The sequence below is a fragment of the Peromyscus leucopus genome, chromosome 3, assembly GCF_004664715.2.
Source record: "Peromyscus leucopus breed LL Stock chromosome 3, UCI_PerLeu_2.1, whole genome shotgun sequence".
NCBI classification, from domain to species: domain Eukaryota; kingdom Metazoa; phylum Chordata; class Mammalia; order Rodentia; family Cricetidae; genus Peromyscus; species Peromyscus leucopus.
In genome coordinates this window covers 59,154,630-59,226,358 of record NC_051065.1, presented here as the reverse complement: position 1 = coordinate 59,226,358, position 71,729 = coordinate 59,154,630, and the positions used below count along the sequence as shown (strand labels likewise).

Here is a 71,729-nt window from a genome sequence, read left to right as displayed (position 1 = left end):
CGGGTCCCCCCAAACAGAGCCCAAACAAACAACAACAGGGGAGAACATGCAAATCAACGTGGTGGCTTTGTAGGTCCTTTGGTAACAGCTGCACCGCTGGTTAAACCCACATTGCCCCCAGGCAAAGACAGCACAGCGGTGAAAGCCATATCCCTCAGCTCTTTCAAGATGATGCCTGGAAGTCGTGAGAAGTGCCTACAACCCAGGAGCAAACCAAGAAAGGGTCTGCTTTTAAAGTGCAGGGAAACATTAAGAGCCCCCAAAGCAAATGCAGTTCCTAGAGGTTGAGAACAATCACAGCCCCACTACCTTCTCCAGTCCGTGTGCCTGGCAGCCCCTGAGACCTGGTGTGTTACCTCACTTAGAAGTCATGAGTTATGAATGAGAACATTAAGTACTGACAAGTATCTCAAGATACTCAAGTATCTCAAGAAAGAACCATGGGTGAAAAAAGGGAGGTCCTGAGCCGGGCATGGTGGCGTCTTTAATCCCAGCACTCGGGAGGCAGAGGCCGGCAGATCTCTGTGAGTTCGAGGTCAGCCTGGTCTACAGAGTGAGTTCCAGGACAGCCAGGGCTACACAGGGAAACCGTGTCTGGACAAATAAAAAATAAAAAAAAAAACAAACAAACAAAAAAGGGAGTGTGCAACATTGCATGTATTTAGTAAAGGAACGTTATAAATTAAAGTTACACATTTTCTGCAGACACATAAAATTCTTTTTTTTTTTTTTTTTGAGATAGGGTCTATGTAGCCAAGATTGGACTTGAATTCCTAATCCTCCTGCCTCAGCCTTCCAAGTTCTGGGATTATAGGTGTACTGTACTACACACACTCGATTGAAATGCATTTTCAGTGACTTGGAAGGTGATGACTTAATTTTTTTTTTTTACAAATGTATTCTTTGACAATTTCATGCATGTATGTAATGTACTGCAGTCATACTGACCCTTATGACCCTCTCTCACGCCCTCTCCGTCCTTCCTGATCCCCTCTTCCCAGCAAGTCCCTTCCTACTTCAATCTTTTTTTTTTTTTTTTTTAAGGATCTAAATGAGTTTGATCAGGGTTGTTTGCACGAGGCCTTGCATGTGGGGTTATTTACAGAGCTTGGGCAGCTGGCCTGGGACCCCACCACTGAAGAAAATGTTTCTGTTCCCCAGCGGCCATTAGCTGCCAATAGCTCCTGCGGGAGGGGCGGGGCCTCGGAGGCCCCTCCCACATCTGTGCAATACTATTAACCAGCTTGGACTTGTCGAAAGATGATCATTTTTAAATGACCATACAATTCATAACGGCAAGTCTCATGGTGAGGAAAAGAGATTGGACAGGGAGGAGGAGGTCGGGTGAGATGGAGTGGAGGTGCTGTTACCGGGTCAATTGCTGGAGGACAATTTTGTTAGCGTTTAAGGGAACCACGACAGGTCAGGCAAGCTGAAACTTTCAGTAGCTGCTAGAAGGGGAGGATGGGGAGAACACCAGGCCTTTTCAATCAGGCATGGTGGGAAAGCCCGGAGTGTCAGGAAAAGCATGCTCCGGCTTTGGTCCGCAGCATCCTAAAGAAAAAGAGGCGGTAAGAGGAAAAGGGAATTTTGGTATTCTGAGGTACAGCTCAGGAAGTGGGCGTGATTAACAGTGAATCCACGGAAGCTCTATAGTTGACTGCACTGTGGTGGGGAGGGATTCTGAGAAGATAAGTACGTTTCTCACTAAGGGAATTGTTGTTCCTCTCTACTCTTATCCTATCTTCAGGAGAATCGAATTTTCTGGGAGTGGGGTGACATGTATCCTGGCCAGGTGTCTAACTCTTAATGAATTTGTTAGTTTGTTTTACATTTTTAAGGTTTAAAATTTTTTTAAAGGTTTATTTCTTTATTATGTATACAGTGTTCTGCCTACATGCATGCTTGCATGCCAGAAGAGGGCACCAGATCTCATTACAGATGGTTGTGAGCCACCATGTGGTTGCTGGGAATTGAACTCAGGACCTCTGGAAGAACAACCAGTGCTCTTAACCACAGAGCCATCTCTCCAGCCCCCAGCTTTTAAATTTTTTAAAAAACAAGTTATGTGTATGGGTGTTTTGTCTGCATATGTCTGTGCACCACACACATGCTTGGTGCCCTTGGAGGCCAGAAGAGGGCATTAGATCCCCTGGGACTGTGGTTACAGTTACAGCCTCTGTGTAGGTGCTGGGACTCGAACCCAGGTCCTTTTGAAGAGCAGCCAGTTCTCCTAATGGTTGAGTCATCTCTCTAGCCTCCTCCCCTTTTTTACATTCTTAAAAACTTGCTTTTTGTGTATATTTGTGGACGATATGTGTGTGGGGGTGGGTGCACGTGGACTAGCGTGAGTGTGGAGGTCAGAGAGGAGACTGTAGGAGTCCGTTCTCTACTTCCACGGTGGGGCCCTTCAGTCAAACTCAGGCGGGCAGTTTGCCAGCAAGTGCCTTTACCCACAGAGCCATCCTTCGGTTCACAGTCTTTTTTAAAACACCATTTTATTTATTTATTTATTTATTTATTTATTTATTTATTTATTATTTTTTATTTATTATGTGTGTGAGCACATGTGGCACTCATCCTGTGGGAATCTGCTCCCTCCTTCCACCAAGTGGTTTTCAGGGATGGAATGCCATTCATCAAAGGGCATGATGGCAAGAACCTTTACCAACTGAGACCTCATGGGTCCTTTATTAACTCTTTTTATTTTATTTTTAGTTTTTTGAGACAGGGCCTCGAACTCAGAGATCCACCTGCCTCGGCCTCCTGAGCGCTGGAATTAAAGGCGTGTGCCACCACAGCCTAGCTCTTTGTTAACTCTTAAAGGAGGACAATAGTATGGGATATTTTAGTCTTTGGGACAGATCAGAGCACCATGATGAATTAGAATCTATTATTTTGATAAGGAAGAAGCAGTTTTCTATTAATAGGCCTCAATAAAACCCTATGAAAGTCCCACCTTTTCATATGTTAATTAGCACTTATTGTTTTACAAAGTCTTACTACGTATCCCTGGCTAGCCTGGATCTCACTATGTAATGTAGACCAGGCTGGCCTCAAACTCAGAGAGATCCACCTGCCTCTGCCTCCCAAGTGTAGGTATTGAAGACGTGTGCCAACACCAGTAATGACATTTTAAGGGGGCAATTGTGATGCTCCCCTTTCCAGAGTTACAAGTGAAATGGGAGGTGTGGTCCAAAGCTGACCACAAGGAAAGGGTCCTTCCTCAAAGGCCTCCAAGGCTGGCATCCCTAACATCTTTATTCATTACGCCCAAATGCTGAGGTAAGGGCCACTGTATTATTTACTGCATACATTTTTCCTGTGTAAACATAAAATACAAAGCACAAAAACCAGATGCCAATATGTGATTTCTTGGTTATAAAAATATAGATAATGTCATCTTTATACCCCCGTGCTTCCTGTGGTAAGGTTTTAATTTAAATCCCCCTTTATAGGTTGCCATTCCGGAGGTTATGAAGATCAAGACAAGCATATACCACCTATTTGAAGAACTCTTGGAGACACAGTAAACTCTTACTAATCTTAGGAAAGGAAATGAGATGGGGACCTGGCGACAAGCGCTTTGGGAAATCTCGCTATGAAGTGGTGCAAACGCCAGTCTCTTGCCGTGCTGGGCAGAGGGCTTGTGGCGGTGGCTGCCAGCTGGAGATGGAACCTGATACTCAACAGGGTGCAGGTGGAGTCCACCATTGCCAAGAAGCCAAGCTTTTGAGTAAGGCCTTCTTGAGCTCTAAATCTCAGATATATCACTTACAGCGCTCCAGCCTCGGTTTTCTCATCTGTATGATGGGAAGTAATGTTCACCATGCAGAGGGGTCAGTAACCCAGAACTGCTTTCAGTTAGCCCTCCAGGCACCCGCCTCCTCCATCACCACCTTCAAAATTCAAGATTATCCCCCCTTCCCTGGGATTTGGGGGACATAGGAATGTTAGAGGGTGAGAAGAGGCGCTGTGGAAAGGGGAAGGATGGGGTGCACAAAGCATTGCTCTGGTGAATGCAAGGGCAAAGGGAGGAGCCGGGGTCTGGGCAAAGGGAGCAGCCGGGCCCGGGCAAAGGGAGCAGCCGGGGTCCGGGCAAAGGGAGCAGCCGGGGTCCGGCAAAGGGAGCAGCGGGGCCCGGCAAAGGGAGCAGCCGGGGCCGGGCAAAGGGAGGAGCCGGGGTCCGGGCAAAGGGAGCAGCCGGGGTCCGGGCAAAGGGAGCAGCCGGGCCCGGCAAAGGGAGCAGCCGGGGCCGGGCAAAGGGAGGAGCCGGGGTCCGGGCAAAGGGAGCAGCCGGGGCCCGGCAAAGGGAGGAGCCGGGGTCCGGGCAAAGGGAGGAGCCGGGGCCCGGGCAAAGGGAGGAGCCGGGGCCCGGGCAAAGGGAGCAGCCGGGGCCGGCAAAGGAGCAGCGGGCCGGGCAAAGGGAGCAGCCGGGGCCCGGCAAAGGGAGGAGCCGGGGTCCGGGCAAAGGGAGGAGCCGGGGCCCGGCAAAGGGAGCAGCCGGGGCCTGGGTTCTGGTGGTGGCACTATGTGCACATAGGTAGAGTGCCCTCCACCCCGGGGGAACACTTCAGCATCCACTGAGTTTCAAATAATCCTCCTTATGATGGCTCTACCAGGGCTACCTCTGAGCACTTTCCAGAGTCCCATCTCTACTCGGGAAACTGGCCCCACAGGAGCCCCTTTCTCCCTCCTCATTTATCTCATAATAACACTTGATGGCTCATTAACTCCAGAACATAAATCAACCTGAGACTAGTTCCCCCTCTGGGGAAGCTTAGGCCTCCGTCCCATCCCGAAGAGCAAAGGGAAGATGAGCTGAAGAGACGAGAGAGGGGATGCCCAGTGCAGCAGGTGTGTCTGCTTGCGAATAGCAAAGGCACTTTCCTCCAGACACGGCAGAGTGGAGGCACTGATAATAAATGCGGCGAACTGCTGAGTTAAAGTTAAACATGTTTATTGCGGGAATTATCTGAACCATTCAATTCTACACACTGTGCAAATCTTCAAGGAGAGAATTTTAAAAGAATTTTTCAATGAGGACTATAGATAGATTCCTAAACTTGTTGTACCATAGGGCTCTTGTTCTAGGGCTCTTGTTCTAGAACACCCCAGCAATTCTCTGAAACGGGAGCCCAAGGAATGCCATTTCTGCAACTGGATTCTGGGTGAACAGGCCGTGTAACTGGATTATGGCTTTCTCTCTCTCTGTCTCTGTCTTTCTGTCTCTCTGTCGCTGTCTCTGTCTCTCTCTCTTTCTGTTGAGGTTGAGGTGTGTGCACGTATGTGCATGTGTGTGTGAGGCCAGAAGTTGACAGTTGATATCTGGTGTCTTTCTCTATTGCTTTGCACCTTGTTTATGTCAGAGACAGGGTCTCTCACTAAACCTGGAACTTGCTGTTTCAGATAGGCTGCTGGCCATTGAGTGTCTGCCCCTGCCACCTGCCATCCTCTTGTCTCCACAACCTACTATGCCCAGTGCTGATGTTATAGGCATGTGTCATTACACGGGCTTCTGGAGATCGGAACCAGGTTCAGCACGCACAGCCCACACACTACCTGCTGGGCCATCTCCCCCGGAGTCTAGCCTCTTTCATGATTATTCTACTTTTGTTTGTTTTGTGGGGCTGGGAATTGAACCTAAGGCCTTGCACATGCTAGGCAAACACTCTGCCACAGTACTGCTTTCCAGCCCAGGTTGTAGATAAAAGTAGAGAACGTCATTTAAAGGCCTCAAAGAGGACTTCCTAGTTTAGGTTAACTTCTAATTCGTTCAGTGGGAGTTACAGGCCAAGGCACATGTGTGTGTGTGTGTGTGTGTGTGTGTGTGTGTACACATGTGGAGGGCAGAGGACATTATATAGGAGTTCTCTCCTTCCAGTATATGGATCCTGGGGATCAAATTCAGATCATCAGGCTAGGTGTAAATATTTTTACCTACTAAACCACCTTGCTGGCTCCAAGTATATAAACCTTTTAAGATTATTGTATACATTCATACTCATTTGTGAGAAATGTTACATAGAAAATTCCTGTACCTTTATCTGCTTCTCCCACGGTAAAACTGTAGTTGCAATATTACAGCCAGGCAACGGTGTTGGGTGTGGATGCAGTGTGGCCATCCAGCTCTTGCCGCCATGCCTCACCCGCCACAGTAAACTGAATCCCACACTTCCAGAATAAACCAGAATAAACACTTCCCCCCTGAAGTTGCTTCTGTCAGAGTATTTTATCACAGCGATGGAGAGTAATACACATGGGTTCATGGATACAGAACACTCCGCCATGAGGGGCTTCTCTCTCCTCCAGCCCTGACAGGGCTTTGTGAGACCAAAAACAGGATGAGGAGAAAGAGAAAAAAATTAAACAGAGACATACCTCAGGAAGGCCAGCTGCCACAGCGAGGACTTCACAGGACAGTGGGAGTTAGAGGGGAGTTTTAGAAAACCCACTCTGCAGTGAATGGGTTATGTCACCATTTCCCCACACAATCTGAAGACCAGTCATTGCATCATTTGGAGCTGGAGCTGAAGTGGGTAAGGATTGGAGGGCTGAGGCTCTGAAACTAGAGGGAACTCCTTGTCAGTCTCCAGTGAAATTCACTGGTTCCACCACTGACTAAGGATATATTCTGTCTGCTGAGGTAAGCAAAAAGACTGACTGGAGGTGATTTGCCTGAGGCTACAAACCTTGGAAATAACAGGCTTTGGTTGGTTGGGGAGGTAATCCAGGATCGGAGACTTCCTGCTGGCTGGGCTCCAGGTCAAGTCTGAATCTTTCTAGATGCCAATAGACGCCAACACAGAATGACCAGATTTCTTACTGGAGACCAGTTCCTGTAGTTGGAAGTTTTCCTGTGTCCTGCTTGGTCCCGCAGTCACTCAGACCCAAATAAACACTCAGAGGCTTATGTACGATGGCCATGGCAGGCTTCTTGCTAGCTAGCTCTTACATCTTAAAATAACCCGTTTTATACATCTGTGCCTTGCCACGTGGCTTCTGGCTTACCGGTACTTTATATCTTGCTTCTCCTGGTGGCGGCTGGCAGCATCTGCCTCATTCTCCTTTCTCTTCCCCATCTCTCTTGGATTTTCCCGCCTGGCTCCATCCTGCCCTGCCATAGGCCAATGCAGCTTTATTTATCAACCAATCAGAGCAACACATATTCACAGCATACAGAAAGACATCCCATAGCAGGTTCCTTTTGGCCATTCCCTCTCAGAGAATGGCACCATCATAGTCCTCCCCACCTCACCCGGGTCCCAGCCCCACACCTTGTACATCAGCGCCGCCTGGAATCCCCATGGCTTCCTCTGAGCCACCCACAAACCTCCATCATCTTTTGATAGATTTCTTGCAAAAATCTCTTAATCAGCTCTCAGCTTCGCTTGCCCAATGCCCGAGGGCTGTGAATCAGGACTCCTAATCAGGGTCTTGCCCAGCATGCCCTGGGGGCCAAACCTGGCTGCTGTCGAGTTTTGTATTAGTCACACAAGTAAAAAAAAAAAAATGAACTTTCTATTATTAAATAATGGAAGAAAGCCAGAAGAATAATATTTTGTGACAGAAAATATTATGAAATTCAGCTGGGTGGTGGTGGCATATGCCTTTAATCCCATCATTCAGGAGGGAGAGGCAGGCAGGTCTCTGAGTTCAAGGCCAGCCTAGTCCACAGAGCAAGTTCCAGGACAGGCTCCAAAGCTACACAGAGAAACCTTGTCTTGAAAAACAGAAACAAACAAACAACAAAATTATGAAATTTGGATTTGTATTGTCCAGAAGTGGAATTTCATCAGATGCAGCCAGTCATCGCTTATGCATGCACTGTGTCTGCTTCCACAGAACTGAGCGGCTGCAGTGGAGAGGGCTTACAAAGCCTGTGATCCTTCCTGCTAGGCCTTTGCAGCTTTGCTGAGTCATGGCCTTCACTCTCCTCCGACTAAAGCTCCAGCCCGACTCTGACTTAGCCCTCCTCACTTGTCAGTTCCACACCCCTGTCCTTCAGGCATTGGGTCCCCTTTATCCTCCCACCCCACTTATGACACAAAGCTTCTTCCTTCCTGCATGGCTGTTTTTCTTCCCAGAATGCTCTTCTGCTCTTTGTACAGCTGGCACCTTTTGATCCAGGTATAACAGGGAATCTCCATTGTCAACTTGACTGAATTTAGAATCCCCTAAGAGACTGGTGAGGTGTGTCTCTGGGTATGTTTCCTGAGGGATGAACTGAAGAAGGAGCACAGCTCAAATGTGGGCAGGAGAGGCTGGATGCAGTGAATGTTGGAGAAAGCAAACAGAGTGCCCGCATAGCCTGCCTTCTCCACCCTGCTTCCCTGCCCGGCAGGGTGTGTCCCACCAAGCCCTGCCTGCGTGATGGGCTGAGCCCTGTGGAGCCGTGAGCCAACATAAATGCTTTTTGCTTTAGATTGCTCTGAGGTGTTTTGGTCACGCAAGACCAGGTTCAGCTCAAACCCTCTTTCTTTAAAGACACCATTCACTTCCATCTCTTCCTATTTATTCCATCTGATCCCCGCTTATTTCCTTCACTACGCTGAATTTTTTTTTTTTTCATTTGTCTATGCTTAGCTTTCCAAATGTTTAAAGCAGTGTCTGAGTTGTCCACCTGATCATAAGCTCTGTCAGGGCAGAGCATATATTAAATGCTTGATGAATGTTTGTGAATGAATGAATGAATGAATGAATGAATGAGAGAGCCCTTTTTTGGACCAGGAGTTGTGTGTCCATTTCACTAGCAGGGTGATTTCTGTCTCTAGATCAGCACAGATGCTGTCATTTCTTTCTCAGTGTTTTTTTTTTTTCTCCTTTTGGACTTGTCGATGTTATTAATCACGCTGAGTTTCTTTCCAAAGATGCTGTCTGCCTTGAGATTGTTTTGCAGGGACTCATGAAGACAGCTGCTACTTAACCAGTTTAAGAAAGACAGACTTCCCTTTCTCAGCAGGTGAAAGGGCTCCTTCTTCAAGATTCCAGAACATCAATCTATAAAGATTAGCCATGTCAGCATTCAAGTCTAGTGACTGACACAAATATAAAAACTTTCAATTTGCTTTTCTTTCCAAGATACAGGAAGCATCTTCAGCTAATAAACACAGCAGACTGCAGTATTGCAGCCAGTAAGATCGACAGAGAAACACACAAGAAGCATGTCACATGACTGGGCTGATTGATTAGACGATGTTGGGAAAATAAAGTCCCCAAGTACCAATGCCTGAAACAGCACAGGTTTGTTCCTGCCAGGCTTGTCAATGTGGTGGCCTCTCAGGGATCCAGGATAGTGGAACCGAGGTCATCTTGAATGTTCCTAGTGGCTATGCCAAAAGGAGACCCCTGGAGATCCCACATCAGCTATCAGATGGTGTGGTGAAGAGCAGAGAAAGCTTCTGCTGACTGCCCAGACTCACCACAGGAGCTCAGTCCCACATCACAGGAATGTGGGTGCACTCTTGTCCTGAGCCAAGAAGAGGCTGTGAGCACTGGATGGGAAGTAGAGACACCGCATGTGTGGGCAGTGAGGGAAGACTGTGTGCTCTTTAGAGACTTGGATAGGAAAGGAAAGCCGAGGAAGATGAGACCTGAGAGAGGAAGTCCTGGTAGACCTGTAAAGGCATGCCAGCAAGACTAACAGCTCTGGCCTTGTTTACCTGCTCGGCAGAGTCCCACATGCCATCTCTTGTCACGGTCTTTGAAACGCTTACTATGCTTTATTCATAGCTCTTCAACCGCTCTTTACCTTTAAAACACCAATAGCACCCTTGTGAACAGTAAGTTACAGCAATCCTCCTCGGGTAAAACTATTCTTCAGGCTCCTGCCTCCCTCAGTGAGCAGAGGCATACACCCCTGGGGGACGTACCTAGCCAAGGTATGAACTTGGGAACAAACGCAGTTCCTCACAGCATGCCATGCATTCCAAGCATTAAGGACTGTGGATAAATAAAAGAATTCAGGTTTCTTCTCAGGGCTGCTCTAAAATGTGTTTCCGGACACAGCCAAGCTTCCTCATGGCCAGTACCATTTTCCTTTGGAACTGTGGGTCTCTGTGTACACCATTCAGCACAGGAACCAGGGGCACATGTGAGTTCCAGGCTCTGAAAATACGGCTAATGCTATAAGGGCAGAAAATTGTGTATGTGTGTGTGTGTGCGTGTGCGTGTGCGTGTGCGTGTGCGTGTGCGTGTGCGTGTGTGTGTGTGTGTGTGTGTGTGTGTGTGTGTGTTGCTAAGGAAAATCCAGGTCCTCATAAACTCTAGGCAAGTGCTCTACCACTGAATTGCCTCCATGCCTCTTTAGTTAACTTTAAATGATTTAAGCTTAAGTAGCCACATGTAGTATGTGCCTATCACAATGCAAAGTGCAGTTTTGGAGTTAAAAAAGGAAAAACCATTCTTTTATTTGTACGTAGCCATCTTTGTCACACATAAAAAGATCTTTCCTTCGCCTATGTAGAAAGAGCAATATACATGCTGGTTACCCAATCCCCCCTTGGAACTCATACCACCTTACTCAGAGCCTCCCAGCTAGGGAATGTGTTGGCATTGTTCCTTGTTTAAACATGGCCTCTAGTTGATGAAGAGCTAAGTCACCATTCAACGACTATTGTTTAAGCCACAGAATGCCACAATATGGAGAAACAGTCTCCACGGGAGCAGGGATGGTAGAACTATGAGGCTGCTTCCTGCAGACGTTCACTTGTTTGCTGGTGTGGAGGATGGAACCCAGGTCGCCATGATTTTTTTTTTTTTTGAATATATTTGAATTTTATTACTATTGTCTAGAACTTTAACACCAGCATCTTTGTAACGTCCTCTGAGGCAGAGGGAGAACACGACACAAAAATACTATATACTGACCAGTACCATACTCAATAGGCTGTTTCTCAATGTGATATATCAGGTGACAAATTGACTCAGGGGACTGGCTCCAGCTACATGACATAAATCAGCTCATGAAGAGAACACTACAGGCAGTAGTGAAATGTACAGACTTACAAAAGCTCAGAGGTTTCCCTAAGCGTAGACGTGTGTGCCTACTCACGGTCGCCATGAATTTAAGAAGTGCTCTACCACTGCACTCCAGCCCTACTTCCTTCAGACTTTAGCCAGTTAGCTCCGAGAAGAGGCAAATAGTAACAAAGACATTTGATGGAGAGAGCTGGGCTCCTGATGGCCATCCAGTCCAAATCAGCCCTCACCACCACATCCTCCAACAAGCAACCCAATAAATGACCTTTGTTCCCTTTAGGGGCACTGGGAGTCTTCTTATTATTCTGTCTCAGAAGAAATTGAAAGCTAAGGATTCAGCACAGCTGTACAGTTCTTGTCATGCAGAAGGCCTCAAGCCCTACCCACACAAAGAAGTTAAAATAGGCTTGAAGAGATGACTGAGTTGGTAAAGTACTTGGTATGAACACACGAGGACCTGAGTTTGATCCCCAGAGCCACGATAAGACAAAACAAACAAACAAAAACTGGGCATGGTGACACATGCTTTGAATCCCAGCGCTGGGCAGGCACACACGGGAAGACTCTCGGGGCTTGCTGGCCAGCCATTCTCATTCATTGACAGGTTTCAGACCAGGTGAGAAACCCTGTCACAAAAAAAAAAAAAAAAAACCGTGAGTGGACCCTGAGAAACAACAGTTAACCACATGCATACACACGCGTGCATACACACGCTGACTCACACCTGCACAAGAAATTAAAATAAAACCTTCTAACTCAGGGCACCTCACCACTGGTGCTATGACTTTTCCGGCCAGATATTCTTCCATGTGGAGGTTGCGTATCACAGGCCTATAGTGGCATCCTTGGCGTCTAACCACTAGAACCAGAAACAAACCCCACCCACCCACCACTAGTCAGGATAACCCCAAATGCCCCCAGATATTGCTGAACATCCCAGGAGTGGGAGGAGGAAGTGAGAATCTCCATCCTCCCCGACACACACACACACCCGCCTGAGAATCAGTTCTGTAGCTAAATCCCAAGTCCACCTCCTCTGGCCTCCTCAGGAAGAGAAGACAAGAGCAGTAGGTTTATTACTAGCAACATCACGGCTCTCCCCCTTCTCTTTTCCATCCTAAATAAAGATGGCTTTTTTAGTCACTGTCCTAGACTCTGATTCACAGATATTGATGGAGGCATCTAAAGATGAGACAGGAACCATTTGGTTGAGAGCAAACTGTGTTCCTTTAACTTACTATTTATAGAGGTGTTGTGGGGGAGGGCAGACACAGCTGAGCAACCTGCAGCCTTGGAAGCTTCCAGGCCAAGGGAGTGTCCATAGTAGGAGCTCTGGGGAGCTCAGCACTAAGCTGAACCAGCCTATTTCCCCAGAAACTCACTCAGACCTTTGTAAGCCATCAAACTGCTAACTTACAAAATGAGGTGAGCGAGTTTATTCTTTGACACAGGGGAATTGGTCTCTTCCCATCCCCCTGATCCCACACTTTCCAGGATCTTTGCATTTGGTCTCTGTTGGGGACACAGTGAACTTAATAAAAATGTAATGTCTTATCTGTTTCCTCAAATACACGCATTTGTCAGTATTTTCCATATATCCATCCAGTTTCTTTTAAATTGACTTTATTTTATTTATGCCTGTGTGCCTGCGTGGGGGCATGTGTATGTGGGCGTGGGCATGTGGGTGCAGACGGCCAGAAGCACTGGATCCTCGGGAGCTGGAGCTGCAGGTGGTTGGGAACTGACTGCCATGGGTGCTAAAAGCCAAACTCAGGTCCTCTGCAAGAATGATGTGTGCTCTTAACCACTGGCCCATCTCTTCAGCCTTCTGCCTACTTTCTTGAATCAGAATGTCATCCTTGGCCCAACCCCCCTCCCTGCACCAGCACACCTCACTAAACACTCAAGTTTCAAGTTCCGTCTATTTGAGTCAACCCACTCCTCTTCCTCCCCTTCCCTGGGTGTTTATCAGCTTCTCAGCTGCTTGGACAATCTCCATGGCTTCTCTGCTCCCTCTCACCTTCTATGTGGCAGTCAACCTAATAGCATGAATGTTTAATTATGTTTCATCCCTACTGAAAACCACCAGGAGCCACTCATTGCCTCAGGACGAAGTCTGTCTTACCAAAACTGTAAGTCACACCTGCTCAGCACCCAGGTCTCATCACCTCACTGTCACTTCCACCCCGGTGGTCTTTCAGCTCTTCCAAAACACGCCCAGTATGGATTCTGAGCCTTTACTCACATCGGGCCCTGCGTACCCCATCCTCCACCTCCTTCTGCACCAGTCAGTTTCCTAAGAAAGCCTCAGGAAGTCCTGCCAGGTTGAATTCTCACAACACTTTGAGAGCCCACTGTGCTTGGTTAGGTTCCCTAGGGTGGGCCATGGGCCACAGACTTCTGTGCAGGCCACAAGGTGTGATCACACACATCTGGAGTGTACAAGCTTCCAGGGAGATACTGCCAACAGAGATGAATCTGGGTTCATGCAGATTTGTCCCCCATGGCTGTGGCTGGGATCAGAGGCAATGAGGAAGAGTGAATGAACAGGGTCACAAGTGGCCCTGCCACTGCCTCCCCCACACTTGAAATGGTCCAACTCACTTACGTTGTTCTCCTGTCTATGAGTACAGAGTTTTTCTTGTTCCTAGCTGCATTCTCAATGACCGGCCACTGTAGAAAAGAAAAGTACTCTGGCACATAGTAGGTCCTTAATTAGCTTTTGCTGAATTAAATGGAATTGGGTAGGGTAGTGGTTGGGAGAGCAAGCCTGGGGAAAAAGGACCCCAAGATCCTACTTAGAATGTGATTGTCCCTTATTCTAGTTGAGACTTGAGATTAATTTATGGATTGAATGCCAAATTTATTGTTGCCTTTGGTCCCCCACCCCTTATTAGTTCAGAGTCCTTTTGCATTGAAAACAGACATAGCTCAATGTGGGTGATCATGTCTCATAAGAAATGTAACCCGGCTGGGTGGTGGTGGCAGCGGCGGCGGTGGCGGTGGCGGCGGCGCACATCTTTAATCCCAGCACTTGGGAGGCAGAGGCAGGCTGATCTTTGTGAGTTCAAGGCCAGCCTGGTCTATGGAGCAAGATCCAGGAAAGGCGCAAAGCTACACTGAGAAACCCTGTCTCGAAAAACAAACAAAAAAAAAGAAGAAGAAGAAGAAAAGAAAAGAAAACAGACATGCCTGACTCCCCTGTACCCTACTGTCTTAGTTATCAAGATCACATCACTCACTGTCTAAACCAATGTTTACCAGATCTTGCTTATTAAAAGTGCCAAAATTCATCCTTCCTGGATGGTGACAGAGGAACCTGATTATCATGAGTCCTCACTTAAAGCTTCCCACTCCACATTTGTCCTCCCATTCTGTCTACCAGTCCCAGAATAAATGTCCCCTGTCCTATGTTCTCTTGATACCAGCTCTTGAGGGATCTTTTTTTAAATCTGTTGCCCACATACAGAAGAGTTCACTGTACACCAGGAGTTGTGCTACATTTCGTGGCTACAAAGACAATCTGCTGGGTGCCTGCCTTCCAGAATCTCACAAGGGAAATAAACTCATAATTAACTGTAGAAGTCTAAAACCATGACGGAGTGAGGTTCGGGGTACCATGTATGTACTACAAAGAGACATCTATTAGTCTTTGTGGGTTAGTAGTAAAGCAATGTACGGTTTGAGATTGGAACGTGAGTAGGAGGAAACAGTAAAGGGGACAGGCAGAGGACATGCAGGGGTTGTGGAAATGAAACCACCAAGTACGGAGAGGTTGGGCAGAGCTGGATCAAGATGTTAAGGGACCTGACCCACAGAAGAGTCTAGAGAGGGAGGCAGAAGCCAGTTCAAGATTCTGAGTACTGTGTTAAGACTTTTTTTTTCATGTGGCTAGCTGCCTCCTCGTTAACTCTTTACATTTGCCTTGCATCTCCTCTAGTCTACTCAAATTGTTCCCTTGAAAACTGCCATCATGTTCTGGACTCCTACCCACAGGTTAGGGATTAGACAGGTGTGCACAACAGAAGCCAGAGATCTCAGGGCCATCCTGAAATTTTGTTTGTCTTGTAAGACATTACTCTGCACTCAGGTTTCCAACTCAATGCATTTTAAAAATTGTTTTTCCCCAATGGACTCCATGATTCAACTTCACCATTTAAAGAAACGAGGCAACTGTAGAAACTATTAGTGCTTCCCTAAATTCTGACCCCAGGGTTCTGCTCCTATCACCAGGGGTAACATAGATACCTGATACAAACCTAATTAGAAAATAGAGATCAGACTTTCTGTCTTTTCTTGCAAATAGGTCTAGCTGTGAGAGTCTTTCTTTAACAAAGGAATATAAGTAAATGATGAGTGGCTATAAGGAGCCTTCTCAAGAGACCCTGATTCTTGCTTTATTTTTTCTTCAGAGTCTTGTGTAGGTCAGACAATGCAGGCAAAGATGACCTTGAACTTCTGATCCTCCCTTAAATTCTGAGAATACAGGTGTATGGTACCACACCCCATTTATGGAGGGGAGGGGATCAAAGCCAGGGTTCAGGAAGGCTACACAAGTACTCTGTCAATGAAACAACACCCCCAGTCCTCTTTAGCCATTTGTTTCTCTCCGTCCCTTTCCCCATTTATGGATCCTGGACCCCAAGTACCTGAAACAGAAATACTGTAACAGTTTTAAACGGTTTGCATCTGGACTTTTAACAGGGAGAGAAACAAACTTGAATTGTGTTTAAGCCACTGATACTCAGTGGAATATGCTCCCTCCCAACCGCCACAGGAGCTACCCTTTGTCTTCCTGTTGTGAGAACTTGTTAATGATCTTTCCTCAACCTCTATGAGATTTAGTCCACTAAGGTACTGAATCCCGTCCAGTTTTCCTTCATGTTTCCTCTGAAACGCTCCCCTTTCTGCAACTTCCCCAGCCTTCTTGAGCTTACTGTTTTCCAAATCCATTTCCTTGCCTTCAATCAGAACTGCGCACCCCAGATTTCTGAATGTCATTACGTTCATCATGTCATTCCTTAACCTCAACCCCCCAAATGTAGGCTTCACATATGCTTAATAGGACAATGTCATAACTTAGTCTTCACCTGGATGTTTAGTTTCTCCTTCCTCTGATAATTGTTCCCAACACTAAGTCCCCAGGACAGGCCATTTCTCTGACCTTCCTCACCTGTGTTTTTCTGCTGAGGTCTTTCGGCCCTAACTATACATTATCTGTATCTGGGAAGTCATTTAACAGGCCTCGTGCCCGGTGGATTGGCACTCAGTGCAAAGGCATTATTTCATGGACCTACAAAGAGCCCTGGGAGAGGCTGGTGATGCTGCTGTCGCCACTTTACAGCAGAGGGACGAAGCGACAGGAAGCTCAGGGCATCTTTCCTGGCCAGTGAGTCTGGAGCCAGATCCCAGCAGTGAGGACTTCGCTCCACTCCAAGTCTCCACTCCTTGAACTGCATTACAAATTAAAAACAATTTCCAATAGCATGGCACAAAATTGCCAACAAATTACAAAGTACAAGTGAAATATTAAATACTATCAATTCCTGGCCCTCACCCCAAACTAGTGAATGTGTAATTTTCTGGGAATCAGGGTCTGAGTACATTCTCATTCACTTTAAGTTGGGCCAAGTTATCTCCCAGGGACCCCGATGAGAAGCCAGGTTGAGAACTGCTGTATCAAGGTGATCCCACCTGTCTTCCTCCCATTTCCTTAGCCCCTTTATGTCCTCCTTGCTTGGGGTTCAGCCCATATCATCTCTCTGTAGACCTGACCTACTTTTTCCACCTGCATAAGCCTTCCCTTGCCCAAATGCAGGTGGCACAACTTGCCCGTCCCAGCTAAGCTGGCACACAGTCCGCTCTTCAGTTTGGACCTATCTCCTCTTGGCTTGATGCCTCTGGATCCTTGGCAGACTTTGCACATTTCATCATTTGCTGCTCAGCTACCTCCACCTCTGCTCCAAACAGCAACATGCACAGGTGCTCCTCTATCAGAAAGCTTAACCTCAGGGTGCAAGAGCTGAGTGGTGTTCTTGAGTCCGCAGGCCATCCTAAGCAACCCCAAAGCCAGGAGAATGTGGTTAGTGGACAGCGGTTCTAGAGGAATGAAGGAAGGGAGTATGTGCAGAGTTTCCAGGATCTCAGGTTCCAACATGGGAGTCAATAAAATAATGATGGAGGTGATGGCATCTCTAAGGATCTAGTTAGATCTGTGGGCAAATAGATACTGAGAGCAAAAACCTGAACAGAGCTGGGATAATGAAATGTGGTGGTGGTCAAGGACCAGGAAAGGAGAAGGGGACGATTTAAGTAGAGGTGGAGTGTGTCAGCTGAGGTTGCTAAAGATTGAGAGAATGAATGGACAGTCTCCCGGATGGTTGGGAAGAACTTAGGAACCATACTGCTTTGTATAAGAGACTGCCAGACCATGGAGAATGAGGTTGAATGTCTTAGTTACTTTCCTATTGCTGGGACAAAACCCCATGACCAAGGCAACTTGTAAAAGAACATGTTTACCTCAGGGCTCATGCTTCCAGAGGGTTAGAGGCCATAACCATCATGGTGAGGAGTGCAGCAGCAGGCAGGCATGATGCTCAAGCTGCAGCTGAGAACACACATCCACAGCATGAGACAGACAGAGCTAACTGGGAATGGTGTAAGCTTTTAAAATCTCAAAGCCAAAACAGGTGGTGGTGGTGCAGGTCTCTAATCCCAGCACTTGGGAGGTAGAAGCAGGTAGATCTCTGAGTTGGAGGCCAGCCCTGCCTGTTTCACCAAGTGAATACTGGGGCAGCCGGGGCTATACAGAGAAACCATGTCTCAAAACAACAACTAAATAAATAGATAAATAAATAAATAAATAAATAAATAAATAAATAAATAAATAAAACATCAAAGCCAACCCATAGTGACATACCTCCTCCAAGAAGGCCACACCTCCTAATCCTTCCTGAACAGTTCTATCAACTTTGGGCCAACTATTCAAGTGTAGGAGCCTATGAGGGCCTTTCTCATTTAAACCACCACACTTCACAGGGAGGGCTAGATGGAAGGAGAGGGCCTATGGTTTCCAAGAGCCAGCTAACCACAGCAAATCCCCAGAGAGTAGAGGACTCTGTCACTTGCTCCCCAAGCTCTGAGCCAGTCTCCACTGCTCACACCTCTGCTGAAATCCACCAGCTTATAAAACAAGTGGTTAAAGGAGTCTGGAGTTGGGGGCCGGGGGAGGAGTGACCCCTTGTCTTGATTCAGGCCCTAGTGGGATTAGAAGCCAGTTCTAATTCCAAATCTGGGGCTTTTCCTTTTTTACTCGGCTGCTCATATTACTCACTTTGCCTCTGCAGGTCTGAAAGCAAGGCCTTGGGAAGGCAAACCTTTGTGAGCTTGAGGGTAGCTTTGTCTACACAGTGAGTTCCAAGCCATCCAGGGATACACAGTGAGACCCTATCTCAAAAACAGAAACAAAACAAAAGCACCCTAAGAACAAGCCTCAGGTGGTGAGGGTGTCTTTTCCTGGCTTCCCTGCTGCCCACAGCATGCTCCAGCACTTCTGTGAGGAGGCCTCTTTATCCACGTTCTTACCTGAGCCGTTCTGATTCGTTTTCTCCCCTGAATTTGAACTGAAGATCCTGAGATAAAGGCAGGAGGCAGCAGAGATGAATGAGCCAGAAGCTAACGTTCTCAAACCTGAGCCTTTCACCCTCTTCACCTACAGAGCCAGCCCAGTCAGTGAAGAGAGGTCTCTGTATTCCAAACCTCCTTCCACGCCTCTCCAGTGTGTTCCAGTACCCACCATATGCACACATGCCCAGAAGCTCCACCTCCTCATTCCCACGCCTCCTCACAGCTAGCCCAATTTCCTGGGGAGGCCTGACTGAGGTCCTTGGACAGAAGCCCCTAAAATGGCAGGAAAGGCCCTCATAGCAGCCAACAGGCAAAGCGAGGTGTGGCTGCCCCTTTCCACACTGAGAAATCCTTTCTCCTCACCTCAGAGGCTCAGAAGTGTTAGAGTAGAGGACCCAGCAGGCTCCTAGAGACTTTCGGTAGAAACTACGACAGTCTTGGGGCAATATGGCTAAGCAAGACTGGGCAAAAGAGAGAACTAGTTATAGGCCTGTATGTGGAGAGAACTAGCAGCTGCCCCGGACATTGCTGTGGGCTTGAGTGGAGTCTTTTCTGTGACTATAAACACTGGCCTTCCTACACAACAGCTCACTGGGCAGGCCGTGGGCCTCTTCCTTCTTCATCTTCGCCTCATCTTCACATATTGCCAAACACACTCTTGCAGCCTCCCTCAGTGTGGAGGAAAAGTGGGAAAGACGCTGCTTTGGGAAGTCCCTTCCAGGGGCTGGGTAGCCTGAGACGTATCCTCCAGATCTGAGAAGGTCTCTCCCAGCACAGGCCTCCAGAGCTATCGTTTACCAGTAACAATCCTTCTGTCTACCTGGTTAAAGTCATTCTGTAGGACATTTTTACCAGTATTGACATGGGGGGGGGGAGCACTTTGGGGTCCTAATGTGTAAGACCCACTTCCAGCTCTGAGGAGATTTGTCCCAGGAGAAGGCTAAATGCCTTACTCAGGGAATGGTCATCAAATGATTAAGCCGGGTGCTCCCTCCTTCCAGGTGGTCAGAGACTTATGACATAAAATCCTACAACCATCCGGGCAGTGGTGGCGCACACCTTTGATCCCAGCACTGGGGAGGCAGAGGCAGGTGGATCTCTGTGAGTTTGAGGTCCACCTGGTCTACAGAGTGAGTTCCAGGAAAGGCGCAAAGCTACACAGAGAAACCCTGTCTCGGGGAAAAAAAAAAAAAAATCCTACCACCATGGTGATCAGAGGCCTACAACAGGGGGTCAACATTTTATCTGAGTTTTGGAAACAGATGTTTAAAGAGGGATTTCCAGTCTCTGTTCACAAACACATGGTGGTGGTTGCCAGGCACTGTGCCAGGAGGAACTGAGAAAACAAACAGTGGTCCAGGCAGGGAACCAGACAAGCTGATGAAGGCCACAGCTTAATGGGACAGAAGTCCTGGGCAGGGGAAGGATGGAGGGTAGATGTCCAGACCATGCAGATTTGGTGCACATCCTGCTGGTAAATAACCATAAAGGGAGGCAGAAAGCCAGATCGCCACACACAACCATGACTACAACCATTTGGCTGTACTTGAATCTGAAAGCGTTAGAGCTACTTTGCTGCGGGAGGGGCACTCATACACAGGCCGATGGTTGGCATTGAAGGAGAGACTACAGTATCATCTTTGGAGGGGACAGGACCTTCAATGTCACCGTTCCCCAGGTGTCTCTTGACCAGTGTCCCCAAATATGTTGCCAGGAAGTGTGTATAGAATAGAAAAGGCAGGTTCACTCATAGCTGAGAGAATCTCTTGTTGGGTGGGAACAGGAAGAAGGCATACCATCTCTTCAGCACATTCTTGTATCATCTCTTGTGTTGCATCTCTTGAATCATCACAATCCAGCCCGGTGGAGGGCTGTGATGGTTAATCTTCATTACCAGTTTGGCCGGATTCAGAAGTACCCAGGAAATACGCCGATGGGTGTGACTTGAGGGTGTTTTCAGACAGGTTTAACTAAGAGATAAGACAGACACATCCTGAATCTGTCTGGCCCTGTCCCAAGAACTGGGTCCCAGACAGAATGAAAGGAGGGAAAGAAGACAGCAGAGCATCAGCTGCTGTCTCTCTACTTCCTGACTGTGGCCCCGCCCACTGCTCTATCTTCCTGTGGGGATAGACTGTATTTCTTCAAACTGTGAGCCAAAATAAGCTCCCCCCCTTCCCTAAATTGTTTTTGTCAGAACAAGGAAAAAAGTAATTAAAAGAAGGGGACTCCTGGCCTCATTGCACAATGAAGGACATTCTGGCTCAGGGAGAGAAAGCCACTTGTGGAAGCTGAGCCACACAGCTTCCCAGGCACCCGATGGGGCACGTCTATTCCAAATCTTGTTCTTAGTCTGGCTCCCACCTAATAGAGACAGCCAGGTTTGCTTGTCTCTGTGGCTAATGAGCTTCCTCTGTGGTGATGTGTGAAAGCCCATCCCTTCCTTTACCAGAGAGAAAGGTGGGCTCTAGACACAGGGACAGGCAGACAGGAACCTTGGGACCCAAGTTGCACGCTTCTCTGCTAAGAGTGAGCAGAGGTGAGCAACCTTGGAACTCGTCATTAGGCTACCGAGAACCTCTCGAGAAAGGGGAAGGCAGGGGTCAGTTCAATGCCCGGCCTCACTCCCCACCTGCCATCCACCCCGCAGGACCTGCTGGCCTTTTGCCTCAGCAGAGCTCTGCTGCTCAGCAGCCACCTCCCCTCCTCGACTTGGCTGACAGCCCTAGGCTCAGCTACTATTTTGATTTGGTGGAAAGAGACTGAGTCAAGGGCTCAGACTGGGAAGTGCATACACCAAGAATCTTTAAGGTCAAGGGCTCCCCCTTAGACAGCCTGTTCCTTCATCCCCAGCTTGCTTGGGAGAGAGTCTGAAGCAAGTGGCACTCAGAGAAGTCGGCCACTTCTTGGCCCAAAGGATTCTGGAACTTATGACAGCAACCGGGTCCTCAGACTTGCCCAAGTCAGTCGACCTTCTAAGAGGAGACTCCCTCTTAGACCACACACCGGTAGTGTCCAGCCCATCCTCCGCCCAGGGTTGGGGCGAACCTCAGGCAGTAGGATGGATCCCTGCTGGAGGAGAAAGGGCAGGGTGTCCCTGCTTCCGGGAGGAGTGTCTGGCCCTCAGGCCCTAGGGCTGCGCTGGACCCTGGGGTGGAAGGAAGGTGGGCGGACCAGCCTGTGGTGCTGAGTCGCCGGTGGTGGGAGGAAGGCAGTCCTTCAAACCCAGTAGGACCTTATATCCTGACTGGAACCTGTCCTGGGCACCTGGCCTCTGGCGTACACAACAGCAGGTCCACGAAAGAGCCTAAACGCGGGACCCACCCACCCGAGGGTAGATAGACCCAGATGTGGCGCGCACACGTGTGTGTCCGTGGGTGTCTGCGCGTGCAAGGCGAGAGGGTCTCGGCGTCCCCCGCACTCTCTCTCCCCACCTCTCTCTCTCTGGGATTCTATAATTTGCCTTCCTTTGTTCTCAAAATAGTACGCGAGCGCTGCCGGCACAGTTCTCGGGAGGGGTGGGGGCTGCTGCGCGCTCGCTCGCGCGCAGAGTTAGCTGCAGGGTTACAAACAGTCTCTCCTGCTCCCCCGGCCTGAATTAATGTGTTACTATTTCGGGCGAGCCAGTGTTTCCAGGGGAAACCTAATGACGCAATGACGTCAATGCAGGTCAGCAGCAGACTCTCCGGGAGGGCGGGCGGGCTCCCGGCTTTCAGGCTCCGCGCAGTCTGCGGGCGGGAGGGTGCCGGCGAGGTGGCGAGGGCGGCAGGTGCGGGGGCGCAGCAGCCCTGGCCAAGCCCAGAGACCGGAGGACACCCCCTCCCAGAGCTCTAACACAGGCAACTTCCCACTGCCGGGGAAGGAGTTTCTCCGTTGCCCACGGACATCCAGGAGGCGCTGTGGAGGGCAAGCAGGGTAACCCCCACTCCTAACCCACATCTATCCAAGGGGAGCCAGAGGAGCCAGCAGGTCCGGACTCGCTGAGGGGGCTCCACGCGGGGCCTCCCACGCACAGGTACGCGCTGGTCCTCTGGGTGTCTTCAGTTTGGGAGGGAGACACACTCTCCTCTACTGTCCTGGCACCATAAATGGGCGTTTGGGGAAAGAAGAAGGGGTGTCTTAGGAGGTACCCTCTCGGTCCGTCGCACCTCCTCTTTGTGGGCCCAAGAGCCGACGGCTCCACGTCAGCATCTTCCCTGGTTTCAGGCTAGAATTAGGGTTTCCTTACTGGTTGTGCCTCCCTTGGGGTCACCATCTGAGGCCCAGACACAAAGTGGAAGGGAGGTCCAGGCCACACCGGGTCCTGGTGATGCTAAAGAGGTACCTTGGTGGCCTGGTGGGAACCAGTGCTGGTGTCTAGAGAGAGTGAACAGAACTACTTGGATGTATTTTGTGTGTCCATATAGTGTGTGTGCACCTGCTCCTGGGGATCTATGTGCAAATGTGTTTGTGCCACCCGTGTACATGGGAACGCCTTGGGTATTCTTCCTAGCTTTGCATTCGTGGCATTTTCCCTGAGTGCAGGAGGTCAGAGAGAATTTCAGGGTTCTTTCCCTCCTGGTCCCCCACGACGACGCTTGGCTGAGATTGCACCTTGCTCTCTGGAGGATCCTGGCCCTCTTTCCCCAAGCTGACCACAGCTTCAGACGGCTGCATACTTCTCAAAGCTCAGCCCATCTTCTTGCCCCAACTTGTTCGTGCGCTTCCTTTGAGGATAAGAAGCAGAGGGGGATCGGGGATCGAGAGGGAATCCCTTTATACCCGCCCACTCTAACTTGTAGCGGAAGCGCAACCTCCTAGGGGGCTCTCCTTTTAGGCCGCTGCTCTCCGATTTCAGCACCTTGGTGTGGACAGCTCCAGGCCCGCTCCAGCGTAGTAGCCTCTTCCTCTCTCTGCCAACTCAAGGAGTCAGGCCTGGGAGTGAGCAACCCCTGGCCTTAGCCTACCCCTCCCATCCCGGGCCTTCTCAGTTTCTCACTAGCTCCAGAGCCCGATTCTAGAACCTTCTCCCAGCCTCTTAACATACACACCACACAGGAGTCTTCTGTGTCAGGTACCCAGGAACTCCAGGCTACCTTCAAGGGATAGGTGATTCTAAAGAGACACAGCTCTGTCACAAGCTCTCCTTTCCTGATTCGGTTTGTTACCTGAATAAAGAGATTTTTACTCCCTAAAAGGTAAGCCAGCCTTCTGAAAGCAGAAGGGTGGGAATGGGGAGCCCTTAAGACACGCCCCTCCACTCTCACACCCCCTTCTGTCTCTTTTTCTAATCCAGGCCTCCTTGGGTTTGAGATCTGGGGTGAATTCAACCCCCATCAGTGGTCAGAGGGTTCAGATGATGTCATGGTTCAGGAGCTCTGTATGGAATAATACTTGAAGAGGCTCTTAGAAGAAGCATGTGTCTTGGGCTTCCCAGAAAGTCTCCAGGAATACATTTGTGTGTGTGTGTGTGTGTGTGTGTGTGTGTGTGTGTGTGTGTGTGTATGACAGAGTTCTATGTAATTCACACTCACTAGGTTGTGACCACTCAGCAAGCTGGAGACAGCAGCACACACACCCCAGCACAAGAGGCATCCAGGATAAAGGATAAAGCAGCTGTGCCTGTAGCTCATGTCATCCTGGATGTCAGGACCAGCAAGGTGCTGTGATATCGTCCCAGACACACCTCCCTCTTCAGGAGTTTCCTTGTCATTCCAGCTCCCCCAGGAAGAGCTGGAAGAGCCTGTGGGATATCCCAGCTGGCCCACGGATGAGCAGAAGAAAGCAGGGAGAGGTCACTTCTTTCCCTCCATTCCACCCTGTTTCAGAGACGAACAGAGTCCCTTCCACAATGAAGCCTGAGCTTCAGACAGTTCTCTTCATTAGAAATTCTCTGGGCAGTAGGGATTAGGCCAACATTGTCAGATCTGACCCAGGGCAGAGCCAGGTGTTGGCATTGTACTGCCAAGGTCAGCAGCACTGGATGAAGTCTGGCCTTGGGGAGGTGGTCACCCCTCTGCAGTAGCTCTGGAGCTCGAAGCAGGCACACATGCTGTCAGCAGGAAATGGCCTTTCCTCAGAAACAGCCATTGTTCTGTTGGCTGCTGAGCTACCAGGTAGAGGCAAAGAAAATACCCTCTGACTGGGAACGAGGAAAGGGGTGACAGCCATCATAGTCCAGGGGCTCTTCCTTTTCAAACCCCAGCTCCTATGAAATCCTCAGGTTTTTTTGGGTTCCAAGAGGTACAGGGAAATAGCTGTTCTCCGAAATGAATTCATTTCATAACAGAAAAGCCATGTGTGACCAGGTTAAAGAGATGGCAGTGTGGACACGAATGCCAGCAGTAAAATGTGCCCTCTACTAAAGGTCAATGAATTCCCCAGAGTCTTGCAGCCAAAACTCACTCTTGTAGGAGTACCGAGCTCCTGCCATCTACCTAGCCTCATTTCTGGTCATTTGCCAAGTTTCCTTGGCTGCCTGGCTTCCCTCCATGTTAAGCTGGGTAACATCTGGCTACGGCCTCAGGGAAGAGTGGCCATACTCAAGCAGGTACAAGGAGGAGTGTCCTGTGATAAGAGCAGAGCAGGGACCTCCAGGAGGAGTCAGGGAAGGTGACTTGGCCTTGCTGTGCTGGAAGCCAGCACATGGTATTACACTGGGTGTCAGAAGGAACCCTGCGGCTCTCCTGGCCTGACTGCAGGCATGACCAGCCAGAGTAGCTTCTGGTCCTCATGGCCAGGTGCTCTAGAGGAAGCTGAACTGATAAAACACTGGTGCCAGCATAGGCCTGAAAAGCTCCCTTCAGCCCCAGGCTGATGCTTAAAACAATCTTCACAGTGAACCTCAGGTTCTTCATCTGCGTGAGGGGGATTAGTGACAGCCACAGCCTGAGAGTGGATGTTGTGAGGGTGCCTGGCCAACATTGTGTTAGCATCTGAGATCTGGCTGGGAGACCTGGTTTCTTTATTCACAAAATGCCTAGGGTCCTGACAGGCTGGAACACCCTGATGCATAAGGAAGGCGGATCCAGGTCAGGTGGTAACTTTTCTACTGCCTGGTGAAGATCTCTTTTCACCAGAGTCTCAACCTGTCCCTGTAGAGAGAAGCTTAGGTTCTAGTGATCGGAAACCAGACATCTCCCTTCCCCCTGTATCAGAGAGCTTCCATGGAGGCATGGATAAGGAATATCTAGCTTCAGGTTGGCCAAAGCCACCCCAACCCAACCCTTGGACCTATTTTACACCCCCAGCTCCCTAAATAATGGATGGGGTAAGAGGTTCCACAGCAATGTGGCGGTGGTCCTAAAGTTTATTCTTGGGGCCAAAAAGCTTGGGGTTTTCTCACTGAAGGGCTGCACACAAGCCTGACCACCAACCACAACATCTTCCAGCTAGAGCCCTGAGGTCTTCCTTGTCTACTTCCCTGGGTTCTTCCATGATGCACAGGTCTCACGTGTGGCCAGCCTTTGGATTCAGCACCTTTTGAGGGGATCTACAGTCCTGTGACATCCCTTAGCCATTCTACTAAGAGCGAAGTTCACTGGAAGAGGTTCATTTCAGCATAGAGAAGCAGTGATCATACATAATGCTTCTGTTTCCCCCAGAGCAACAGTTCTCAACCTGTGGGTTGCCACCCCTTTGGGGGTTGAATGACCCTTTCACAGGGGTCGCCTAAGACCATTGGAAAACACAGACATTACAATTCATAATTGTAGCAAAATTGCAGTTATGAAGTGGTAACGAAAATAGTTTTATGGTTGAGGGGAAGGAGGGCTTGGGGGGGTGGTCACTACAACATGAGGAACTGTATTAAAGGGTCAAAGCATTAGGAAGGTTGAGAACTACTGCCCCAGAGGCTGCAAGTTCAAGGCCGACACAGACACTGGAAGAGCAGTTGTGAGACTCACTCTGTTTCATCTCTCTTGCCTATGACACTTTGGACTAGTTATTTCATTCCCAGCATGAAAATGGGTGAAGACAAGCACATCGTGGGGACATGTTGAACCTAGTCTCACCATCAGATGTGTCTGACAGTAGGGTGTTAGTTACTTAATTCACAGCCTGGGGTTGACAGACAGTACATACCCCGTGTCGGACCAGATGAGGAATGCGCTCAGAGCTACATCCAGGGCAGAGTAAACTGGAAGGGGTCTGTGAGATGCAGGCTGCATGGTGACAATATGGTGAATGTCTATAGAGGGATTCCGTGCATTGTTCAGATCACCTCATTGATTGATGGGGAAGTAAGACTTTGGGGCTGAGGACCAGGTCGTGAGCCATTGACTTGGCTGGGAGGGGAACGGGCCAAATGGGGAATGTTTCCCACAGAGTGGGGACATGTCTGGAGAAAGCAGGGATGCTCACGGTTGTTAGGATTTGCTGGGACTTCGATGTCAAGGCTGCACTTGAAATTTTCAGCCTTCAAATGCAATGCTTTAGGCTGTGTGTTCAGTCTCATTCACTCTCATGAAATCCCTGCAAGAGGGTTACATTTCTTTCCCTCCCTCCCTCCCTCCCTCCCTCCCTCTCCCTCCCTCTCTCTCTCTCTCTCTCTCTCTCTCTCTCTCTCTCTCTCTCTCATTCTTTCTTTTTTGGTTTTTCAAGACATGGTTTTTCTGTGTAGTTTTGGTGCCTGTCCTGGAACTCACTCTATAGACCAGGCTGGCCTCGAACTCGCAGAGATCCGACTGCCTCTGCCTCCCGAGTGCTGAGATTAAAGGCGTGCACCACCACCACCCGGCCAGGTTACGTTTCTTCTGAGGAAACTGGGGCTGAGTATGAGACGTGATCACCCAGACTGAGCTATGGTCCAGGTCTCCTGATGAGCGTGTGCTCTCTCTGTAATGTCTGCACTGACTTCTCAAAGCAGGCACAGTGAAAAACACAGTCTCCAGATGTCCAGAAGTCTCTGCAGCTTTTCTTTGATTATAGTTGGGATGCCATGATAGAGGACCTAAGGCACTTTTGACACATCTCTACTTCCAGATCATGGAGCTGGTGAATTGATTTATATATTAAGGCACTAGAATTTCCATTGTGAAGGCCAGGGTGGGTTCAAGAGCACACTACAGAACTGACTACGTTATGAGGAGAGCTGGGTTCCAGTCAACCTCAGCCTCTCCCTTGCTGTGTGGCTTTGGGCAGACTTACTCTTCTCTGGGCTCAGACTTCTTAGCAGTAACCACAGGAAGATGAATAAGCATGGAGTTTCTCCTAGTTTGATGGTGTTGTGAATCTTTAATAACTCTAATCTGTGGAGTAAAAAGCCTCATCTGTAGAGAAAGTGGACTCCAGTAGAGGTGTGGTCCTGTTGGGTCTGGAAGAGTGGCATTGACTCAGTCCTTTGTAGTGAGTAAATGGTGACATGGTGGATGTATGAGTTGAGGCCTACCCCAGCCCAGCCTGGCCTGCCTCAGGGAAGTGACTGGACTTGGCTGGCCAAGGTTAGTTTGCAGAAACTCCTCTGGGGACAGAAAAGTATGAGCTACTTTTCCATCTTGGTTTCAGACCACTGAAACTTTGCACTCCGACTGAACTCAGCTCTAGGCTCTGCCCTGTGAGCCTGGCCACTTGCTGTGCTGTGTAGTTCTTTCTTTTCCTTCCTGTGGGACGTAACAAATAAACACCACTGAAGTTTTCACTTCAGATAAATGCACCTTTAAAAAAAAGTCTCAATAGTCCCTGTGCATCCTGGACCCTCCCTTCTCTGTCCCTAGCCCCTGTACCTTGAGGTTCAGGGTTTCCTGCTGCCTACAGGGACATGAGTGTGCTAACAAAACAAAAAATAACAGTGCAGATGAAGCCAGCATTGAAACCCACATACCCAGAAGCAGCGAGCCAGGTTTGAACTGAAGGCCTTTGTGTTTGTTATGTGATCCACCTTCCCATCAGTGTGGATGTCCAGAGACAGTGCCTGAGGATGGAGGCTGCTGAAGTCCTGCAGGCTCATTGCCCAGGTCAGGCAGCTGCCCTGTACCATGTCCTCCCAGTGGTGGATGAGCCTTGGCTCTGTGTGGGTTGAACAGCCCACTGTGTGGCCTCTAGGCTGAGGCCAGCCTGCTTTAAAAGGCTTGTGTTTGATTCCACCTCTAAGTCTGAGGCAAATCCATGTCCTTGGGACTCCCCTTTGGTGGCCTGGCTGCTAACAAACCATCTGCTCCCTGGCTGGTCTTGCAGCTGTGAGTTTATGAAAACGAGAGACCTCTCCTGCAGGCAGGCAGTCTGGCTGGCTGAACTCAAGGGGTCACAACTTATTAGTGAGGTGAAGACAGGCTCCTGTGTGGACACTTCCACACTCCAATAGGGACTTGATGACTTCCAGGGAAATCAGCTCAAATTAAGGTAGAGTGAGAAGGTTGTGTATTTTGACTTTCACATTGAAGTGAGGCAGGATTAACTCCTCCACCTTTAACACAGCATTTGACAGGAGAAGGGGGAGGGGAGAGGGGCCCAAGTCTGACTTCACACCCATACTTTCTCTCCATTTGTGACCCCCCCCCCCTATCTATGGCCATTCCTTGGAAGCACAGCCTGGAGACAATGGCTTCCACCCCAGAGGGGGATATTGGGAAACTCACCTAGGGAACTTAAAGATGCTCAGGTCCACCCCAGAGATCCTGATTTATTTAATAAGGGTGTGGTCCAGGCATCAACAGTTTGTAAAAAGCTCCCTAGGCAATTCTAATGAGCCCCCAGGGCTGAGGATCCTCCAAGGCTGAAAGATAGCCCAGGCCAGCGTCTTCCAGACCTCGTTGACTCCCTCCTCTAGACGTTCTTATTAATTATTTTTTGGTTTTGTTTCTTGAGACAGGCTCTCAAGTATCTCAGGCTGGCTTCAAAATTTGCTATGTAGCTAAGAATGACCTTAAACTCCTGATCCTACCGCCTGTACGGTATGAGCGCTAGGGCTTACATGCTACCAGCATGTGCTACTATACTCAATTTTATTCAGTGCTGGGGATCAAACCTAGGGCTTTCTGCAAGTGCTGTACCAAGTGAGCCATCTTCTTAGCCCAGTATAATCAGTAAGAATATCAGAATTCAGAAAGCTTTCCTGGTGACCCTGTTCAGCACAGTTTGAAAGTACTGTCCTGGGATCAGACCTTGCTCCTCTAGCAGCATTGAGCTGGAGGCGGTGGCGCCTGCCTTCAATCCCAGCACACAGAAGGCAGAGGTAGGTGGATCTCTGTGAGTTTGGGGCCAGCCTGGTCTACAGAGTGAGTTCCAGGACAGCCAGAGCTGTTACACAGAGAAACCCTGTCTTCAAATCTCCTCCCCTGCAAAAGCCAGCAGAATGAAGAGGCCCAGCAGCCTGTTGGAAACACAGAGTTTCAGGCCCACCCTGGCCTACTGAATCAGCATCACATTTTAGCAAGATTTTCAAGTAATCTGCATCCATCTTAAAAACTGGTGGTTTTTGCTTGGTGTGACTGATGTAGACCTTACATTCCAGCACTCAATGGGCAAAATCAGGAGGATTTCTGTGAGTTTTGAAGCCAGCCTGGTCTACAATAGTGAGTTTCAGGCCAGCCAGAGCTACACAGTGAAACCCTGTCTCAAAACAAACAAACAAATAAATCAATCAATAAATAAATTAATTTTTAAAGAGCATATAGAATGAAAAGGCAGATGTGGGCTTTTCATTAATTTCATCATTCTGTTGATGCCCTTGAGCACTGGCTACCTGCTGGTTCCATGTCAGGAACCACTTATTCAAAGAGGAAGAGGGTATGAAGTGGGCACATAGCTGTCACTTATAACACAAAGATGGTAGCACCATTTGCCGAAGCTTGAGGAGACTCCTGCATAAGAATACATGAGATGTGCCCTTCTCTGTCCTAGGAGCGAAGGAATCCTGCATCATCTGGTGCAGGTGGGTTAAGGAGGCTCAGGATGACTGCAGGAGAGATAGACAGGACAGGCTGGCTTAAAAGGGTGTGCTAGACCCTTCAGAGGAATCATGGCTTTAGCTGTGCACAATGCAAAGCCCATGGAAGTTTCTGGTAAGAGAAAGGGGACTGTCACGAGTCATTTGTTCCCTGAGGTGGAGAAATCCAGAAAAGTCCATGAAGGCCCAGTAAGGGAGTAGAAGCTTGGAAGCTGTTAGAGGAACCCCTGGGTTTAGGAGCTGGTGGCATCTCAGGTATAATCGACAGACTGAGTAAGACTTGCAGGAGTGTGGTGCTGACCCAGGTGACACCACTCAGTGAGAGAAAGGCGTGTGACGCTGAGCAGTCGATTGTGTGTTTGGGGCCAGAACCAAGAAAGGGGGTTGAAGTGTGTGGATCTGAGAGCCTACTGTGTTCAGGGGCTGTTGAAACCAGGGGAGCGAGAAGCCAGAACTTAGAGAAAGGGGGATCCACAACACACTGAAATGCACTGTGTACAGGGAAAGAGACAGGAAAGGAAAAGAGGAAGGAGCAGGGGAAGGGAGCCAAGGAACACATCATGAGATAACAGGTCAGAAAAGGGAAACAAAACCAGAGACTCCTGGTGGGCACAGAGTGCATAATTCATGGAATCAAGTGCTGCAGAGACTTTAAGGAGGGGATAAAGGTTGGAAACAGGAGTTGATGGGGAGACCATTAATGACCTGGATGGATGCAATCGTGAAGAGAGAGCAGATCACAACAGTAGAAGGTACTGATGAAGATGCAGGTGTGGGCGTTGCTTCAACGTGGATGGGAAGAGGGGACAATGAAACAGTTGTTTCGCAGAGAGGCAAGACACAGAGGGCTTTGTTTCCTGTTTGGGTGAGAGGAAATGAGACAGTTTCTGAGCAGAGAGGATGAGTCAAAACTAGTGAAGGGTGAGGAGGGAGAGAAGGGAACTGCTAGTCATTCTGAGAACAGAGAGCACATCTTGGAGAGGAGGCGTGTTAAAGTGGTACTCATCATGCCCCCTATATCCCTCGGGGAGAGACTCACTCATGTGTCAACCAAGGGAATAGTGGGCTGAGGCTCCTGGGAGCAGGATGCCGGTGGGGGTTTGTGGGCCCCTTCTGCTGTGGCCCCATAGCCTGCAGTATGTTACCTTGTTTCCAGTGACAGGCTCAGGAAGTAAGGACTGTGAAGGTGACTTGCTTTCTTCAGGTTGGGGAAATGCCAAAAAAGAACAAGAAGAGAGGGCATTAGGATCTGGGGAGAACACCACTGATGCATGGATGCCATCGTCTTTATCTGATGAAGGTCAAATGCAGGGGCAGTCACAGCCTCCCTCATAAAGGTGAGGGCTACTGGTTCCTTGACTGTGTGGATGGAGCTGTTTTGAGAAAGGGAAGCCTTTCAGGGTCCTAGCTGCAGCTGCTGCTCTGTTCCAGACTTGCGGCTGGCTCTAGGGACAGGAGACCTCTGCTTTTACCTCTGGTGATTTGCTCTTCAGCCTAGGGAGAATCTCAAGATCTCAGGGTTGGAGGGAGCCTTAGTGGTCACTTAGTTCAGTGGCTCTCAAGCAGCGGTGACCCCTGGAGGCATTCTGAAACAAGTGGTGACTTTGGTCATCGTAATGATGAGAGGCATGTTATTGACATTCAGAAGGAGGCCAGGCATGCCTGGCTGTGTGCAGTGCACAAAACAGGCTTGCACAGACAGCCTTGGTGGATCCCTTGTCCATCACAGCGTTCACACATTTTCCCAAGCAGTGAAACATTCTTCACAATAGTCTGTGAGTGGAGTTTACACATTAACACCCTGAGCCCTCTGGAACCATCTCTGTGTAAGTTGAGAAGACATTGTACTTCTGCAGGTTGAAATAGATGCTCTGTCATTATGAGTTATAAACTGAGTCATTTTAACTTTGTGTATCAATTGGGGAGATATATTGATTTTTTTCAAATTCTCATTTCTTGAAAATAGGTTTTTCTGTTATTTTATTTCAGGATAACAACTATTATCAAAGGTTCGCTATAAAAGAGGATGCTCAATTTTGGTAGAGTTGCAAGAGGACCCAGCCCAATTTTTCAACCAGTGAGTTGAGTTCCCTCTACGGTAACTCTCCTTGCTGCCAGTTTGAACAACTCCAGAGTGGGAATTGATAACCTGCCCAAGCACTCTGCTCCATCACCAGGGAGCTAGTGTTTACAAACAACTGAACAGGAAGAACAGAAGCTGCCACTCAGTACCTCCTGTGTGACAGTCCTGGGTGTGTCTTCAAGGCTTCAGAGGAAGTGACAGTTCTGCAGGAGAGCTTCCTGATATCCACAGATGCCACTGGCTCCACACACTCCCACCTGTCCATCCCCAATATTTCTGTCCAGACAGACTCTTCTCTATATGACCTGATTTGGGTGCCCCTTGTTTTACGGGTCAATCTAGATACTGTGCTAAGAGTGAGGGATTCAGAGAAAATGGATAATTGAGTTCAATGGACATTTTATAGACTCTTGACTAACGTATGCCACCCACTGCACCAAGGTCTGGAAGCACAGAGATGATGGAGAAACATCTCTTTTCTCCAGGAGCTCAGCTGGGAGTGAAATCCCACAGAACAGCAGGTTAGTGCATACCCCCATCTCCTCACCCTCCTCAGGTTGCTCTGAGTTAGAGGGAGTCGGGTTATTTAAAGGGGGAAAATCGTTGCTATAGAAGGATGGAGAAAGGCCATGCTCAGAGGGCCATTAAATTCTACAAGACCAAAAGCAGGGGCGGTATAAGGTGGCCCTGTTGAAGGGTGACGCAGCATTAGCTTAGAATACCCAGAGGAGTATGGGAAGGAAAGGTCTCCTTGGAGAACCCGATGGGAGGTGGTCTGCAAAGGGTCTGGGGGAGGGGGCAGAAGCACACTTGAAATTCCACCCTGTTTTAGTCCACAGCCTTATTATGCAAACTGTTTTCATTTAGAGTTCTGTCCTTCGGTCAGAGGATTAGAAGTTTCTTCTTGGGACAACCAAGGGTCCCTAAATATGGTAAATGGCTCTCAGCCAAATTTAGCTATTGAGAAAACCTCATGAACATGTGTACAGATCTCAAATAACCCATGTCCAGTTTTTAAATATTTAAGTGTATGTGTGCATGCCTGAGCAGATATATGTGCACCACATGTGTGTGTGAGGCCTCAGAGATCAGAAGGGGACATTGGATCCCCTGGAACTGGAGTTAGAGGCTGATGTGCGCTGCCATGTGGATTCTGGGAACCATAACCCAGATCTTCTGCAAGAGCACTAGGCAACTCACCCACGGAGCCGTCTCTCCCTACAATGTTTTATTTTTAAGTACATAAGTAGGCACTGCCCCATATGTTCTAACCCCAAGGGTAGACTTCAACAAGACTGAGGCTGAGAGAGAAAAAGGAAAAAAGAAGACCCTGGGGAAGTAGAAACAATGTGAAGAGCAGAAAGACCTAAAAACAAAGCAAGCTGAGCTCGCGTTTATATCTGCAGGGAGAGTGGAGGGAGGGAAAACTCCAAGGAAGAAAATGCTGTGGAAATGAAAACATTTTTAAAATGGCTGCCAAAAGAAAAGATTCAGGAGAATTGAAGGAGAGGGAGGCAGCCCTCCCAGAAAACAGAACTGTAAAAATCCAATAGAATTGCACACTGAAGCTACAGAGAGCTCCCAGAAAGCAGGCTAACAAGACATATGGAAAAGATAACAGGGACGAAGGGAGAATCAATTGGGAAGGTTCATACCGGACTAATGGGCATCCCAGAAAGAGACAACAGGGAAAATTGAGAGGAAATGATCAAATAAATAATAGAGGAAAATTCTCAACCCTGAAGCTTGAGGCTCCTTAAAGAGCCTGCTGAGTCGATCCAGCAAAGAGTGAGCATCTATCTGCAGCCGTGTGTCAACCTCAAATTCTAGAGACGAAGAAAATAAGCAAAAAAAAAAAAAAAAAGCTGAAAAAATATATAAAATTCCAATAAACCTTAAAAATACCATGAGAAGTTTTCATGACTCCAGAGTGCAATGGAACAGGCCTTTACAATTTAAAGCAAAAGCCATCTGACTTCAATAGCCAAAAAAACGATCACCAAGCTTTGAGTAGAACAAAGGCATTTTTCAGCGATGTAAGCACTCGCCAACCTATTTTAAAAAGTTATTAACAACATGCTTCACCACAGGCCTGCAGCCCAGGCCTATAACTCCAGCTATTCTGGAGACAGAAGCAGGAGGCCAAGTTCAAGGCCAGCCTGAGGTACAGAGTGAGTTCAAGGCCAGGCCAGGAAAGTTATTGAGAGCCTGTCTCAAAGAGAAAAAACGAAAAGAGGGCCCGAGGCATTAGCTTGGTGGTGGAGGGCTTGCCCGGCATGCGCAGGAAAAAACTAAGCCAGAATGACAGACAAAGCCCAGTCTAGTGGGTCCGCTCTGGAGAGCGTCAGGGAAGAATCCCAGGATGCCCCAGCCTGAAGCTGTGCACATACTGTCAGGGAGCTGCCACCCAATTTGGAGCCTTAGAATAGAGGAGTTACTAGACGAGCTGTTCTGAACAAAAGGGATACTCTGTAAAGCACAGGAGGGGCCAGGGCAGCCACTTAAAGGAGATCAGAAAGTCAACGAGCAATTCCAAAATTCTGCAAACCCTGTTCCTAGTCTCAGCAGGAACAGGGGCCATGAGAGAGCCCTTTCTGGTCCTGGCTGGGGCGCGCTGTAGGTCAGCAAGGACTCTCGCTGTAAGGGAAGATGTTCTAAGTCTTAAGGATGCCTGGATCTGTCTAGTCAACCAACACAGCAGACAGTCTTAAAGCTGCCGCTGATGCACATGTGAATTTAAATGTAAGTTAGTTAGGGGCTGAAGAGAGAGTTAGTTAGGGGCTGAGTGGTTAAGAGCATCGATGGGTCGAGGACCCAAGTTCAATTCCCAGCAACCACATGGCAGCTCATAGCTGCCTGAAACTTCAGTCCTACAGGATCCAACAGTCCTTTCTGGCCTCTGTGGGCAAAATAACAGTAATCTTAAATTTAAAGAAATGCAAATTTGATAAATGTATGTTTCACCACAGGCTCTAGCTGACAGGCTCCTGCAAGATGCTGTATCCCTAGGCAGTGTGGCGACATTAGGTGGGGCCAGCTTCTCAAAATGGACTTTGTTTCTGAAGTTTGAAAACATACATACCATATTTTTAATTTCATAAATGTGTGTATATGGATGCATGTGTATGTATGTGTCTCTGTGTGTGTATGTATGCAGATGTATGTATGTATGCTCAAATGTGTGCATGTGTAGTATGTATGTGTATGTGCATGTGTGTATGTATGTGTGTGTGTGTCCCAGGAAAACTGTGACTGGGTAGAAGGACCCTGTCAAGAACATAGACTTAGAACTTCTCTACATTATGAACGGGGAGCCACCAATGAAGTGTAGTTGTTGAGACAGGATCTCACTATGTAGTCCTGGCTGTCCTGGAACTCACTGTGTAGACCAGGCTGGCCTCAAACTCTGAGATCCTCCTGCTTCGCCTTCTAAGCACTAAAATTAAAGGTGTGCACCACTGTGCCCAGCTCACCATTGAGTTTTAAGAAGAAGGGTGGTTAGGATTGAATTTCTGTTTTTGGAAAAATACCTTGGCTGCAATAAATCCGGAAGCTGCTTCTAAGAGGTTCCGAAAATGCAGAAGGAAAATCCTTTTGGACTCTGCTCCAGTCAGGCAGGGATCATGGCCATGGCGGCAGGAGGGAGGAGGAAGCACGTTAAAACAAACACTTGAGTAAACGTGAAACAAGACGTGAGTTGTTAGACGGGAGGGACAAGGAAGAGGGACGATGCTTTTCTGGAGAAGTTCGGAGATGTGGGGCACCCAGTGAAGGTCAGTGGTTGAGGTGAGTGGATCCCCTCGCAGGAAACCAGCAGGGCTGCGGAGGAGCCTGTGGGGTGTACAGACTGTACGCTCTGAGGAAAGGACGGTGCTGGCGCTGTGGACTAAGGGGCCATCTGCCTGGGAGCAAGCTGAAGCAAGGGTCCAAAGAGCCTGCCATGGCAGAGAAGCTGGACCAGGGACAAAAGGTAAATCTGGTTTTAGCGTTTAAAAAGCAAGTTAAGCTAGGAACCGTGGTGCACATCTAAACCCCACGAGGCAGCCGTAGGAAGATCCTGCCTTGAGGCCGGCCTGAGTGGCATTGAGTGACCTTGTCTCACAGTGAAATGAAATGATAAGACAGGGCAGTCTGAGACCGCTGCATGTAAAATAGAGAGCATCTTTTCGGGACTCACCAGTCACTTTTGTTTTCCGCTACTCTGAAATACCTATTTTGGGTTGTGATTCTTTTTCCATTTCTATTATTTATTTCAAACCAAACTCATCAGCTAGCTTAATGATAAAACCATGGAAGGATTCCCACTGGAGTAAAGAGTAGTTAGATGAAGTAGTCATTACAGCAGTTAAATAAGAAGAAGAAATGAAGAAGCGCCAGATCACAGAACAGGAAGCAAAATTGTATCTTTAGTGGAAAACGACCTGGTTGCGTAAGTTGAAAATCCAAGAAAATGACAGGAAAAAAATTGCAGCTAGTAAGAATTCTATGAGACCGGTGATGCAAAATTAATATAGAAAATTAATACCATTCCTCAAACAACAAGAAGTTTAAAATTATAATGGAACTGATTGCAATAGCAATAAAGACACAAGAATCATATGAAGAATTTACAACATTACTGAGAATCACAGCAGAAGGAGCTACAAAATAGAAATGAAAAATCTCATTCTTTACTTGGACATTGCTTATCCTAAGTATTACAATGATGTTCATTCTTCTTAAATTATGCCTGATATTTAATTACCTGGGTATCTTTTATTCTTGGAATCAGACAGGTTTATTCTTAAGTGTTCATGAAAAAAAATAAACACTCACAGATATCCAGGAAATTCTCTTTAGTCACCTCAGAAGAGATCAGCTCAGCTATTTGTGAAAACATAATTAAAATAAAGGGGTACTGGAAAACATTCCGTCAGAGCAGTACAGCAGAAGCTCTCAGAAGGAGAACCAGATTAATAGAGGGATTTAGCATTTCCTGAAATGGCATCTCACACAGAGAGAGTAACACAGGCTGTTCAGTATTTCAGGCTATAACAGCCAGGACATGTTTAGGAGAAAAAGTGACTCTTACTTCAATCTTTACATCAAAATCGAGGAAATACTTGAAAGCTAAAAGTGAAGCCATAGAAGCATTAGAAGAAAACATGAAACACTTTATACTTAGTATATGTGTACATAGTATGTTGGTGTGTGTGTGTGTGTGTGTGTGTGTGTGTGTGTGTGTGTGTGTGTTGTTTGTATTTTGAAGCAGGGTCTTACTCTGTAGCCGGGGCTGGCTTTGAACTAGTGGTAATTCTCCTGCCTTAGCATCTCAAGTGCTGGCATTGCATGTGCCACCACACCTAGCACATGTTCTCTCTCTCTCTCTCTCTCTCTCTCTCTCTCTCTCTCTCTCTCTCTCTCACTCACTCACTCACTCATATATATATGAATAGTTATATGAGTCACATATGGATGGGTTGTCAGGTAACTCAGCAGGTAAAGGCACTTGTCATCAAGTCTGACAACCCGACTTTGTGCCCTGTGACCCACATGGTGGAGGGAAAGAACCAACTCCTTTGTTGTTCTCCATAGTCGACTTTACGTGTTATAGATATATATCCCATGAGCACCAACCAAAAGAAAATATGTATCTGTTTTTCTGAGTTTGGCTTCTTTCTCTTAATATGATAATCTCTAGTTGTACCCTTCTCTTGCAAGGACGTTGAGTTCATTCTTCGCTAAGGCTGAAATAAATTCCACTGTATCTATCCCACACTGTCTTTAGCCAGTGTTCTTTTTTGGGATGTCTAGGTTGGTTCCATAACTTAGCTATTGTGGATAGGTAAACACTAGCGAGCAAACGTCTCTATGATATGTTGACTTGAAGTCCTTTGGGATGGCTGGGTCAGGTGGAAGACCCAGGCTAACTTCCCATGACTGACCTAGTTTCATTCCCATCAGCAGTTTCACATCCCCACCAGGATCTGCTGTTGCCTATTTCCTAAGTGGCTGCCTTTCTCACTGGGGTGAGATGGAATCTCATATGCCTTTGTTCTGCATTTCTCTGATGGCGGGCGAGTTGATCATCTCCTCATGTGTTTATCGACCATTCATACTTCACCTTTTGAGGGCCGTCTGTTCATTTCACTAGCCCATTTATTGGTTGGGTTGTTTGATTTCCTTTTAAAAACATGTTAAACACACAGTACGTTGTCATTAAGTATATTGGTAATGCTTTACAATAATCACCTGAACACTTTTTATCCTTTAAAATTTAAACTCTATGATCATTAAAAATAATCCTAGATATCAATCACTTGTCTGGGTACAAATATTTTGTCAGATAAATGATTTCCATATATTTTCTGTTGTTTTCTGGGTTCTCCTTTAACTATTGATAGCTCATTTTGATACTCTTTTTTTTTTTTTTTTTGAGACAAGATTTCATGTAGCCCAGAGTGACCTCAAGCATAGTATGTACCCAAGGTTGGCCTTAAACTTCTGATTTTCTTATATCACCACTTCTCAAATGCTGCAATTACATATGCAACATCATTCCTGGGTCTTTGGTTTCTTGTTCTTTAGTTTAGTTTGGGTTTTTTTCCTTCTTCTTCTTCTTTTTCTTAATATAGTCTCGCTAGTGAACAGAATAGAAAGCCTAGATATAGACCTAGACAGCTACAACCACCCAGTTTTTGGCTATGATGACAGAATTATACATTGGAGGGGTTTTTTTGTTTTGTTTTTGTTTTTGTTTAAAAAAACAGCCTCCTCAACAAATGATGCTGGGAAAAATAGATACCCACAGATAGAGGAATGAAGTCCTCATCTCTCATCCTGTGCAAAAATTCATTCCAAATGGATCACAACCTTAGTAGAAGCCCTGCAGTCCTGGCTCTGGAGAGATGGCTCAGCGGCTCAGAACACTGTTGCTCTTGTAGAAGGCCCAGTGTGGGTCCTGTGTCACCCACATCATGGCAGCTTATGATCATCTGCAACTCCAGTTTCAGAGAATCTGGTGCTCTCTTCCGGCAATGCACACACATGGTACACAGTCATACATGCAGGCATACATATAAACTAATAAATAAATAAATCTCCCTTTTTAAAAGAAAGCCTGAAACTCCTAGAGGGAAAATCAAGGAAAATGATTCAAGATATGGGCACAGGCAAGGACATCCTCAGCTAGGACTGCAGTCACTCGGGAAATAAGGCCTAGGTCATCCTTTCTAATGTGTGGATGCAACAGCATTCTTCTAAGCCATCAGTCAACTAATTGAGGGGACTTTCTCAGTATTTCAAAGTTATAAGTAATATTATGCTAAATATACATGGGTAGACATCTAAGGGAACTTGTTTATCTACATCTATGAGAAAAATTCATAAAAAATGAATTGAGTCAAAGTGTAAGCATATTTCAAAGGATCCTGACATATATGGACAATTTGGCTAGAGTATTTGGAACAGTTTTCCTCTGACCCCATGTAGGAGAGGCTCCATTTCCCTGAGTCTCTGAGCATTACCTTCCTTCCTCGTCTTCATTTTTCCTTTCTTTTTACTATTATTTATTTCTTTTCATGTATGTGCTCGTGTGTACCCGACTGTGCATGTAGAAGTCAGAAGACAGCTTCCACCATGTGGGTGGGTCCCAGGGATGGAACTCAGGTTGCGAGGGACAGCAGCAAGTACCTTTACCTGCTGAGCCATCTCACTGGCCCTTAATTAACATTTTTTAGTCAGAAGACAAAGTAGCGAGTTCCGTTGTGACAATTTCATACATGCGTATCATTATGCTTTCTTCTTATTTACCCCAACCCTGTGGACCTCCTTCATCCTTTCTCCCTTCCCTGGTCATTCCCTTCTCCCTAATAGTCCATCTTTCTCCTTTCATGGCACAAATATTCAATCACCCTCCATTGCATCCTCTTCCTCCTCTTATAGACATCTTCATCCTTATAGATATTTCCCTCTCTTCTTCCTCCTCTTGTAGACATCATTCTATTTTCAGGTGTGTGTAGTGTGTGTGTGTGTGTGTGTGTGTGTGTGTGTGTGTGTGTGTGTGTACACGAATTTATTCTATATGAAAGAACAGGCAATATTTATCTGTCTGAATCTGACTCATTTCAATATTTGCTATTCTCACAGACTGAAAATTAATTCTCATTTTAAAAATAGCATTTCTTTTATTATTATTAAGGCTGGAGATTTGTACAAAATTATTGGGCTAGGGATGAAACTCAGTGCGGAGCACTTGCCTGTTGTTTGTGTGGTAGTTTGAAGGTGATTGGCCCCACAAGCTCATAGGGAATGGCGCTATCGGGAGGTGTGGCTTTGTTGGAGCAGGCATGGCCTTGTTAGAGGAAGTGTGTCACTGTGGAGGCAGACTTGAAGTCTTACATATGTTCAAGCCACACCCAATATTTCAGTTCACTTCCTGTTGCCTGTGTATGATGTAGAACTCTCAGCTGCCTCTCCAGCATCATGTCTGCCTGCACACCACAATGATGGCAGTGGATGGAACCTCTGAACTGTAAGCCACCCAGTTAAATATTTTCTTTCATAAAAGTTACTTTGGTTATGATGTCTCTTCACAGCAATAAAGACTCTAAGACAAGTTGGTACCAGGCACTGGGGTATTGCTGTGATAGGCTGGACCATGTGTTTCTTTGGAGTAATATTGACTTTGATACTTTGGGTTAGGAAACAGTGGAATGCTTTAAGCACTGCTTAATGGGCTATACTAGTAGGAGCATGGAAGACAATGGTGCTGAGAGTGAACTGAACTGTGGGGGACTGGCTCAGAAAGTTTCAGCGGAGAAGAATGTCAGTATGTTGCCTAGAGATCATTCTTGTGATATTTTGGTGAAGAAAGTGGCTGCCTTTTGCTCTTGTCCAAAGAGTCTGCCTGAAACTAAAGTGAAGAGATTGGGGTTGATTCTATTGGCAGAGGAAATCTCAAAGCAGCCTAGTACAAACTCTCTAATGTGGTTACTAATGTTCCTGCATTTAAAGATTTATAATGAAAGGGGGTAAGTAGAGAAAAGAAAAATACTAAATGTATAATTTGAAGAGAAAAGGAGCACCAGGAAGTGGAAAGGAGCTAAGTTCTGTATTCAAGGAGATAAACAGATTAAGGGATGGAATAAAGGGAGTGGTGACCTTGGGGCAAGACCTCACCCAGCTAAATTTCAAACTTGTGAAAAGAAATTAAAGAAATGCTTAGAGCCAGGTGTGGTGGCGCACACTTTCATCCCAGCACTGGGAGGCAGAGGCTGGCAGATCTCTGAGTTTGAGGCCAGCCTTGTCTACAAAGCAAGTTCCAGGACAGCCAAGCTTAGGCAGTGAAGAAAAGGATGGAAAACAGAAAGCTGGTGAAGACATAATTGAAGGAGGGGGGCCATGATCCAGCCCTAGCAAGCAGCAGACTTGGCAGCTCCAGCCATGTGGTTCTGACTGTAGAGTCAAGGACAGAAGAAAGGGGTTATGGAATATTCCTCCAAGACTAAGGAAAGCTGCTGAGGCCAGACATGTGTCAGGGGTGTCCCTGAATGGAGGCCCAGAGAGGCCATTGTGTGAAGCTGTGAAGGAGAAGCCTGGATTGCCTTGGAAACTCCAAGATGTTAGGGATGCCAGAGCCATGGGATAACTGCCTAGGAGAGCTGCTAACAGGGTGTGGAAGCATCTCAAGGGAGAGAAGTGTGTTGCAGTCAACAAAGCTGAAAGGAGTTGGAGATGAAGAGTGTTTAGACATCAGACATGGAGATGTAGAGTTTGGAGTTTGCCCATCTGTTTTTTGGTCTTGCTTTGGTCCAGTATTTCCTCACTATGCTCCCTTCCTTACATTTTGGAATGGTAATGTATATCCTGTGCCATCATATGTTGGAAGTATATGATCTGTTTTTCTACTTTGATTTTACAGGGCATTACAGTTAAGAGATTTTATAAATCTCAGAAGAGATTTTGAATTTCAGACTTTAAAACATTGTTGAGACTGTGATAGACCATGGGGATTTTTGAAGTTGGACTAAATGAATTTTACACTATGGTAATGTTACGAGCTTATGAGGGCCATGGAGTAGAATGTGGTAGTTTGAATGTGGTTGGCCCCTATACTCTAATAGGGAGTGGCACTATTGGGAGATGTGGCTTTGTTGAAGTAGGCATGGCCTTGTTAGAGGAAATGTGTCACTGTGGAGGCAGACTTTGAGGTCTCATATATGCTTGAGCCACACCCAGTATTTCAGTTCACTTCCTGTTGCCTGTGTATGATGTAGAACTCTCAGCTACCTCTCCAGTACCATATCTGCCTGTACACCGCCGCGTCCTACCATGATAATGGATGGAACCTCTGAACTGTAAGCCACCCAGTTAAATGTTTTCCTTTATAAGACTAGCTTTGGTTATGATGTCTCTTCACAGCAATGCAAACCTAACTAAGACAATGTAAAAGGCCTGAGTTTGATCCCTGCACACACACACACACACACACACACACACACACACACACACACGCACACACAATGTTAAAATATTTGTCTTGATAGGTCATGTTGGAAATATTTTCCTAACTAGGATTTGTAATCTGTATGATATTTGAAGTTTCTAGTACCTACAAGGAAGGCAGAATAGTGTAATGAAGTCGCACATCTCCACCACCTGGTAGCAATCATTATTAGTAGTTTTGTTTCATCTCTGACCCCACCCCCCAGCCTCCTTCTATTATTTTGAAGCAAATCTCAGAAATCATATAATCTTTTCCTGCAAATATCATTTTTTTCTGAAAACATTCTGTTGTTTGGTGTCTTTGACACAGGGAAAGAATTTGTACTTCCGTAAATCAAATCAGAAGCGAGCAGTTTTCCTGTTATCCCACAGCACTTCCTCAACAGCACATTCTCTTCCCCACCAACTTGAAAGGGCAATTGGATTTTCTGTCCTGCTCCTTTGATCCGTTTCCCTTGGCTCTGAGACCTTACCGCGGCAATTACTATGGGCTTAAGATATATATGTTTCATATTTGATGTGACAAGCATGCCAGGCTCCCATTCAGGATTTCTTCCCCCTGAGTTTTATGACTTCGCTCACTGATCCTTGTCCAGATAATGACAGATACCTTAAATCAGACTCTACTTAAAACTCAGCTGAGATGTTGATTGCCGTGATGGAGTGTGTAGGTGAGTCAGGGAAGATGAACGTTTTCACAATATGGACTCCTGACTTAAGACAAGGTCTGGCTCTGGATTGACTCAAATTATTACAAGAAGTATGAGCTTTTCTTTCTGTGGAGTGGCATACTGTTGGCATTCTTCCCTGTGTAATTACTTCTTTGTTTGTTCACCATGGTGTGGTCCAAGCATCCAGTGCCCAGCACAGGAGCTGTGTCCTCAGCCAGTCTCCTCCTGACATTTTGTATTTTGCTTGCTATCCAGAGTGAATTCTTGTGTTTTCCCATTATGATTTCTAGTTGACTGTAGCTAATAAAATTTTTCAATTTTTCCTTTGAAACTACCTACTTTTTCCAACTCATCGACTGGCATAATTTTCACTTGATTTTCAAGTTTTCAATGAAGACAATCAGATTTTTAACTCCCTGTTGAATAACGGTATTGCTTTTTCCTTCTCTCTACTGGTCACATTGACTAGAACCTTCAAATAAAACAGTACTTTGTGATTGCTCCAATCAAGGACACTCTGTGCATTACTGGGCAGTGTTTCTCATCTTTTTGGCTTTTAAACAGTTTCAACTGTTCTAGGAGTGCATTTTCCATATGCACCAGGAATCTTTAAAACATACTTACTCTTTCACTCAATTCAATTTTTTTAAAGATTTTTTTTTTTTTTTTTTTTTTTTTTTGGTTTTTCGAGACAGGGTTTCTCTGTGTAGCTTTGCGCCTTTCCTGGAGTCACTTGGTAGCCAGCTGGCCTCGAACTCACAGAGATCCGCCTGGCTCTGCTTCCCGAGTGCTGGGATTAAAGGCATGCGCCACCAACGCCCAGCCAGATTTATTTATTTTGTATACAGCATGTATGACTACAGGTCAGAAGAGGGTACCAGATCTCATTACAGATGGTTGTGAGCCACCAAGTGGTTGCTGGGAATTGAACTCGGGACCTCTGGAAGAGCAGTCAGTGCTCTTAACCTCTGAGCCATCTCTCCAGCCCTCAATTCAAATTTTTTTTTAAATTATGTTTTATGAGTGTACTGTGTATCACAGGATAGATGATAGATAGATAGATAGATAGATAGATAGATAGATAGATAGATAGATAGATAACAAATGTACTTGGCTCCTGATTAGATTTGTCCTTATTCTGGTTTTATCTTGTGCTTTGATTTCTAAGGTTTGGGCTTAATCAAGTGTCTGGGGGGGGGTGTCTGTCAAAGGATCATGCCATTTGATTCTGTTCCTGAGATGGATTGTGTTATCTTATCTCTTGACACTCAGACTGCATATTCCAGGAACAAGCTTTTTGTGGTCATATATGTTATTAATTTGATACTCTTCTGCTGCCTTCTATTGTGATATTTTATTCTTTTTCCCATTAATGTTTTCATATGAAACAACAGATCACTCACTGTCATCAAAAGCTTAACAGAGGAGAGGAATGAGAGCAGAGGAAGAAGGGTTCTCAGGGGACACAGGAGAGAGCAAGAACTTGGGGAAGTGAGAGAAAGGGGCTTCAGAGTGTCAAGGGAACCAGTCATGACAGCAGCGTGGTTTTGAGTAGAAGGGACGGCCCTGGTGTGAGGCTCATGGTGTGAAGGAGAAACATAGTGCAGTGACATGGACTAGACCACTGGGGACCGAAGGATGCTGGGGCAGGTTACAACGGGAGGCTTCAGTGGTCACCAGAGTCAAAGTTGTCTTCAGGGGAAAATTACAGGCAGTCACAGTTGAAGTGGGGCCACTCAGGCTTATTGTGGAATAATGAGACCCTACTAAAGTTAAAAAGCCGCAATAACTAAAGTTAATTTTATTATCACTTTTTTTTGAGATAGTGTTTTTGTTTTTTGTAGCTCAGGCTGGCCTTGAACCTATTGTACAGCTGAGGATGACCTTGAACTTCTGATCTTCCTGCCTCCATTTCCTGAGTACTGGGATTGCAGGCATGTGCCAACATGTGTGTTTATGCAATGCTGGGGGCTTCTGCATGCTAGATAAGCACTCTACCAACGGAGCTACATCTCCAGTCCAAAACCAAGCTTTGGTTTGTTCGTTTGATTGACTGGTGTTTTGATTTGTTGTTGTTTCTCCAGTGCCTGGGACTGCTCAGCATATTGACAAGCACTCTGCAGCTAAGCCGCATCCTCAACCCTTGATTAGTTATTGGTTGTATTATATTTGTGTTCTATTTTTTATGATTGAGCTCTGAGATAAAAGAAAGGGCTGATAGGCCGAGCTGGAGTGAGGGTTTTGATGGGTGAGCATGGAAGACAGACACCGAGAAAAGAAAGGGCTGATAGGCCGAGCTGGAGTGAGGGTTTTGATGGGTGAGCATGGAAGACAGACACCGAGGCCAGGGAGGTACACAGGTTCCACAAACTGGCAAGGAGCAGCAGGGACAGCATTACATGCAGACCTCTCCCAAAGAGGCTATCACATTCTGTCTTTGTTTTATATTTCTGCCTTGAGGCAAAAGTTTCCATTTTTGCCCTGTCACAAAACAAATAGAGTGCACCCTGGCTTCAGCTAGATCACTTATGTAACGGGTTTCACGCTCTGACACTCCTTGACAGTTACAAAAAGTCGATGGAGTTGGGAGGTTCCGCTGGAACACCAGGAAGTGTGCTCTACAGTGAGTCACGGGAAGAATGCAGCTGCCAGGGGATGCATGAGCCCCTGCTTGCCCTTGGGAAGCCTGGGGGCACTCGGGGGACACATGAGAGGGCAGTTCAGTACCCTTCCCTCTCCACAGCCTGTGCACAAGGCTCCGTGGAAGCCTCACTTCCCTCTGCTGCTGCAGGCGATCTTTCTGCCTCCTTTCCCTTGATTAGAAACTTCTAGAAAAACATTCTCCCTGGGCTCCAGTGCCGTCTTCTCTATGCCCTTCCTCGAGCTCTGCTTTGGCCTGGATTGCTCTCACAGGGTCCAGTGCAGGGTCAACCCCGGAACTCCCTCAGGTTGCATCCCTCCTCTTTCTTGTCCCACCCAAGATCCAAGTTTTTCACCCTCCCTTTTTGCCTGTCCTTCCCCACTTCCTTCCTTCCCCTTCCTCCTCCTACTTCCACTACTCTTCCTTTTACCCCCACCCCTTTTTCCTTCCCATCTCCTATCCTCTTTCCTCCTCCTTCCTCTTCTACCCAGCCCCCATTACTTCCCTCTAACTCCTCCTGATTGGCTACCAGGCTGCTCTCCTTTCTGGCCCCTCCCACTCCAGTGCTCCCTTGAGCTCCCAGACCCTCCAGCCTCCGTTCAGGTGCTCTGAGAGCCCCTACTCCCTCAGCTCTGAGCCAGACTCTCCTCCTGCCCTCCAAGTCATCTCCTCCAAATGCCAGTTTACCGTGTCCTCTGGACCCCAAGCCAGCTCCTCCTTGTGCTTCCTCTAGCCAAGACTGTGTTCTCCCAGGAGCCACAAGAAAGTGCGGGCCTCCTGATGATACACTATGCCCCACCGGCTGCCTGACTGCCTCACACCCTTTTCTTTTGTAGTTTTCTTCTTGGGGGAGGGACCGCAAGCTCCAGCGATCCTCCTGTCTCTGCGCCTGCAGCTCTGAGGTTACAGGCACCACCATATCAGCATTTTGCATGCGTCCTGAAGATTCGAACTCAAGTCCTCATGTTTATACAGCTCTCTCTTGTATCCGGTGAGCCATTGGCCTGGCCCAGTTTCACGTTATTTTTTATCGACACACAATTGACCATGTCTGTGGATGCAGTATCATGTTTTGATGTATGTATACATCGTGTAACGATCAGATCAGGGTAGTTGGCGTCTCCATCACTCCCAACATTTATTTTTTGTTGTTATATTTTAGAAGAGCCGGGACAGAGGGCTTGGAATGTTCACAGAGCTTTCCTGTTTCCTTTTAACAGTCACACATCATTACCTAAAAATAATTACAAAGCTAGTTTCCCCCTCATGACAAATAATCTATGCTCATAGTAGAAAATTTGTGAATCAGAGATAAAGACCAAGAAAACAATAGAAAGCATCCACAGCTTCACCAACCAGGGATAATTGCTGTTAGCAGGGACATAGCCATGCTGTCTTTCAAAAATATAAATCTGTGAATTCACCTCAAAACATCTGCTTAAACTGTTTGATAGCCTGGTTTTTAAGCTTTTAATAATAAACATGTCTAGTTCTCTATGGAATCATATACACCTATGTGTTCTATTTATTCTAAAGGTACTAAGTGATTTATGTATTGGATAAAAACTTTTAAGCCAGTCGTAGAAAATGAACTTGGAAGAATGGCCTGCCAGAAGTCATAAAGTATGTTAGTACTGCCCTGACTCGGACAGTGTGGTGCAGAGTGGACCCAGACAGGAGAGGGGACTGGGAACGTGGAGACTTGACCCTTAGCAAGGAGGGGCAATGCAGATTTGTTGGGTCAGATGGAACTGTGTAGTAAATGGAATGAAATCGGGTATCTACTGTGGGGAAAAAAAAATGAAATTTCTGCCATACCTCCCATCCTTCATAAAACTCAGTTCCAGATATATACAATATTTTCATTTAAAAGACAAAACTAGACAAGTTTTAGAAGATAACAGATTATATGAACTTGACAGTGAGAGGTTCTCTAATCCAGACACAGAACAACCATGTTAAAAGTAAAGGCCTCTGCTGGGCATAGTGGTACACACTTTTAATCCCAGCACTCAGGAGGTGGAGGCAGGGGCAGGTGGAGCTCTGTGAGTTCCAGGACAGCCAGGGCTACATAGTGAGTCCTTGTCTCAAATCTAAAAAAAAAAAAAAAAAAAAAAAGGCAAAGAGGCCTCATTCATCAAATGAATCACAAGAAGAAGGGAGAAATCAAAAGCCACCAACTGGGAGAAAACGCCAACTACCCATTAAACCGACAAAGGCCAAGTGGAGTTCTCAGTTAAAGGCCACATGCAGTTCATAGCTAAAAGCCTTCTACAAATAAAATTCAAAGGAACACTGGGCAAAAGACATTCTACTCATCTGTTCTCATAAGCTTATAGTCAACAGCAGACACAGACAATACTGGACCTCAGAAATAAGCAAATCATAAGCTGATGGTACTGACTCATGCCTGGAATCCTGGCACTTGGGTAACAGGAGTGGGATTGCTAGATTTTAGACCAGATCAGCCTACAGAGAGGGAATGGCCCTATCTCAAAAAAAAAAGGGGGGGGGTAAAAACCCAGCATAATTTAGCAAGACCAAAATGAAAAGTAGAGACATAAAGCCAGGTAAGGGCTGTAGAGTCCTGTAGAGTATCTGTGGAACCCTTGTTGAGAAATTGAGAACTGAGCAAAAACCTGGATGAGGTAAGGTAGTAACCTGGGGCTGAGAGAAGAGCATTCTGGGTGGTGGGAACAGCGGCAAAGGGCCCAGCTTGTCAGATGAGTCTGATGAACCAGAAGAAAGCCAGTGTGGGCGGGGCAGAGTGGCCACCAGGAACTTGCAGGAGCAGAGGGCTTTGGGGTTATTAGGAAGACTATAGTAATCCAACTCGCAAGAGCACACCATGGGGAGGGCCAAAAGGAAGGGCTCATTTCTCCTCCTCACCTGGGCATAGCTCCCCTCCGTGTGCGGCCACCACACTGTTCCCACTAGGGGCTGTAAGTCCTGGAGCACGGCAAAATCATAGTCTCCCAGTCCAACTTGATTTTCCTTTATCAGTATTCTGTGTTCTTCATAGTCTTAGCCAGATCTTCTGGTTTTGCTTTACCGAGGTATACTTTATACACAATAAAGTTCACTTATTGAGTTTGATATTTTTAGTCATTGTGTGCACACACCACCCCATCCCACTGGTGATATAGTTTTATTCCATCTTGTCCCATTCGCTTCTCTGTTGCTGTGATAAAACACAAAACAAAACCAGCATGGGGGAAACAGCGTATTTGGTTTACAGGTTTGCAGTCCTTCATCAGGAGAAACCAGGACTGGAGCTCAAGGCGGGAATTGAGGCGGTGGCTGTGGAGGAATGCTTTTCCTGGCTGCCTGCCAGTCTCACATTCAGCGACCTTTCTTCTATCTCCCAGGACCACTTGCCCAGAGATGGCATTACTCACAGCGGCTGGGCCCTCTCACATCAACCAACAATCAGCAAAATGCTCCCACAGACATGCCTACACGCCAGTCTGAGGCAAGCATTTCCTCAGCTGAGGCTCCCTCCTCTCCCGTGACCCCAGCTTGTGTCATGTTGGTGAAAACTATCACCAGACATCTCCCTAAACAATTTCTTAGTATCTTTTTATAATCTAGGCCTTCTTCCAACCCCTGGCCTTAGGCCACCACTGACCTTTCTGTCACAATGGTTTCACCTGTGAAATAGCCTCACGTAGATTGAATTGTGCAGTACACAGTGTTCGGTGCCTGGCTTTGTCCACTTAGCATAATGTCCTCAACATTTCTCACGCTAATACAGCTATCAGTACGTGGTAGAATCCACTTCCTTAACAATCAAGTCAGCCCACTGACTACGATACTGCTTTCTAGAAAATGTAGCATTTATTGTGGATTGTGGAATTGTTGCTGCTCCTTACCTTTTTTGCTATTATTGCCATACATTTGATTTCTTTTACGACTTATTTACTTTTTATTTGTGGTGTGTGTGTGTGTGTGTGTGTGTACACCTTCATGGGTTTATGTGCACCACATGCGTGTGTGTATTACATGGTGCCAGAAGAGGTACGCCACATGTGTTATGCAAGCTGGAAGAGGGCACTGGATCCCTGGAACTAGAGTTACAGTGGCTGCTATAGCAACCAAACCCAGGTCCTCCCGGAGAGCAGAAAGTGCTCTTAACCATTGGGCTATCTCTCCAGCCCCAGGACTTGTATATATTTTATATGTCCAGCATTATAGTTGTCTTTAAAACAATTAACAAAGGGAAAAGTAATAGCCTTTGGCATTTACCCATGTATTTAGCTTCAAGTGTTCTCTCTTCTTCCTGTGCGATCCCAATGTCTATCTGGTATCGATTCCATTCAGCTTGAAGAACTTCCTTTATCAGTGTTGACATGGATATCTGCCTAAGAATGAATTCTCTCGGTGTTTATATTTCTAAAAGTTTAATCCTTTGTTTTTGAAAAACATCTCCAATAGATATACAATTTGGAGTTGACAGGTTATTTAAGGGGAGGGGCGTTGGTTTTCTTTCAACCCCCAAAAGATGTTTCATTGCCTCCTCCTCGTTATCTCCTTTGAGAAGTCAGCCATAATCAGTAGTGTTAATGTGGCCCTGCCCCCGGCCCTGGTTTTTAGTTTTCAAGATACTGATAAGGTTGTGTGTGTGTGTATGTGTGTGTGTGTGTGTGTGTGTGTGTGTGTGTGTAGGTCAAAAGACAATTTGTGGGAGTAGGTTCTCTCCTTCCACCATGTGGGTCCTGGGAATTGAACTCAGGTTTCCAGACTTGGTGGACAATGCCTTAGCCCACTGAGTCATCTTCGTGGATAGTTAGCATTTTTCTACGGAAATTTCTGTATGCACGCATGTATGTATCCTCTACATGTAAACCCCTAAACTTTGTAAGAACTGTATAAGCATCTGTATTTACTAATTCTAACATCTCTCTTACTTGAGGACTTGTTTCTATTGCTTTATAATTGTGAGTTGATTATTCTTAACCATAGGTTACATATTCCCATTTCTTATGTCTAAAATATTGTCGTGATCTTCTGGACACTGTGAATAATATCCAATTGCAAATATATTTTATACTCTCTTCCTTTAAAAGATATTGAATTTTGCTCTGATAGACACTGATCCTAGAGGGCTGAAAGTCCTCTCTTTCCTATGACCCTACAGTACAGCATTTGCCCTGGGGTAGAGTTGTTGCTCTGAAGGTGAGGTCCACTAGGATCACTCCAGAAGGCTTGCTGGAGGTCTTACTACCCACCCCCACCTCACCCCACCCCTGGGCTTACCTGAGCTCCTGCATGAACTGTGGTGACCCTGTTCTGTTCTCCTATCCCAGCAGCTTTAAGAAGTCTTCTCTTTGCATAGCGGCCCAGCCCTCAGCCATGTACCCACCAGGGCCGCTGTAGGGCCCTCAGGTAGAAAACCAGGTGCTTATCTGTAGCTCCCAAATAGAATATCCTCTTATAAAAAACACAGGTTTTCGCTGGGTGTGGTGGCGCATTCCTTTAATGCAGGCACTCATGAGGCAGAGGCAGGCAGATCTCTGTGAGTTCAAGCCCAGCAAGAGCTACACAGTCAGATCATGTACCGATAATCATTAAAACAACAACAAACCCCCTCAGACTGTGGGCCGAGGCAGCAGCTCCGTTGGTTAAGTGCTTGCTGCATACATGTGAAGATCCCCAGACTTCACATAAAACAGCTGGGGAAGGCAGCACATCTGTCATCGCAGCCCTGGGAAGGCAGAGACAGGAGGATTCCTGGGGCTGGCTGACTGGCCAGTCTTGCTGCATTGGAAAGTTTGGGGTTCAGTGAGAGATTCTGCCTCAAAAAGTAGGGTAGAAAGCGAGAGGAAGAAACTTAACATCAGCCTCTGGCATGCGCACATGCGCGTGCACACACAGAGAGAACACGGACTGCATGAGAAAGAGGAGAGGGGATGCATGAGGGCTTGTACTCAATTCATAGTAGTGTGAACATATCCTTACGCAACACAGTACCATGTACAATGTTTATATGTACAATGATTTTTTTTTTAAAGAACACATTGGAATAGTGCCCCCTCCAAGAACCTTATTTTAATCTATTCATTAGTCTTAAAGGCCTTATCTCTAAAGGGAGTCATGTACAGAGGTATTGGGAGTTAAAACTTCTACAGGAAAATGGGGGAGGGGCAGAATTCATCCCTACAAGCCATCTTGATCTCCAATTTGCTCCATACCAGTAGCCCTGCATTCACCTGAAAAGCGCCATGGTAGAAGTCTAAGCGGAACTGCCTGCCTCACCTTGTGTGGTTCCCTGCCCTCACCAGCCGCAGTCCTGGGCTGCCGTTACCCTACGATAGGAGACTGGTGTTTCCTGTCTTTTGTTGCTCAAGTCCAGTGACTAGTGGCTGGCAGTGTGAGCCCAGCTCCAGCTTTTGCCAGTTCTGTTCTGACTCAGCCATCAAGATTATTCCTGATGCCAAACAGACTCTCCTCACCACACCTGCGAGTCCGGGTTTCTTTTCCTGGTGTCATAGTCAAAGCCTGGTGCTGTACACACTGGCTTTGCTCTCCTCCAGCCTCCCCTCCCAGGGCAGCCCTGGCCTCCCCATTCTATAGCCCTGGGTGGGAATTGGGTATAAAACACTCTTCCTTTCACTTTTCTTGCCGCCTTTCCCCTCTGTGGCCTTATTTATTGTCCCCCTGCCCCCAGGAGGTTTGTTTGGGGGAAGTAAAAATAGAGACAAAGGTGGGGGTAGAAGAGAAAAGACATAGAGATGGCAATCAGGACAGGGGGGGGAGGGGCACAGAGTGGCCACAAAGGGATTGTCTCTGAGGCTGTATAGGAACCTGTGCATTGGCCCTTGAGTCTAAATGAAACCTTTGTAGAGTCAGAGTCATGGCTTCCCATCTGGACACCCAGGATGTGCTGGTCTAGGTCCTGGTGAAGAGGGTGCTCCTAGGCCGAGGGTAGAAAAGTGTCAAGACAGACTTTCTGAGTCCAGATAGTCTTGCTCAGCACCTGCCTGCTACTGTGTTGGGAATCCAACAGCCCAGGAAGCAGTGGTGGTCACCATAGGACTTTCCACCAGCCTGGGATGAGGTCACTGTGTGGAGGGTATGGTGGTTCGTGTTGAGTGACATCTTGTTAGGGTCTAGGATCACTTAAGAGAGAAACATCTGGGGATACATGTAAGGTAGTTTCTAGGTTGGGTTAGCTAATGCCAGTAGATCAGCCCTACTTACAGGTGGCCTCACTCATGGGCCAGTGTGCTGGACTGGCTAGAAAGAACCAAGTGAGCTCATACTAGCTTTCTTCTCTCTGTCCTTCATGTCTACAGCCTCACTGTGTCCAGCCACCTCACACTCCTGCCGCCAAGCCTTTCCCACCATGGTGCACAGTGCCGTCTTGCTATGAGCCAAAATCAATGCTTTTTCCTCCTTAGGTTGCATTGTGGCTTTTTTGCTTATTTGTTTTGTTTTTACATTTATATATTGCATGTGTGAGTGTGTGCACACTTGTGCATGGTATGCACGTAGAGGTCAGAGCACAACTCCTGGAAGTCAGTTCTCTCCTTCCACCATGTGGATTTTAGGACTGAACTCGGGTTGTCAGGCTTGGAGGCAAGTGCTTTTACCCACGGAGTCCTGCTGCTGACCTCAAGTTGCTGTTGCTGTGTGTTTTGTCGAAATGCAGGGAGCCTAGAGAGTGAAATCCTCCGGAGAAGACCCCTTCCTAATAGAGCAGTAAAACCTGCTCAAGCTGGGCAGTGGTGGCGCACGCCTTTAATCCCAGCACTCAGGAGGCAGAGGCAGGCAGATCTCTGTGAGTTCAAGGCCAGCCTGGGCTACCAAGTGAGTTCCAGGAAAGGCACAAAGCTATACAGGGAAACCCTGTCTCAAAAAACAAAACAAAACAAAACAAAAAACAAAAACAAAAAACCTGCTCAAGCCCTCGGCTCCTACTCCCCCACTCCGAGGTCTCCAGCTCCCACAGCTCTGTTTGCATTTGTTTGAACTGGCTTTGGGCTACTTGTCTGCAGAGCTGCAGGCCATCTCTGAGGACCGCTCCAGGCCTGGTAGCAGGATCCCCAGGACCCCTCCCGGGGTGCAACATGGTCACCAGCTGTGAAGTTTGGGGTTTCTAGTCCCCTCAGAATTCAGAGGGTGCTGCCGACAGGCCTCATCTGTACTTGAAATGAGGGAGCGATTGACCTTCTAGAAAGGTCTTTTTCTTGAAGTCAGATCCTCTAACACATTTATCCGTGGCACTCAGGACATCCAGGAGAAAATGTCCATACCCCCTTTTGATGTGGAGAGCCCCAGGGAGAGCCGACAGTCTTCAAGATTGGAGGCCCCTCCCCCACCTCCCAGTCCAATTCCCCCTAGTGAGTTTAAGTAGGTGGAACGGGAGGTGGGGGGTTGGATTTTCATTATCATCAGAAAGAAAGGAACGCTAAAGATATCAATAGAATGGAGTTTTATAAATGGCATTGTCTCAATTCATCACCAGTTAGTGTACACAGCGTTATTTTTATCTAAATTATTTTCAGAACAAGAATGAGATTCATATGTTAAATTAAACAACTGTTACTCTATTTAGTTTCATTTTATGGCTAATGAAACCATGAAGACAATGAGAACTTGTAATAGGTCTGGAAAATATTATTACTGAGCTGATAAAAAAGAATGTAAATACTGGCCTATAAATTAGCGAGGAACACTCAAGTAAGAAATATTTCTATTTTAACGTGAACTAACGAAAACAAATACTCCACAGAGAAAATGACAAGGAACAACTTGTTGCCAGGCAGGTGACAAATCAAGAAACATGAAGCTAAACTGAAGAAAGATGAGTCACTCACCAGGTGACGAAATCACGAAATGAAATTACACAGTGTCTCGTCTGATTTGTGCTGCCGTAACGGAATGTCTGAAGACAGATCATTTATAAAGAAGATCCATTTACTCTGGCTCATGGATCTACAAGGCCAAGAGCAAGATGCTACCATCTTTTCAGTTTCTGGTGAAAGCCACGTGTTTCCTGAGGTAGAGTAGAAAGTGCAAGTGACTGAGCGTGTGGGAGGCAGGGAGGGAACAGAGGGGTGGACCGGCCTTGTGACCGGACTCTCAAGTGTCCTCACCCAGTCTCAAGAGAAAGGCATGAATCCCTGTTAAAGGTCCCTCCTCCCAGCAAAGCCACCAAACTTGAACAGAGCTTTTGGTGGGAACAAACCACATCCCAGTCATCGCACAAACAAATATCGTATGCCCATTGGAAGAACCCTCTCCCAGAGCTCTCAGGGAGGGGAGGGCCACTCGCTTGCCCTTAATCACAATTACAATAGGAAGGTGTGGCCCTTACAGGGAGGGCTTTTTGGCTGATTGCTGTGGCATCCACTTCCACTTGCAAGGGCATGAACAATGAGAATCTCTCTCCCCGTTGGCAGCAGCCTGGTTTGCAAAATGAGACACAGGTCCAAAGCAGCCACTGAGACAAGGTTCTGCCCTGCCCCTCTGCCCAGCTTTGCTCACTTGTGACACCGAGGCCCAGGTCACAAAGCCTCTCTGTGTCTGCTCATGGTCCTGCCTGAAGTCTAGTGGCTTGTCTGTGTTGACAACGACCTTCTCTGGCTGATTTCTTGGTCACATTTCTGACTACTCCTAGGTCCCCTCTGCCTGATCCCCTCTCTTCTGCCTCTTCGCATGACCAGGAAGTAGTGGACAGAAAGCACCCACCTCAGAGGATGGAGCCTATGCCTGTTTGTCCTTGTGGTGAGGATGGTGAGGGATGGGCAGTTCAGGACAAATTCCCCTGCGGCCACCCTTTCTGTCCCCAAATCTTAGAATAGTCACAGAAGCTCAACCCAGAGATCCTGCCACCAGACTGCAATGGAGGGCTCAGTGAAGTCACTGAGCTAAATCACTCCCTGGATAGAAAGGAAGGTCTGTTGGGGATCAAACTGCCAAGGCTACTTCTTGGGGTGGGATTCAGGGGGCAGAGAGAAGCAAAATGTCAGAAAAGCAAGCAGGGGATGGCTTTGAGCTCACACAGGCTGTTGGGAACTAGATGCCCTGTCCAAAGTAGTTGACCTTCCTGGGATGGGATTAAGGGAGGTTCCTGGTAAACAGAAACTGCCTTAGAGATCTGCCTTTCTGGTAAACAGAAACCGACCTTTAGGCTTCAGTTAACCGGCCAGAGTCCTTCTGTTCAGGACATTGTCACCAGCACGGCCATTTTGAGGGTCTGCTTTGGAGGTCCAAAGACACAGACCACCCTTTCTGTCTCTTCCTTCTTTGCTTCCAGCCTTCCTTGTTCAATGCACCTTTTCTTCTATTCTGTCAACACTAATTATGAGTGCTGAGTGTATAGCTGCTAATAAGACAGACAAGCCTTCTGTCCTCGGGGATCTAGTCCAGAGGGACAGACAGACATTAAGTCCACCAACAAAGGAACCACTGCTGTGCATATATAGGAGAGGAAAGCTCAGGGAAGAAGCACAGGGCACTGTGCCATGGACTAACAGGGTCAGTTTAATTTGGGTGCTCTGGGAAGGTCTCTTAGAGGGAGTGATAATTAAGCTCCCTGCTGCAGGCTGTGCTGGAGTCATCCAGGGAAGTGGGAGGGACATTGTCCCCAGCAGAGGGGACAGCAAGGGCAAAGACCCCGAGGTGAGCTTGGAGTGTTCAAGGAGCTGGAGGCATGCCAATAAGGCTGGAACATCCAGAGAGAGGAGGAGATTGACACAGGAGACGCGTGGGGAGAAGGCAGGTGATCAGACGTGATTTACTTTTAAGAGTGGCAAGAAACCACTTAAGGATTTCTTAGGTAGTGGAGGAAGAAAAGCAGGTTTGCATTTAAATTTGGGGGGAGACAGGGCTCCTGTGGAGTGCGCCAGGAGGAGGCCTCTAGTCCCAGAGATCCCAAGAGCACTAGGTCTTCCTCAGGGCAGGGCGGGGGTAGGATAGGGGGTGGGAGTGGGGTGGCCAGAGACAAATGGGTAGCTTCAAAAGGCATTTAGAAGTTTGACCTTGAGACTTCAGAAATGAAGGAATAAGAAAGTAGAGATGCAGCGGCAGTGTGCCGTGGGGATGTACTTCCCCTTTGGAAGGCAGAAGCATTGCTGTTTTATAGTTAAGTGTGGCCAGTGCTTTGCTAGAGGAGCACAGAGTCATGCAAGGTCACTCGCACGGTGTTCACAGCTAAGTGAAACCCCTGGGCTTAGGCTCTGCTTGGTGTGCATCCTTCCCCTTGTGTGGGCTAAGGCATGGCTCTGAGGACCTTCCTCAGGGTGGGATGCAGGCTTCATGGCTGTCCTGTTACACTTTGTCATCTTAGGAGGGGAACAGCGCTGGGAAAACCATCCTGGAGTGGTGGAGGTGTCCGTAACACAGTGAGGGACCCGTGCCCCGAAGACAGCATGCCTCCTCCCCTCTCTAGTTTCTATTTCTGCCTCCTCCGGTCACTTTTGCCCTTCACATACTATCCTCATTATCAAAGCCTGCATCTTGAAAACTGACAGTGACATTGCTTATCTCTGTACATCATGGGTCCTTAACATCCCCTTATTAAATTGGACTGCCTATGGTATATGATCTACCCGCCTTACTATTCTCTAGGGGCAGGCCCGTGCCCTTGCCCCTGGGACCCCTCTCCTCACCTAGCAGATAATCTGTACCCTGTCCTTTCTTGGCTACTATATCTGAAGTTTGCTGCAACCCATTCTCTTTGCCCCACCTTCCTAGGTCAATCTGTACCCCATTGCTGCTCATCAGATTACTAAGAAGCTATTACTCACCAGCAACCTGTCCCTATTCACTTTCCTGCTCAAAACCCTTCAGAGATGATCTATGGCTCACTGGAAGAGCTACAAACCCATTTGCTGGCTGGAACACCAAGCTTTGGTGGAAGTCTTTCTGAGAGCCTTTGTGCTGTTCATTCTGTCTCCACATCCCTGTCCCCAACCACCTCTCACTTCCCCACACTGCGCAGACCACCTTGGAAAAGCTTCCCAGGCTCCCCTCCCTCATCCCATCCATCTTAGAGAGTCTCAGCTTCCTGGGTTCTTCCAGCACTGGGTCTGTCCTCCACCATTTACCTACAGACACCCGCCTGGTCCCATCATTACTTGTGTAGGAGTAGAGAGCAGAATGGGAGGATGGGCCAGCTCCAGGAGCAGTTGCTCAGATGGCTGCAGAATGTTTTGTGCGAGGTGATCCCAGCACCCAGGGAGAAATGTCCACACTGGCCTTCTCATCCGGAAGCCCCTGGCAGGCAAGGTCTCAGGGGGCTCGTTTCTCTGTCTGCTGTGTTCAGTACAGGACATGCAAGTGCAGGCACTCAGGTGATGTCTACCTAGTGAGCAGCTGGGTAATGAATGAATTTCACTGCTACTGGGATTCTGGGGAAGGGATTAAAGTAGCCAAGGGAAGTTTCTGCAAGCAGGTGGGGTTGGTGGAGCAACAAGGGAGGGCTTGGACCAGGAAAAGGAGGGAGGGTGGTGATAGAGTTTCTGTGGGAAGAGTGGAGACCGGCAGGAAGGATGGGGCACGGGGTTGGCTTAGAGAGGGACAGTGCTCCTGTGGGATAGCTTCTGTCTGAGCAAGAAGAGTCAAAGCTATGGTTGGGTGCTGGAGCCATAGGGAGAGCCAGCCTCCCTAGACCCTGCCCCACTAGGGCGTAAACACTGGGCTTGCTTATCCTACCTCTTAGGATCTTCAGGGAAGAGGCCTAAGGAAAGCGCTTTCCAGAACAGGACCAGTGGCTTGACCAGTATGAGAGAAGTTGGAGCAGGAGGGGGGCACTGAGAACCTCTTTCTACATGCCAGCTCATGGTTTCATGTTTGTCAGGTCTCAGGAGGGAACTGGGAAGGTGACATCTTATTCCTAGAGGGTACAGAGCCACTGTCAGGGTAGGTGGGCTGGTAAGTAGGGGTTGGGACTGATGGCAGGAAGTAGGAAGCTGAGCAGCCTTCGGAGGCAGGACTTGGGGACTTCTCTGATATGTGGCTGGAGAGAGGGAAGTCACGGTTGTCTCTGAAGAGCCACTTGTGGGGTCCTGCTCCCCTAATCTAGCACAGAGTAGAGCTGTGTCTCCAGTTCTTGGACAGGGTACTAGTCATGGGAACACAGCTTTCTCGTTTGCACAAGAGCTCTGCTTCCGCTAATGGTGTCCTGGCCTTGCCATCTGAGCCCTTGTCCTCCCACATATCCTGTTCTCCACCACTCCTGTACCAGCACTCTGAGGTCCAAATACGTGGAGCAATTAAATGTCAGCCCATCTTCTCCATAGGTCCTCCTTCAAGGCTATACTTTTTTCCTCTCCTGCTCTCTCTCTCTCTCTCTCTCTCTCTCTCTCTCTCTCTCTCTCTCTCTCCCTCTCTCTCTCTCTGCCCATGGAAGACATTTTATACTCAAACCACACTACAGACCTTTGAGGATTGGATGAGACCCACTCACATTAGGCAACTGTTTTATGGACCTATTAATACAAATGTTAATCTCATCTTTAAAAATGTCCTTGGAGACACATTCAATACAGTGACCAAATAGTTAGACACTCCTCGTCTCAGTCAAGTTAACACATAAAATTAGTCACCATAGCTTCTTTAAGAAAGTCTCCATTTGAGAAGAGACCTCGGGAGGACTGAGGCTATGCAGGATTAGATAGATCATCCAGGTGAACGGACAGCATGTTCAAGGACCTCGAGGCCGAGACACAGTTGACACTGTCACAGAAAGCAAGGAAGCCAGTGTGTCTGGAAAAGAATGGCCAGGTGATAGGGGTGAGGTGAGAGAGGCGGTGGGGTGGGTGGGATTGGGCTCATTGGTTGCTTCTGTGGTGGAGATTGGGAACTGAGATTAAAAGATACTGAAGAAAGATTTACACAGAGATACTATGGGTCTTTGCTTGGTTGGATTTTATTTTTCCCCTTGCTTTGTTTATTTTTTGAGGAAGGATCTTATATATCCCAAACCAACCTAGAACTCTCTATGTAGCTAAAGGTCACCTTCACCTGGAAGTTTTGATCCTTCGGCCTCCCAACCTAGGGTTATAGGTGTACTCCATCACACCCAGTTTTGGTAGTGCAGAGGGCCAAACCCCAGGCCTCATGCACGCTAAGCAAGTACTCTACCAACTGAGCTATCCCGTTAAAAGGATGTCTTTGAAGGGTGGCTCTGGTCACTTGTGGAGATGGGACTCTGGACAGCTAGTGTAGAAACAGGGATCTTGTGAGAAGGTGGTAGGGTCATGTCTTGAAGAGGTGGTAAGAAGCAGCTAGAACATTGGTTCTCAACCTTCCTAATGCTGCAACCCTTTAATACAGTTCCTCATGTTGTTGTGACCCCCAGCTATAAAAATTTTTTCATTGCTACTTCATAAATGTTATTTTGCTAATTAATACTGTTATTAATCATAATGTGAATATCTGATATGCAGGATATCCGATATGGGACCCCCCCCCCAAAGGGGTTGTGAGCTGACAGGTTGAGAACTGCTGAGCTAGAGGCTTCTAAAGACCCAGCAATGTGCTGAGAAATGAGTTAGGAGACCCAGGAGGACCCAGGGGGATATTTCCCTGGAGCTGGATTTTCATTTCCTCATATAGGAACAAGGGCATCCCCACAGGGAAAGCCTGCAGCACCGTGCAGGCTTGTAGCAAGCACTGGGGGAGTGACCGTATGAAATAAAGAATTGGGAGAAGCCGTGGGAAGGGTGGGGAAGACACAGTGAATGCCAAAGAGTGTCTTCAGGGGCAAGGTCCATGTGAGAGAGGCAGGGGCTGCCACACTCCCTTCCCATGACAGCCCTTACGAGCCTGCTCGATGGCCTGAATTCCAAGCTTGTGTGACTCAGTGTAAACCCATCAGAAGCATGGACCTCCCTTCCCCATCCTCCCTCCTGCTTGTTCTGGCACAAGCTGCAGCCAGGCAAGGAAGGCAGGAGAGAGCTGGGGAACAGGATTCAGGGGTTTCCCGGGGAACCATGCTATGGGGGTGGGAGGGGGAGGGGGTAGACCAGGCAAAGCTGCGAGCAGCTGGAGCCCGGGGTCTCCCACAGCAATTCTCCAGCCTGTGCAAGAGAGCGAGCCCACAGCGAGATGCCTGTGGCCCTGGAGTCCCCTCCAGCTTTTGGGGCTCCCAAAGTGAGCATCCAGAGGGGAGGTCCACCCGCTCAGCAGGGTAGGAGAGGATTCCCCTCCTCTTCCTCCCGAGAGTGAGCACAGCTCCCCGCCCCCCACAGGAAGGCAACATAGATCTCTCTTACAAAGGCGCCCTCAGAACCTTACAGCCCTGTCGCCAGGTCCTTCTCTGCAGTTTGCCCCAGGTTGTCTCATCCTACATTCTCTTCCCTACCCTGGACAGCTGCTGAGCTGGGCTGCGGGTGTCTTCAGGCAGCCTCTGCTAATGAGCTCTGTTGCTTTGGCAGGTAGACAGCTCTTCCTTGACTCCCTTCAGGAAACACAAAACATGGGCCGACCTGAGCTGGGACTTAGCTGAGAAGCAGAACCATCCAATCAACAGTCCCTCAATGTTCACCCAGCTGGGACCTCTCTGCTCCCTGGCTAAGGCCTCAGGGACCTCCAGGTAGAGTGGGAAAGACCCAGGCTACTGGGGAGCAGGGCTCCTGGAAAGCTTTCCTACCTTCATTCTGGGAGCAAGGGTCACCGAAGTTGTTTAAGACCATGGAGGTGGGGGGAGGGTGCAAATGGGGCCTGGCTTGGAGCCTCCACCTTTCCTCATCATACCATGGTATCTGCTGAAGCTGATCAGAATCCAGGCCTTAGCCCAGAGGTGTCCAGAGACGGCATCTTCTGGAAGGCTCTTGGTGAGTCTACAGGGGGAATTGGGTGTGCTGATGCTGTGGAATCCAGGACACAGAAGATCCTTGCAATGGCTGAATCCCAGTCATCCCAGGGGACCATAAAATCCTCACAGAGCGGGAGAGGAGAGAGACTCCAGCTGCCTCACACATCAGGGCACGTGACCCATCTGCTCTCTACCCGCCCCGGCAGGTAAGAATGAGATTGACATGGGGTGTGTAGAAGTGGGTGCAGCTGGGATCCCTGTCACCTGCCCGCCTGCATCCCGGGGCCCTGCCTCCTTCCACTTCCCTCTCCTTCTCTCCAGGTCCCGCCTCTGCTTTCTTGAACCCATCTGCAGATGCAAGCCCTGGCCTGGGAGGGCCGGCACCCCCTGCAGCCCTTCTGAAGCTGCCTCCTTTGGATCTTTTTGCGGTCTGGGCTTGCTGTTCTCTCGACAGTAGTCAGGAAGCCCTTACCCCAAAAAGTATCTACGGGGGGCGTGGCCTACAGGGGGGCTCCAAGGGTTCCAGGTGAGTCATACCAAACCCAAGATTACCAGGTGAATCCACACATCCTTGCCATATGTTTGTGTTGCTGGGTGACCACAGGTCAAGCCCTAAAGCTGTGCTTCTCAACCTTCCTAATGCTGTGACCCCTTATACAGTTACTCATGTTGTGGTGACCCCTAACCATAAAATTGTTAAATTGCTACTTCATAACTAATTTTCCCCTTTATGAATTGTAAATATCTGATATGCAGGTTATCTGATATGTGACCCCCAAAAGGGTTGTGACCCACAGGTTGAGAACTGCTGCCCTAAGGCTTTCTGCGCCCCAGTCACCTCCTACCTGTAGCCCTTGCCTGGTAGGCAGTGTTCATTGAGAGTGGCTCCAGTCTAGGCCAGAGAAGACCACTTGGGTGGATGTTGCTGGCCACCGTGGGCACTCCCGGCAGGACGGTCACTCGGTATGTCCAACCCTCCCTGTGCATCGAGGAGACATGAGATCCGAGACAGGCCTGGCTGTCGGTGTGCAGACCGGGGACTGGGAAACCACAGTTGATCGGACGGATCCCAGCAGCCATGCGAAGAGAAGATGATGAGCTTCTGCCCAGGATGAGGTGCCTGGCATCTGCCCTCTCTTAGCCTGAGTGGCCACTACCTGCTTCCTCCCGCGAGTCACTACAAATCCTTCAAATAAAATCCTTGACTGTTCATGTAAACAGAGTGGATACCTTTACTTACCGCTGATTCAGAGCCCTCTAGAGGGAGGAGGGGGGATTGCACACGCTGGAGTAAAGGGCCCGACCTGGGAGAAATCTGTCACCGTCCTGAGAGGAGGCCACTTGGGTGCGTTGACGAGGGTCCATAGTCAAGGGCCGCCGAGTTAAAATCCAGAGGAACTATCTAAAGGTGAGTGCCGTGTGGAGATAAAGATCAGAGGATCGACATAACATAGAAAGATTTAAAATCACCGGGTCCTCAGTTTCCAGAGGTGGTAAGGACAGGTAATGACAATTTGACGGAGTTGGGGATGCCTCTGCAGCTGTGGTGAAGTCACAGCCGGTCGGGGGTGACCACATGGGTATCCATCTCATTCCCCTCCTCCCCCATCCCACCAAGGTTGAAAGGCCCCAAGCACAGAGGAGGCCAGGCTCGGTGCCTTTCCTTATCTGGATCTTTCTACGCTCTACATCCAGGTGCGGGGTGGGGGGCAGCCCAAGGCGAGGGGTACAGCGTCAATCTCATTGTCAACAAAGCCACAGACCTTGAGAAATGAAGCCCCCAGAAGGCTCCATCCCCGTGCAGAAGCCACAGGAGGCAAATCTAAGGCGGCGCGTGAGCGGGTGTGCGAACCTCGCTGAGCTCAAGTGAGCCTGAGTGGGGCTGGGAGTGCGCTGCGGAGGTTCGGGGAGGAGAGCTGAGTTCACAGGTCAGAATCGGGAACCATAGGTGTGGGGGGCAAACGCCCCCACTTGGAGACAGGCAGACATCAGCAGAGAAGGCATGTCCTCGACGGGCCACCTTACAAGGCTGACTCATCTTGTGACCACAGGCCCTGATGCTCCCGGACCTCCCCATTCTGACCCCCAAACACAGCAGATTCTCTAGGCTGCCAGCCCCCGCGTGCGAGTGGCAACGGTGTGCATGGCTCACGGGCGGCATCGTGCGGTCATCGTGGGGCAGTTCCCTTTACAGCCTCCATTGTGAGTTACTCTAGAGGACAGCAGTCTTTCCCAGCAGATTAGGAAAGCAAAGCCGTCCCATCCCAAAGGGCGCAGAGCCTGGGGCGGGGTGGCAGTATGTGGGAAAGGTTGATAATGTGAGGCGTCCTTCAGTGAGCTTGTTTACAGCTCGCTCATCACTTGGGACGAATCACCCCCTCAAAATGGGTTTCTGCGTCTACAATCTGGACATTTGACTGCCCTTTGCTCTTTAGTCGAGTATCTCAAGTCACAGTTCTGCTCCTTCGGGGAGCTGTTCCCGTTAGAAGGAATCTTTCAGAAAAGATTTCAGCTTCCGATGTACATAGGAAGAACCTGGCCTTCTGAGCCGGTCAGATCTGGAGCCAGAGATCCCAGTCTTCCTGTACTAGCTGTGTGCTCTCGGGACAGCCGCGAACCCTCCCAGGGCTTGTCTCCTCATCCACAAAAGAAGGTAATAATAACCCTTTCCTTACAGGGCCGTGGGTCCCATCTCAGAGCTGACATGCCATCTGTGTATGGAGGACACAGGAGTTCAGGTGGCCACCCTTTCGGGGAGCAGGGGGTGGAGAGACCTGAAGAAGGCAGAGGGCGCTGTTCTGTTGCAGTTCCCGAAGTCCCAGAGTTCAAAGGAGCTGGGAGGGATAGGCGTCCAGCTGGAGAGGCAGAGCCTGGAGGGCTCCCCCACCTGTGGAGCATCACGTCTGGGCATAGGAAGCAAATAAGCAGAGTGGCCAAGAGAAATCAAGAAGGAGAGGGAAAATGGAGAGGCAACAGGAGAAAGCTCTCCAGATGGCTAATTTCCCCTCTCAAGAGGCTCAAGGTGCCGCTTGGGCACTGGGCAGGGTGCCCCTTTCCCAGGAGCTGAAGGCTGGGATCTGATCCATATGGGCGGGCATATGAGCCCTGCAGACTATGCAGATAAAGAGGCTTTGCTCCAATCGCCTTCCTCTTGTAGACCTCACGATGGGTATAGAGGAATGTGTAGGGGGCATCTCAGCTACCACCGGCTCCCTCCCAGGCTCACCCCTCCTAACCGGCAAGCAGAACTAGGGCACAATGCTAACATCAGAATGGGAGCTGTTACAACATGGGATGGGTTTGTGGGTGTGAGGGCCCCCTGAGATCCGGAATCTGGGAGAAAGAGGCTGGAGAAATCAGCAGCAGTGAAGAGACCTAAGGGCTTCCCGGAAGTCCAGCTGGAGGGGGGGGGGACATCAAAGGTGGCTGGAGTTATCGCTTCCCATAAACATAACACATGACCCTGCACACCGACATGACGTCAGCAGCTCCGTTCACCTGCCCCACCTGCCAGCCCACCCTCCCCTCTTCACTCTACAAAGCCTCTCTGCTGCCCCAAAGGTGGCCTGGTCCAGCAGCAGCAGCTGGGGTGGGGGTGGGGGTGACAGTGGGAACACCACAGAACTCCCTGAACGAAGCTGGAAGTCACATGTAGGGGACTGGACAGGTGTCATTGATGCTTTCCTTACATCTGTGCCCTTAGTGCTGGGGAGCTGCTGACCCCAGCTAGACAGCATCTCTTCTCTGGACTCTTGTCTCCCTCCTTATCCTTTCTCTTTCTCTCCCCCACTTCCTTTCTCATCCCTTCCCTCTTTCTTTCCCAGAGTCTGTGCCTTGTCCAGCCAGGAGTCATCTCAGATCTGATTCTGCCCTTCGAGATCCTGGGATCAGTGCACAGCCATCCTGAAGGCTGTGCCCTTTAGAGGCGTGGTCAGGGCATTCAGGATGGGAACAGAGCCTGTAGACTAGTGGTCTGGGACATGGCTCCTTTGCTGAGAGAACAAGAAGTCCCTCTTTGAACACCTTTATGTCAAGGCTGCAGGGCCGTTAAAACAATCCAGGGCTCAGTCTTTCAGGGCAGAGGTTCTCAAAGTAGGGACCACTTTGGGACCTTCAGCTCAGCATCACACTGGATATTGGCAGGAGCTTCAGTCTGGTGCGTTTGTTTGTTTGTTTGTTTGTTTGTTTGTTTGTTTTTTGTTGTTGTTTTGTTTTGTTTTTGTTGGTTGGTTGGTTAGTTTTGAAATGTCTTCAGAGAGCCTGTTGTTCAACCATTTTCAGCACCCGATGCCTTCAACCAGAACTGAAGGTGGAACCCAGGGACATCATAAAAAGCCTCCGCTCACACCGTTCCAGGCTTCAGCTTGGGTGGATTCATGAGAAAGGAATCCAGGTATTGACATTTGGAAATGGGAGTTGCTGAATGCCTAAGGAGTGCGGTTCTACAGCAGTACCCTGGGAAAGACAGAGAAAGAAAAAAGCTAAAGGAAAAACTAGGTAGGACTTCCCTCTAGGTAGAGAAGCAGCTGGCAGCTGGGGGGTTGGGGGGGCTTGGAACCCAGGCACTGGGGCAGCTGTTGAGGTGGTTGGGGCAGTCAGTTTCCTGTATTCTCATTTTTACCCCGCATCTGAATGAAGGAAATGGAGTCCATTTCTATGAGCCGTGAGATCAGAAGGACATAGGATAATTGGCTGGAGTGGGTGGAAGCCCCCTTGGGTGTCCATTTCTGCAGCAAAGAAAACCACATTGCGAGCACTCATTGGAAACTCAGGGAAGTCCGTCCTAAGAAGGTTCTCCCTTCTCATGTGCTGTGCATGTAAAGTACTGCTGGGGTTTTGTACTAGTCTCTTTTTCTTTTTTTCCTCTCAGTTTTGAAGTATTGCAACCTTACAGCAAAATACAAAGAGAAATAGAACAAGGACCTCGTACCCTGCCCAAGAAACAACAGAAGCTAACATTTTGCTGCATTTGCATCAGATTCTTAAAACAAACAACAACAACAATAAAAGACCTTGAACACCTGCTTCGGTGCCCTTTGTGCCCCTTTCTCTCTTCAGACACACGGCTGCTATCCCGCAATCAGTGGGTATTTTTCTGACACATGTGCTCTCCCCCATATTACCCATAAATTGCACCTAGCAATACTCTGAGTGCTTTTTATTTTTACATAAGTGATGTCACAGTGACCCTATCCTTTGGGAACTTGCTGTGTTTTTTTTTTTAAATCCAGTATTGTGTTTCCAAGCACACTCATTTTAACTTCTGAATAAACTGGACAGTACAAGAAAACCACAGTTCATGCCCCCACCTCCGATGGACATTTCAGTTTGCTGCGGTCTGGATACAGCTTGTTCCTTCTGAAACCCATGTTGAAATCTGATTGCTATTGTGTCAGTGTTCGGCAGGGGACTCCATCCTCATGAATGGCTTAATCCATTCACTGATTAATAGATTAATAGATAGAATGACTGTCTTGTAAAAGTGAGTTCTCACTTGGAGGTGTAATACATGTTTGTTATTCCAGCTCTCGGCTCAGGCAGGAGGACCCTAAGTTTGAAGCCAGCCTTAGCAACTGTCTTAGTCACGGTTCTATGGCTGTGAAGAAACTCCCCGGCCGAAGCAACGCTAATAAGAGTTAAGTGAGGGCTTGCTTACAGCTTCAGAGGTTTAGTTCATTATCATCATGGCTGGGAGCATGGTAGCGTGCATGAAAGCGTGGTGCTGGAGAAGTAGTTGAGAACTACATCCTGATCCACAGGGCGGAAAAATAGAGTGAGAATGGGCCTGGAACAGACTTTGAAACCCCAAGCTTTCCCCCACCCCATCCTTTGTCCTCCTCCCCCAGTGACACACTTCCTCCAAGGCCACACCTCTTAATCCTTCTAATCCCATCAAAGAGCCACTCCCTGATGACTAAGCATTCAAATATACGAGCCTATGAGGGCCATTCTTATTTAAACCACCACAGCAATTTAGCAAGATCCACCTCAAAATGAATAAGAACAATGACTACAAATGTATATCAATGGTCCTGGGTTTAATCCCCAGTCCCACCAAACCAAACAAAGACAGAAACAAAGATAAACATGTAGGTAAGTATGAAAAGGGGGGATGGTGGTAGTGAGATGCCTGGGCAGGTGAAAATGCTTGTTGCCAAGCCTGACAGCCTGATTGGATCCCTGGAACTTACATGCTGGAAGAGAACTGGGTCCCTCAGTTGTTCTCTGACCATCACATGCATGTAGTGGCCTGCATGGCTGACTGCATGGGCATGCACACAGACACATTAAACACACACTAAACCAAAAACGAGAAAGCCACAATAACAACAACAACAACAACAAAAAAGCCATAAGCTCTCTGATGAGCTTGCTCTTCCTTAACCTGAGATGTGTTCTGCCGTGCTTAGATGTAGCAGGAAGTCCCTGTTCTGTACAGTCCAGAGAACGATCTACAATGACCAGGTTTTATAGAGAGAGAGAAAGCAAAAGTTAAAGAGAAAAAGATATCAAGCACCATAGAGATAGAAAGAGCAACTAAACATCTTCAAGTCAGTTGTTTTCATCGTCCAGCTGGAGTAGCTGAATTGATGAGCAAACAAAGACAGCATCACCAAACTGGGCCTTACAATGCCCAGCAAAAATGGCCTGGGGAAGTTGAGGCAGTCAGCTGCATTCCTGACTGCGCTTCCTTTCCACGGATGAGTTTTTTGATACTTGCAAATCCTTTACCTCCCAGCTGCTCTCAAGGACATGCTGCTTCTACTATTCTCGGCCTGCTGGCTGTTTCTGCCTCTCTTTGTTACAGAACCAGGGGGCCAGACTGACCCAGGATAAGGAGTTTTGGAGGAGACAAGGGAAGGCCTCGTTGTTCCCAGAGTCCACCTTCAGGAAACTTAACAGAATGTGACAATTTATCAATATAATGTGTGTTTCAGACCCTTACCAGGGGACCACCGGGTGTCAGAAACATGCCTTTGTACATTCCAGCTTCCAGAATTGTAAGCTGAATAAACCTGTATTCTTCATAAACTCGTCAGTCCTAGATATTTTTTAAAAAGTAATAGAAAATGAGCTATTATTTTTTCTGATTAGTCACTATCACAAATACTTCTTCAGTGAACATCTTCAGCCGTGTGTCCCTGGTGCTGCTGGATGGAAGCGACACTGCTGTCTCCATCACAGACATCTGGGTTAATTTGCTCAGTAGCCTACGAAAACCACTAACAGGATGTGACACTGTGATGGTTAAGTGTGATTACCAGCTTGATTGGCGTTTGGAATCATCAAGAAGACACAACTCTGGCTGCGTCTGCAAGAGTTACAGGGTCATTGAGACCTTTTAACCGAGGTCCCAGAATGCTGCCGAGACCAGCCAATGTGTATCTGAGCTGGGTTCCCTGCAAGGAGACCCTCAATGACCAAAGAAGTTTAGCTGAGGAGGAAAGAATCATCCTGAATGTGGGTTATTTCACCCCGTAGGCTTGGTTCCTGGACTGATAAGAAGGAAAGAAATGAAGAGGCCAGATGATCACCCAAATTCAATGCTCTCTGTGTCCTAAGAAATGTGCAATTTGGAGAGGAAGGAAAGGACAGTTGAAGCTGTAGATGAGAAGGGCGCAGAGAAAGCACAGGCAATTGTTAAGAAATTAATGCAACTAAACAGAGGCTTTTTACCTGGCGCTGGAATGGCGGGGCCTGAAGCCGCTTCCTTTCAGGTCACAGCACAAGGAAAGTGACCAATGCGGACACATCCTGAAACGTTCCTTAGATGGTGTCTTCCTCCCCGAACCCAAACCAACTACAAGGATAATATAATTCCTGACTTTTGTGCTCTTAAGTCTACTTTCCCTTAACGTCTTAACTTCTTCAGCTGTGAATTCTTTATCTTTTCTAAAGTCTTCGAGAATCTGAACATAGTGGCCTCAAAGGAACAACTGATAGTGTGTGTGTGTGCGCGCGCGCGCGCAGCTTCGTAGTAAAGATGCGTAGAGAAAAGGCCTAGTAAGGGGCAAGCTTCCATGGTATCTTTTTAACAATCCACGGACTCCAGGAAAGGACACCACCCACACACTGTGGGTCCTTTCCTCCCTTCTGTTTGTTGTGGGTGAGAGGAAGGTGGTCCTAAGATGTTACCCTGTCATTCCATATTCCCGCGAGTGCCCCAAGTATTTCTCTAAGCTGCATAAACCCAGGCGAGAAGGAAAGGGGTGCGCTCTCGGGGGTGGGGGTGGGGCCACTCCATGTGCTCATCTAGGGCAAAGGGCTGGCTTCCGGCCTCAAGCCCAAGAGTCCTCTGGCCATGCCAAAGACTGCTCCTGGGCCTGCGAGGATGGACAAGGGCCAAAGGTTCAGACAGGGCACGTACAGCGTTCAGCCTAGTTCTTGGCTACTGACTCGACGCCTCCACCTCAGGGCCAGACAGAACCGGTCTGGAGCTCCTTTTTCCCATGTCCCTTAAAGCACTGGGATAGCAGTGATTCTTAACATGACTTGAGAAGGGGTTGTGGTTAGAGACCACAACCAAATTGACTGTCTCAGAGGCAGAGAGCACAAGCAAATGAAAAAGTGAAATTCACAGTTAATATGGAAGACGCACATCCGAGAGGGTCTTGTGAATGAGTTTTGTGAATATTGTGAATGAGATTTTTTTCCCCCTTAACACCTGAAGAGTTTTGTCTGGAGGGGTAATTTAGCCTTCATTTAGGTGAAGTCTGAGAACCTCGGCTTCCTTGTGCCACAGACCCCTTTCATTCCTGAACAGTCCACAGCCTGGGTGACAGATGACTTACTACAGCCTGGAGGGCAGGAGTCCTATCCATGTGCCCAGGGTATCCCTTCAAGGACTTCACCTCAGAGTCCTGTCCACCAGCCAATGAGGACTCATGTAGGTGAGGTCACTACATCTTTATTGCCAGCCCAACGAGGGAGAATGGGATGGGGGAGGGGGGCAATAAATACCAAATGCCACCACCGATGTTGGTAAAGAAGTGGCGAAGGGCAAATGAGTCAGCAGCAAGTTTAAGCAATGAACAATTGCACCACGGGGTGTTTCTCAAATTCTTGTCTACTTTTAGAAAGTACGCAATGCCATTCGGTGCGCATCTTGATTCTGAAATAGCTACGAAAATGTTAAAAATTCTGTGGGTGAAGATGTGCCCGCGTTGACCTCTTTCCTAAAACAATGGTCCACAATTGTGTTGCGAGTCCTGTAGCAAATCTTGCAACCTGGCTGTTCCTTCGGATCCTTGTTGGTGACATGAAGGGAATGTATGCAAACTATCTCTGGAGGTTCCTTCCAAGCCTCGGAGTCTGAGACCTAATGCTAGACTCACATTCCCGATACTCAGGCTGGAAGGTATTGATACTCAGGTCTGTACAGGGCCAAGACCACCGGCCAATTCAGTGAGTGTGAACAACGTGTTCTCCCCAATCGATTGATTCTTTGGCACAAGAGAGATGAAACAATGAGTTAATTGGCATTGCTTTTCATTTCACAACTGGCGGCTCTGGCATCATCTTGACCAGCGGCTCTCCCACAGCGGTGTCCTGACATGCTGCATGCCTGGAGCGGTTGTGAGGTGTGTCATAGGCGAGTAGCTACCTAATGA

At 47.9% G+C, this 71,729-nt stretch overlaps 1 long non-coding RNA gene across 1 annotated transcript; it reads left to right on the top strand.

Annotated features, from left to right (window-relative positions):
* Positions 1-22,330: 22,330 nt before the first annotated feature.
* Positions 22,331-67,142, top strand: LOC114691093. Its single transcript, XR_003734169.2, has 8 exons — positions 22,331-22,621; positions 32,462-33,076; positions 55,087-55,355; positions 55,975-56,081; positions 61,739-62,324; positions 62,440-64,771; positions 66,400-66,615; positions 66,989-67,142. It is a non-coding gene; the product is annotated as an uncharacterized LOC114691093 (long non-coding RNA).
* Positions 67,143-71,729: the final 4,587 nt, after the last annotated feature.